At 41.6% G+C, this 67,500-nt stretch overlaps 3 protein-coding genes across 6 annotated transcripts in view; all 3 read right to left on the bottom strand.

Annotated features, from left to right (window-relative positions):
• Positions 1-9,353: 9,353 nt before the first annotated feature.
• On the bottom strand, positions 9,354-44,135 carry LOC141005752 (multidrug resistance-associated protein 1-like). The gene is made up of 30 exons (XM_073477755.1): positions 44,094-44,135; positions 43,779-43,958; positions 42,298-42,423; positions 41,662-41,799; positions 37,896-38,021; positions 37,619-37,680; positions 35,994-36,122; positions 33,904-34,128; positions 31,684-31,861; positions 30,733-30,894; positions 30,547-30,639; positions 30,214-30,417; positions 29,278-29,424; positions 27,389-27,476; positions 26,634-26,830; positions 25,661-25,837; positions 25,410-25,577; positions 24,770-24,959; positions 24,296-24,368; positions 20,172-20,280; positions 19,453-19,660; positions 19,055-19,365; positions 18,773-18,972; positions 18,361-18,487; positions 15,882-15,983; positions 15,518-15,664; positions 15,125-15,283; positions 12,756-12,922; positions 12,332-12,526; positions 9,354-9,462 (listed from the first exon to the last, which is right to left on the bottom strand). Exons 1-30 carry the CDS (start codon positions 44,133-44,135, stop codon positions 9,354-9,356), a joined length of 4,539 nt encoding a protein of 1,512 aa, XP_073333856.1.
• Positions 44,136-55,018: 10,883 nt separating this feature from the next.
• On the bottom strand, positions 55,019-63,746 carry epb41l4a (erythrocyte membrane protein band 4.1 like 4A). Its single transcript, XM_073477584.1, has 7 exons — positions 63,651-63,746; positions 63,480-63,584; positions 60,776-60,821; positions 60,408-60,486; positions 60,131-60,228; positions 59,889-59,941; positions 55,019-55,111 (listed from the first exon to the last, which is right to left on the bottom strand). Exons 1-7 carry the CDS (start codon positions 63,744-63,746, stop codon positions 55,019-55,021), a joined length of 570 nt encoding a protein of 189 aa, XP_073333685.1.
• Positions 63,747-66,076: 2,330 nt separating this feature from the next.
• Positions 66,077-67,500, bottom strand: part of fsd1l (fibronectin type III and SPRY domain containing 1-like) — a 9,626-nt gene continuing 8,202 nt past the window's right edge. For all 4 annotated transcript variants that reach the window (XM_073478527.1, XM_073478528.1, XM_073478529.1 and 1 more), the window contains 2 exons: positions 67,357-67,445; positions 66,077-66,293 (listed from right to left, as the gene is read on the bottom strand). In XM_073478527.1, the coding sequence (XP_073334628.1) occupies positions 66,192-66,293; positions 67,357-67,445 (191 nt within the window). In that variant the 3' untranslated portion in view covers positions 66,077-66,191. The remainder of the gene's footprint in view (positions 66,294-67,356; positions 67,446-67,500) is intronic.

The following is a 67,500-nucleotide window of genomic DNA, read 5'->3' as shown; positions in this document are numbered from 1 at the left end:
CCGCGCTCAAACCTAATTAGAAGAAGATGGGGAAGGGGGTGTGGCCTGTCTGTAGGGTGGAGAGTGCACCTTTGGGACCACATAAGTGGGGCCCATTTCAGTCCCCTTACCTAACCTTGCCAGGGCCTCCTGCAGTTCCTGGTCATTCCTCCTCCCCATACCTAAGCTAAGTTAAGCTAACCTACCCCTGACTCTTACCCTAACCCTAACCAACCCCAATTGTGGCCTAACCCTAACCCTAATTGTGGCAACCCTAACCCTAATTGTGGCATAACCCTAACCCTAATTGTGGTCTAACCCTAACCCTAATTGTGGCTAACCCTAACCCTAATTGTGGCATAACCCTAACCCTAATTGTGGCCTAACCCTAACCCTAATTGTGGCTAACCCTAATCCTAATTGTGGCCTAACCCTAACCCTAATTGACCCCAGCCCCATTTGTGGCTCTAACCCTAACCCTAACCCTAACCCTAATTTGATTCTCACCCCTAACCCTAATCCCAAACCCTGACCTTAACCCGCAAATTGACCCAAGGAGGTCGGACAACCCTAAAACGGTTACGATTAAGGATTCCGTATATAGCCCACAGAGAGGCAAAAAGAATATATACGAGGTACGTAAGGATAATTTCATCGCCGGTTATTGGTAAAGGATGGAGGATAGGCAGTGGAGTAGGGAAATGAAGAGGGAAAAGGAACATGGGAAATAAGGATTAAGGACTAAATTCATTATGAATATATAATAAATATATAAATATAAATATTTACATATAAGTTAAAAACAACTATATAAAAACAATTAAGTTAACACTAAGTTAAAAACAACTATATTAAAAACAAGAAAGTTCATTGGAAGGGATAACACTAAGTTAAATATAACAGTTTAAAAACAAGTCAGTTCATTAAGGGAGAGTATAAAAGGGAGAAAGACAAGCAGATCACTCAGTTTGGCATTAGACTTCGGAGGAGCAACATCTCCCCAACTAATTGGAACAAGGGATACTTACCTGTATGTCGTGGCTTATGCCTGAAGAAGTCCAAGTAGGACGAAACGTCGCGAGCGCCACCTAGAGGACATACAGAAGAAAAACAATAAGGTTAACCAACTCAAGTATGGGAGGGAATTATAAAAATCAATAAAAGCCAAACAACAAAAACCAAAAAAATGGAAAAATATAAAAAACTAAAAAAATAGAAAAATATAAAAACACAAAATATTGTTTTAGCGGTGTATACTTGATATAAATTTTATTTTATGATAAATATATCTACCCTAGAAAAACTATAAATATTATTACTTAAATACACCGCGCTCAAACCTAATTAGAAGAAGATGGGGAAGGGGGTGTGGCCTGTCTGTAGGGTGGAGAGTGCACCTTTGGGACCACATAAGTGGGGCCCATTTCAGTCCCCTTACCTGACTCTTACCCTAACCCTAACCAACCCCAATTGTGGCCTAACCCTAACCCTAATTGTGGCAACCCTAACCCTAATTGTGGCATAACCCTAACCCTAATTGTGGCCTAACCCTAACCCTAATTGTGGCTAACCCTAACCCTAATTGTGGCCTAACCCTAACCCTAATTGACCCCAGCCCCATTTGTGGCTCTAACCCTAACCCTAACCCTAACCCTAATTTGATTCTCACCCCTAACCCTAATCCCAAACCCTGACCTTAACCCGCAAATTGACCCAAGGAGGTCGGACAACCCTAAAACGGTTACGATTAAGGATTCCGTATATAGCCCACAGAGAGGCAAAAAGAATATATACGAGGTACGTAAGGATAATTTCATCGCCGGTTATTGGTAAAGGATGGAGGATAGGCAGTGGAGTAGGGAAATGAAGAGGGAAAAGGAACATGGGAAATAAGGATTAAGGACTAAATTCATTATGAATGTATAATAAATATATAAATATAAATATTTACATATAAGTTAAAAACAACTATATAAAAACAATTAAGTTAACACTAAGTTAAAAACAACTATATTAAAAACAAGAAAGTTCATTGGAAGGGATAACACTAAGTTAAATATAACAGTTTAAAAACAAGTCAGTTCATTAAGGGAGAGTATAAAAGGGAGAAAGACAAGCAGATCACTCAGTTTGGCATTAGACTTCGGAGGAGCAACATCTCCCCAACTAATTGGAACAAGGGATACTTACCTGTATGTCGTGGCTTATGCCTGAAGAAGTCCAAGTAGGACGAAACGTCGCGAGCGCCACCTAGAGGACATACAGAAGAAAAACAATAAGGTTAACCAACTCAAGTATGGGAGGGAATTATAAAAAACAATTAAAGCCAAACAACAAAAACCAAAAAAATGGAAAAATATAAAAAACTAAAAAAATAGAAAAATATAAAAACACAAAATATTGTTTTAGCGGTACTTATACTTTATATAAATTTTAATTTTATGATAATTATATCTAACCTAGAAAAACTAAATATTATTATATAAATACACCGCGATCAAACCTAATTTAAGAAGATGGGGATGGGGGAGTGGCCTGTCTGTAGGGCGGAGAGTGCATTTACTGGGTCTGGAACCACGTAAGTGGAGCCCAGGTCAGTCCCCTCACCTAACCCTAACCCTAACCCTAACCACTTCTCTTTCCCTAACCCTAACCCTAACCCCTTCCCTAACCCTAACCACTTCCCTTTCCCCAACCCTAACCCTTTCCCCATTCCCTAACCCTAACCACTTCCCCTTCCCTAACCCTAACCACTCCTCTTTCCCAATTCCTATAAGATGTAAGGGATTAATTAATACATTAATTCATAATATTAAAAACATAATTAATAAATACAATAAATATAATTTCTTTACTACAATTAATAATCCTACTTATTATACATAGTTTTAAAATTTTAAACACATAGGGGAATGGTTGACAAGGGAATTTATATTTGCCACAAAAATATACAATTAAAACAATACTTACCTTAAATAAATTATAACAATTAAAACCAATTTATAATATACTTACCTTCTTTAGACCTAAAAAACAATTCACAGTTAAGCTTAACTAAAAAATTATACAAGACAAACAGAGGGTATAAAAAGGGAAGAGCTTCAGCAGGAGCTCATTACTCACCTGAACTCCGAGCTGAGCACATGTTTTCCAGCTGTCCGAAAAAATAGAGAAAAAGTATTAGTTATTTGTGTGTCATTGGCCTGAAGAAGACCCGGAGAGGGTCGAAACGTTGCGCTGACACACCTTCTTTAGTTGATTATTTTTCCATATAAAATAATTTTATTTTTTTCAAAAAACCATTTTCTTTAAACAACAGTACCTACCTCATGGACCGTTATGAGGAGGATGACTGGACCCTGGTCCAACGGAGTGGTCGACGCCGGCCGGCGCGCCATCCGTACCAGGATGAGGAGAGAGGAGGGTGGATGGAGAGAGCAGCCCCCGTTTCCTTCCGGAGACGGGATGATTTCCCAGTCTCCAGAGGCTGGAGACGGGATCAGTTCCCCGCCCCCCCCCCCCCCCCCTAACCCTAACCCTAACCCTAACCAATTTGTTGGCCCTAACCCTACCCAATATCCTGGCCCTAACCCTAACCAATTTTTGGACCTAACCCTACCCAATATTCTGGCCCTAACCCTAACCAATATTTTGGCCCTAACTCTACCCAATATCCTGGCCCTAACCCTAACCAATATTTTGGCCCTAACCCTACCCAATATTCTGGCCCTAACCCTAATTAAAAAAATAAACTATACTTACCTTATTACCTGTAAAACAAAATTAATAATAATACTTACCTTAAAACCATTTATAAACGACAATTTGTCACTTACCTATACTTACCTTTAACCAATTCTTTAAAAACAATCTGGATTTTACCTGCAAGAAAAAGAAGAAGTTAACATTGCATTTCAAAGGGGGCGTGTCCAACCAGTATATAAAAGCAGGAGCTCAAGAGAGAGAGCTCATTCTTACTTGGGCAGTCAGAGGGGAAGCATCATTCCACAGCCAGTAGAGACAAAGCCAATTCCTTTTCTTTCGTGTGCTAGGCCTGAAGAAGAACCAGAGCGTTCGAAACGTTGCCCCTTGGCACACGTATATTTAATTTAAATTATACTTCATATAAACTTTAATTTCATTATATATATCTAAATAAATAGAAATAAAAAACAAGTGGTTATTAAATAAATACACCGCGACAAAAAACTATACTTACCCATAACATGTGACGTCTGGATGATGGGGGGTGGACGGTGGTCCGTCGTGGTGGGAGATACCAACGGCCACGCCAACCCTACCCAAACATGAGAAGGTGGGACCGGGGGGGCAAGCGCGACCGGGGGATGGAGAGTGCCACTCCTGTTCCCTTCGGGAGAAGGGCACAGTTCCCTTCCCCGAACCCCTTTGGGGGACAGGTTCAGTCCCCAACCCCTAACCCTAACCCTAGCCACATTTGGGGGGGTAGGTCAAGGTCCCATCGCTCTAAAATGTTCGCACGCGAATCGAACATTTTCACTTTTAAAATCGCCATAGCTCCGCCCACGAACATCCTAGGCGCCAATCGAGGACAGATTCGGAATCCTCGTAGCCACATTTGGGGGGGTAGGTCAAGGTCCCATCGCTCTAAAATGTTCACACGCGAATCGAACATTTGTTCAACTGGTTATCATACCCTTTACCCTAACCCTAACCCTAACCCTAACCCCGCCCTAACCCTAACCCTAACCCCCTAACCCTAACCCTAAACCCTAACCCTAACCCTAACCCTAACCCCCCCTAACCCTAACCCTGCCTCCCATCCCTCTGGCACCTTCCTGTCAAAAGATATTCATCAAAAATGTCTTGCACCGGGGTGCACTCCTGCTAAAACCTCTTATCCTGGAGCTCTCGGCTACAACCAGCAGCACAGGTGATGCGAGACCTGAGGAGACAAGCTGCAGCACCTATGCTGCCTCGTCTGCCTGTCTTTGCCCCCTCCTGTGGCGGCCCAGGAGCACTGCAAAGAGCGACGCACTTAGTTTTTGTGGGTGGAAAACCGCTACTGCGAGCAGCACAGGCGATGCCTCACCATTAGTGATGCTCCAAGTGGTCTCAATGGCTGTTTTTACCCTCAATCTGGCACCTTACCATAACCAATCCTCCTTTAATAATACCTGTCTGCCTGCAAGTCAGTCTGTCTGTCTGTCTGTCTGTATGTGTCTCTGCAAGTCAGTCTGTCTGTCTGTCTGTCTGTCTGTCTGTCTTACTGCCTGCCTGTCTGTCTGTCTGTCTGTCTGTCTGTTTGTCTGTGTCAGTGTGTGAATTTGTTTCTTTTTGGAGGAACAGCTAATCACAGTTTATTTGCTCATGGTTCTTAAGCCCCTCTGCCAGACTAAGTTTTCAATCAATTGCACCTGCATATTGTGATACCATTTAACAAAGAGAAAACATGCTGCTGGATGTTACCAACGAAAATATCACACAAAACATCCAGAATTACCTCAGCAAGCGTGTCTACGGCCGGTGGCTGAGTCCTGCAGCGACCTGAAACGCTTGTGGTGCCCGACTCCACACCTCCGAAAGGGGAGGTCTCACGGACCCGGGCCTGACGCCATTGGAAAGCCGCTCCTCACTTTTGGGGGGTTGCACCTGCCTCCCATGACTCTGGCACCTTCCTGTCAAAAGATATTCATCAAAGATGTCTTGCACCGGGGTGCACTCCTGCTAAAACCTCTTATCCTGGAGCTCTCGGCTACAACCAGCAGCACTGGTGATGCGAGACCTGAGGAGACAAGCTGCAGCACCTATGCTGCCTTGTCTGCCTGTCTTTGCCCCCTCCTGTGGCGGCCCAGGAGCACTGCAAAGAGCGACGCACTTAGTTTTTGTGGGTGGAAAACCGCTACTGCGAGCAGCACAGGCGATGCCTCACCATTAGTGATGCGCCAAGTGGTCTCAATGGCTGTTTTTACCCTCAATCTGGCACCTTACCATAACCAATCCTCCTTTAATAATACCTGTCTGCCTGCAAGTCAGTCTGTCTGTCTGTATGTGTCTCTGCAAGTCAGTCTGTCTGTATGTCTGTCTATCTGTCTGTCTGTTTGTCTGTGTCAGTGTGTGAATTTGTTTCTTTTTGGAGGAATAGCTAATCACAGTTTATTTGCTCATGGTTCTTAAGCCCCTCTGCCAGACTAAGTTTTCAATGCACCCGGGTGCACTCCTGCTAAAACCTCTTATCCTAACCCCTAACCCTAACTCCCCCCTAACCCCCAACCCTTCCCGGAATTGGTTCCGGTGTCTTTTCCCCACTCCTAACCCTAACCCCCTCACTTGAAAGGGAAAACTTCAAACGCTCATAACTCCGGAAACCAAGGTCAGACACACTTGCAACCTTGATCCGTCGGATGGTTTGTGAGGGCGCTGAATACGCCAGTCTTTGTACCAAGTCTCTACGACCTTCCGTTCCCAAGATATCCAAACCACGCACCGGAAGTGAGGTAACTCTGGAACGGAAGCTAGTACACACTCGGGGATGGCACCATTGGAAAGCCCATGCACAACTATGGGGGGGGTAGGAATTGGTTTCACGTCTCTACAACATTCCTAAAAACACTTATTCAAAAAACTATAATCCTCAAAAGTATAATCGTGGCTATTACCCCTTAACCTCAGCCTGAAAGGAAACTGGAGATAGATGAAGAAATACTGCTCCACGTCTTCACACATGAGGACATGTCACCTACAAGCCAGATGATGGCAGCCACCACAACAGCAGCAAATCAGTCTCCAAACAGGTACCGTGACCCTGTCCAGAGCCACCTACGATTTCACCAACTTAAGTCTACTACAAAACACACATGAATATGCAGACCCACTAGACATTTTAATGCTAACTATCCAAGCAAAGTAATCCAATATTCTCCACAGCCCAGAAGAAAGAAAATGTAGGGCCACCTGTTACATCAATTAGGCACCTTATAACCGGGTGACCTCAAAGACAGGATGGGGGGGTCGGGGTCCACGCGCAGTTGATGGAGTGTGCATTTAATGCTGCCACCTTCGGCGGAAGCATTCAATTTTTTCTCTCCTAACCCCCTAACCCACTTTCTGCAAAATTGATTATGTTAGGCTGACACTTACAATAATTTCACTCAATTCCACCCAATGGGTAAAGTCTTTTGCCAATAACTCCCGAACCGTACATAACACAGACTTGGCGCATCATCAACACAAGTAAGCAGACACCCAAACCAACTCTCTACTATGTTCCTATCAGGAATTAAACCAAAAAGACTCAATCCAAAATGAGTCGTTTTTGGTAACGCCCACTTCCCGACATCGGATCGGCTTGTGGGTGGTACCGTTGGAAAGGCCGTGGCCACAAACCACCTGACAGAGCTTGGTCTCGAGTCGATAGGCCACACCCCTTTCGACTTATTCCAAAAACACTCGATTTGAGTAGTTTTCATCCCTATACATAATCCGTCTCATGGGTGTCTGGGGCGCTGAAAATGGCAGACTTGTCCTCGAGTCTCTACGACTCTCCGTTCCAAAGTTTCTGATCATCAACACCTCAAATTCTAATTTCTTCAATTTCCAGTTCTCGGCTGGATTCGTGACCCTGTCAAATTGACTCAGAGCACTCCAAATACCCTACAACCAAAGTTTCAGGTAAATACCACCTTCAGAAATACCGGAAGTTGGTGACTGACAGACTTATTTTTCTGCCTCTAACCTAAATCAGGAGGAGAAAACTGGACATTATATGATCACACTACCTGGTGGAGTTTACAATAACACATTTACGTTACAAATTTGTATGCTTGTGTTTTGTACTTATTTTTATACATTGTTTTCACCATAACAAAAACTCATTATTTGGTCAATACCCACCTGACCTGCCATCAGCACTAGGACTTGAGATGCGAGGTAATACCCATTACACCACAAATGATCTTCTGACTCTGCTGTTTAAGGCGCCACAGGTCTAAAAACAACCAAAAACTATCTCTTCCTCTCTGTGTGTATATGTGTATGCACATACGCGTGTGTGTGCATACATATACACATACATACTAAACTGTGCTGAAACAACGTCTGTGGAGGGACCCCTCCTGTTGCCAGCATGTAAATATACGGAGTGTAGACTTTGAATTACCTCATTTATTATTTATTTATCCATTTCTCTATTTATTATTTATCCATACATAGACCTTCATTATTGACGCATTTTTGTCCATCCTTCTCTTATGATTCTCCCCAAAATATGCATGGGATATGGAGATATAGCTGTGTGTGTTCTCCATATATGAAAGGTGGATATTGTTTGTGAATATATGACTCTTACCTTTTGCATGTTTTAGCAATTATCTGGACAATTGACACTCCAAGGTCACCATCCACCCCAACTGTTTTGATCCAGTTTTGGGGGTCGCCGCTCATGAATTGTTTGAAATGGCTTGTGTGTCTGAGTTAAAATTCAGCCTAATACCTAATAGAAGTCCCCAACAGAAACATCTGTAAAACACATCAGTCAACACTGTCAATTCTTTCATAATCATTTTAAATGAATTGGCAACAAGACATGTTACACGTGTACTTGTAACATAAACATGTGTATGTTGTTTGGCTTGGAAGCCAGTGTGTGTCAGTAATCTAACTATTAACCATGAGATTACACAACTTGGAATGTCAACAATAACATGCACATATCTGCTTTTGTTGATACCTTATGAAACTGAACTTATAGGCAGAATTGCAAAGGAGTTAATAACTGTTACAGTCATCAAGAAACAACCACATGTCACAGAGCTACTTTAGGAGATAAGCTTAACCTATACATCTGCGAACACACAAGAGCTTCAGCTTAAAGATAATTTGTTTCCATGTGAATACATGATGCAAAATTCTCCATGATGATGAAAATATACTCAACTGAACTAAGGCAGGAAATTTATTTAATTCATTCCATTGTTAACGCTAATTGACTTTTTTTCCTAGTAAATAACAAAACTTGTTGTCCAACACAAGTCCCAGTCAGAAGTCCAGATACACAACCTGGCCTGAATACCAGCAGACCTTTCAAACAGGCTTGGACAGGTGTCCAGACATAAAGTAAGTCATTGATATACTTGGAATTTCCTATACATATTGTAAAAACACATCCAGACAACAAATTTGGTTTCTACATCTGCAGATGTCTACCAGAGATGGTGAGAGTCATCATCACCCCACCTACATCTGAAGAACTACTCTTTATACATCCCAAAGGGTTTTACACAAACATCCAGGTATAGATTGTTCTGATATCTACGAAAACTGAGAGTGATGAAAGTCTAAGAAGCACACTTGATCAGTACATCGATGATTAAAATGTTTATTTCTAATTACATATGTTAGGCCAAACCAGCCTCGACACACATTTGATAGAAATGACCTTGCAGGCGTATGAGTTGAGAAGGAGAGTCTGTCTCTGCAATGGAGCCTCGGTCCATCACTACGACCCTGAGGAGAGAGACATGACAAGTCAGACAAGTCAGAACAAAGAGTCAGAGACAGACTTTAACAGACTCCTCTCTTACGCAACACAAATATAGTCCATCACCCAAAAACATTACACATTACAATTCATGTTTTGTATGACGTTGGATTACACTCTTTGACATCCTTGAGACATTTTTTTAACACTGCCAGTATTCTAATTTTATACATATGTTGGGACCGTCCACATGGTTCTGACGTCAGATGAGCCTGCGTGTAGCTCAATGCTATGGCCTCCTTGCACTAACAAAGCCTGGTAAACAAAGGAAAGTGCAACGACCCTAATGTCCAGTAGGTAGCACCTGTTTCTCACAGTCCCCTCAGGTTGAAAAACTCCCATCTCCCATTGTCTGTGAGTGCACCTGAACGCATCAGTTTCCACCGTGACCGGAGGAGATACAGACAGCGGCAGACTCATTTCAACGCAGTCCCAGAGTTAGGTGTTGCTGGAAGCATCAGCTTTCGCCTACGCAACTATTACTCTAATGGAGCATACAGATGTCTGGATTTTTACCCGCCTAGGCCGCAGTCTTTCATCTCGCTGGATGAGCCAAAACTGCCCCATGTTCACCAAAGACGCTCCAGATTCAGAAAAGATGCTGTGCAACCAGCATCTTTCCCCCGCCTGCAGAAGGAGTATATTTCTACTTTTCCTCAGAAACATCAACTTTTGCCCGTTTTCTTATTGCCCACGTCGACTACGCTGTATTAACAGCCAACGCAGGACACTGCAACCGCCTTTAATCCACGAAGCGAGCTGGATTAAGGAAGACTCGACTACAAGTGAGGCTTAATTACTGTCTGGGCAGATACTAGAATTAGCGTGTATTGTATGCTTGTAGGCTACATTGTTTGTTTGTGAGTTTGTGGACCACCGTGTCCTGTTTTAATTGCTGTTAGTTTTACGTTGTAAGGCATGTTGTTTTGTTTCTCCTTTTCGCTCATCACGAGCTGATTTGAGCCTCTCCACTCTGTGGAGCGGAGGTGTTAGCTTAGCCACCGCTAAGGGCGTTAGCCCTTTTCCTTTGCATTCCTCTCTCACCCTCTCTCTTTAACTAACCCACATGTACATGTACACACATATTAGGAGTTACGCGCACACACGCGTGATCTTATGAGCGACCTGTTGGAGACTTATGGTTGATGACCTCGCTATAACATAAGATACGTGTGTCTCGTGATATCTCCCCCTTTGATGATTTCAGAGACAGACGCCTTGTGGTAGCACGACTACCTTTTTCTGGAAAAGTAGGTCACTGTTCCTCCAAATTCATGTCGTGTGCAATCAAAGTCCACACAAGGCCAACGGTGGTGTAAGCATTGCCGTTGTTCAAATCTCGGCCGTTCATTTGACTAGCTTTAGGTGACATATTCACGTCCACCATTTTTGGAATTCTAGACACATGATTTAGCAAAATCATTGTCATTTTTTAATTTGTATCCACGCATGACTTCTCCAAGTCACGTTTCGGCCATATTTGTAGTAGAACGAACATGAGTTCCCCAATTCCCATTCGGCCATTTTCTTAGTAATTTCAATGGAAAACTCTGTGACTTCACACTCCAAGAGAGCGTGACCACCATTTTGGCTCTCCACCATCTTGTTTCTTTGACTACAACCGCCATCTTGGCTCCTCTTTCTTTGTCTCTCCGACACACACACACACACACACACACACACACACACACACACATCCATGCTTGTTTGTTATTTGTGCTTGAGTTTGTCTTAGTTTAGTTTCATAGTTTAGCTGCTTTGGTTGAGTGATTGATTTTTGTTTATTGAAAGTATTATTGATTTAATCAATTTGCTAACAATAATAAAGTCTATTATATTGTACATGGTGAAGAGGGAGCTGAGCAGCAAGGCGAAGCTCTCGATTTACTGGTCCATCTATGTTCCAACCCTCACCTATGGTGACGAGCTGTGGATAGTGACCGAAAGAACGAGATCACGGATACAAGCGGCCGAAATGAGTTTCCTCCGTAGGGTGGCTGGGCTCAGCCTTAGGGATAGGGTGAGCTCAGACATCCGGAGGGAGCTCGGAGTAGAGCCGCTGCTCCTTTGTGTAGAGAGGAGCCAGTTGAGGTGGTTAGGGCATCTGATCAGGATGCCTCCTGGGCACCTCCCCTTGAAGGTTTTCCGGATACGTCCAACTGGGAGGAGACCCCGGGGAAGACCCAGAACCCGCTGGAGAGATTACATATCTCATCTGGCCTGGGAACGCCTCGGGATCCTCCCGGAGGAGCTGGAAAGTGTTGCTGGGGAGAAGGAGGTCTGGAGCTCCCTACTGAGCCTGCTGCCACTGCGACCAAACCCCGAATAAGCGGAAGATGATGAATGAATGAATGAATGAATATTGTACATAGCAGTTTTATGTGATTATTTTGTGCATATGTTTTGTGGCATTTACCGGTTGTGATGGTCAGTGCTCGGATTCATTTCCTTCACTGTTCCTTTAATTGTAAATATTTTACAAATATTTACATTTAAAGTGATCCCTTATTTGAGACTAATTTTGGTCTGGTTATTGGTCCCTGATTTCAGGGTGGTGCCCCGTTTTAACGATTTGAAAATTAATTTTATTATTTTTTATTTATATCATTTTAATAATTATTAGCAATAATTATTAATTTCTAATAACCACACCTGCCCTACCATCAATTCCCAACACATACACAAACTCAAATTGCAGTAAATCAAAAACTGAACTCTGTACTACAAAAGAATACCTATATATTTACAGCAACAGTGCTATTCTGGGTAGGTTATAAGCATTACAATTATGTCTTTGTTCCAGCTGACATGAAATCAAAGCAGTACAGATGGTACCTGGAATAGTCCATGATGGTGTTGAGGCGGTGAGCGATGGTTAGGACTGTACAACCGTCAAACTGAGTACGAATGGTGGACTGAATCAGCTGGTCTGTCTTCAGGTCTACAGCTGCTGTGGCTTCATCTAAAAGCAGGATCCTGGTCTTCCTCAGGAGAGCTCGAGCCAAACACAGCAGCTGCCTCTGACCAAGACTGCACACAAACATATTACACTTCATGACTTTGTGAGGACTGATGTCGTGAAAGGATGAATTACAAAAAAAACAGGAAAATTGTACTTTTGAAAACTGGAATGGTATGCTTCTTTGATTCTTACATTTAAGATTCCCTGAATTAATATTGATGTCAGTCAGTGTTAATATTACACATGTGCTCTGCCCTGATCTCAGGTAAACCTGGTCGTGCTGTGTTTTGGATGTACCTGAGGTTCTCGCCTCCTTCACAGCAGTGATGGTTCAGTTTTTGTGGCAGTGCAGACACGAAGCTGCTGAGGTGAGCCAGTTCCAGAGCTTTCCACAGATCCTCATCTGAACAGGTATCAAAGGGGTCCAGGTTCATCCTCAGAGAACCAGAAAATAACACCGGGTCCTGGGAATGACAGTGACCCAAAATAACAGTTTGTCATCACTCCCATGGACTCCTGGTGACTATGTTCATTCTTGTCAATCAGCCACAATAGCGGTGATCATTATCAGCTGAAAGTCACACTGATCAACATTAATGAATGTTTGAGACACACGGTGTGATGCTTGTGCTGTGACTTGTACTATATGAAAACAAACTTCAACATGCTGTTGATTCATTCACTAAGAATTGTTCACTCAGTAAAGAATGACTGTTCATGTTCATTTGTTTCAAATACATAAAACAACACACAAGAAGGAACAAGAAAACATAAATAAAGAGTACTGTCTAATATTGAAATGTGACTCAAGTTTATAAAGGGGCATCGACCACCTGTTTCAAACAGTCGATTAACCACTGATACTGTAAGAATACATGTTAAAGGCTAATCCAAACACCTGACTTCCTTTATTAGGAGGAGGAAATACCATCATGACCCGGAGATGAATTAATGAACAACGAGTAACCACTGGACACAATCTTAGTGTATGATGAGCTGAGTCTGGAGTGGTCTCAGAATAAAACTTTTCAAAAGAAAATGTTACTTTGGATTAATTTCTTGAATTTAAATTTCTATAAGCGACTACAGACTCATTGTTATTTATCTTTATATACAGCTGGGGAGAATTACAGAGATTCGGAAATGAACTGAAACATCTGTAAAGCAATTCTTCTTTGTTTCATAATTGAGAGTATTAAATAATATATTAAAAATGTATGTCGTACATTTGTCACTTATTCTCCAACACAAGCTTTTTTGAACGATTTATCTGTACGTTATTTTAATCACACTGTTAATAAACCTACCAGACTGAATTTCCTTTTTTCAAAAGGTTCATGTTGAGGTTGACGAGAATATGGCCAGTTTCTTTCCCTTAATAAAATCAGTGACACTGTGTGTCAGGTGGTCGATAAGTACTAACTATGACATCGTTTTTGGTATTATTGTAAGACAAAATTTAAATAAATCTACTTCATCAGAATTAAGAGAAAAGTCATGTTGATTATAAATTAATACTTTCAAAGGTTTGATGTACAAATATTATCTGATGAAGTGTGTAAACGCATGATAGCGGTTTATAAAGGCTTCACTCTTTACATTCTTCTGTTAACTATGTTTCAATAAGAGCAATTACAGAGAAAACATGAATCAAAGAAGATACATAATGTACAAACTGATCATAATTTCAGAGGAAACTGCAAAGACTTGAATGGGACTTCATTGTAGTGTTCACGGGAGTACGGCATGGTAGTATCAGAAAAAAGTAAAAATCTGAATAATCAAACATTTTCATCTCTGTTGAGTTAAAATGGATAAAAGAACAACATAACTGCACTTGATGATGATGAATTTCTTGTATTCTTGTCTGAACCATTAATCACAGTGAGGAAGAGCGATGCACCGTCATCGCAGATCCATGATGTCAGGTTGGGAGAAGGCGTACACCTCTTATGTAAAACCTGAAACCATGACACTTTTCTGACTCATGTAATGTTAGTAGGAAACTGTTTTATACAAAACAAGTGGAATAAAAGATTCCAGAAGTTCCTGTCTGAATATGAATCATTTCCTGTTTTCATTGTGAGTTTTAGAGGATGATGAGTCATCAGCTGATCATATCTCACATTAGCATGTCACCTCTTTTTGTGCCTGGCTTCATTGTTGGTATCAGTTCCTTGTGTTTCTGTCGTACAGATTCTGAGTAGTCTCCATTATCAAAGGTGTTCATACCTTTTACAGCAAGTCTATCCTTGTATCTGAGAAATTAGACAACTATTGGTTTTGATTTTTCTCCTTGGCCAGGTGGCTTCCCAGACCAGTTACCAGTCATCTCCATACGCTTCTGGTCAACTTTCAGGTTTTTTAAAGTGATTTTTCTGATATTTTCCTCAGTCACAGCACTTCTTATGGTGAGTTTCTGGAATTCTACAAGTTGTCAGTTTTTCCATTCAATTTGTTAAAGCTTGAGCTCACTGTTCTGACATCACTGATTATCTCTTGAGACTGATTTGATAAGTTGTTACAAAGTGATTTAAGGGTTTAGGGATTGTAAACTAGATTTGAAGTCACAACGCTCTTTTAAGACGTCGTTGTCTTTTGTTGAAGGAGTCCATGTGGACAAAGCCTTTATCACTCCTGCAATTGTTCTTTTGTGTCTTACTGACTTGAGGAATAATGGTGATTCTGGAGCGGAGATCATGCAGGCCAATATCAGCGATGTTGATCCCATCAATGATTATTCTTCCCTTTGCTGCCTCCAAAATCCTGAAGATTCCCAAAGCCAGAGAAGACTTCCCAGCTCCCGTCCGTCCAACGATCCCCACCTACAAATTTTTTTCATCAATAAATATTGAATGAGAAGGGATTTATCACCCCTTGATGAGCCATTACTCAAGTCATACAACTATCCAGTACAAGTTTCACATTTTTGTTTTATTCTTTAAACTTTTAATTCTTGTTAAGTGTGTATATTTTTACAGTGTATGTTAATTCCTGACATGTTTACATGGTATTATGATGCACAATACAATTTTCGTTTTAGTCAGATTATTTCGGACCTTTTCTCTGTCCTGGATGCTGATGGTGATGTCATTTAAAGCCCAGTCCAAACCTTTACGATACTGCAGTCCAAAGTCTTCAAACTGGATGTTTCCTGTGGTCGGCCACTCTGCTGGCAGCAAACTGCCCTCAAGGGTCCACGCTGCCTGGAGAGACACATCCCGTCAAGAGGGCTGGATGATCAGCACAGACAGCTCCATAATAATATTCAGCGACATCATGTCAGCAGGAAACATACAAACACAGTGAAGATATAAGAGAAATAACAGAAGACTAATAAAATGATTTGACTTTGCTACAGGAGGTATTGCTACAAAGCACACTGCTGTACTTTAAGCTCCAACATGTTATATAGCAGCCGACCTCTTTGGGTGTGGTGTCGTACTCTTTGACTCTCTCCACCGACACAATGTTGTTCTCCACATCAGTCCAGGATCGAACAATCCAGCTCAGGATTCCCGTCACCTGCACAACACGACCAACACCTTCATTAATCTGAACCTTGCTGCAGAGAGTCGAGCTGTTATCCTGACTCAGTATCAACACACACAATCAACCATCATTTACTGTCGCTTTAAATTGTACGCTGCAGCACAAGTGAGACAGGAGTGTGTTTGACAGAGGCTGCTTCACGACTCCAACAACTTTAAACTAACACAACTTGTTGCTGTCAGGCCAGTGATGGATTATGTCTCTGTTGGTGGAGGAGAAACTCCTCCTGGATGCTTCGGTGACAAAAACACATTTAGCATCATCGGTCACAGCTGCTCTGTTGATCTCTGTTGATCCTCAAGTTTTTCAAATTCCATCTGTAACATTTCTTATTCCAGTTTACATAAGATCAGCTTTGCTTACATACACTGCAAACATTTAATGTTATGAGGCTTATTTTTAGATATTTCTAAGACAAAGACTTCACACTGCAGCTGCAAAGCAGCACTATTCAATTAAAATTCAATGGGGTCCAGTTAGAGAAAATCTTTTCCCGCACGTCATGTCTGACTTGCATTAGGATTCAGTGCCGTATACAGTCGCCTGTAGTGACGTAGTCTAGTAGTTGTGTCAACGTCTGTAAGTGGTCTACAACTGACTGTCAAATTAAATGAAGTACAATTCTATTCTTTTTTCTAGACTTTTATATATTTCAGCAATATTGTCAGTTTTCACATTGAACTGGAGGGACTTTACATACATACTTCAATAATAAATAACTGTTCTTTTCTCATTGCAAGTTGAATACGGGTTGTATTTTAAAAATAAAATAGGCTACATAACAAAGAAGAGGGTTAGTGCCTCTAAAGTGCTTAATTTAGAAAAAATATAGTTTACCTTGAGTTACAGTCAGCCTAATCCTAACCCTAACCCTTCTTCATTAACTCCATTTCACATCTTAACATTCTCAACCAACTGTATCAAAACAATCTCAACACCTCTTAAGAACTGAACAGTCTTTCTTTCACTCTCATGCCTCACCCCCCACTGTTTCTTGTTCGGTGAGAGAAGTGAGCTTCACATTTTCCTGCCAGGATTTTAAATCTGGGCTGTAACGGTGTCAGGGTCAGCCTCATACACCTGTGGAGGTGCTCTTTGTGAGCCTGGAACCATATTTAGTTTAAATAATCTTCACAGTGGAGAAAGATGCCTTCATTTTTGGTGCCCTTAATTCAAATTTGAGTTGGTATGTTTGCTTAAAAGATTGGGCTTCTTCTCACAGTGGCGCTTCACATTGCTGCTTTTAATAATCGCCACAGTATCAGAAAATATGAGACGTACTGGTTTTAAACTGCCTGTGGGAAGAATCAACATGTTAGAGTCCATTCTCCATTAAAAGCTGTTTTCGTTGTCCGCTTTTCTCTTTTTAGAGCACCACATGTGAAATTCCTCTTCTCTGACTTGCATTTCCTCCGACAGATGTCCGTGTGAATGTTTTCACTCCCTCGAGTCGTATCTGAATCCGCTGATTTGATTGGCTACGTTGCGTCACATGAGATGATTTAAATCGTATGTAATTCAGTCAGGACCACTTTGTCAAAATAATCTTTATTTACTTGCACAAGTTTCATTTGGTGGTATGGTACTGTTCTGGGACCCCCTGCTCTTCCACGCGCTTGTGTGGAAAGCCTGAGGCAGGAAGAGCACACCTTCCTGCCCTTCATGAGCCATCATGAACGGCATAAGCAGAGAGCGCAGCAGCAAAGAAAAACTGAGACAGAGCAGAGCAACCAACAAGATACAATGGTAAGGTTGATAACAGATGACGGCAGGAGCTGGGGTGGAGGTGGGTTGCAAAAAAGCCAGCAGAGGAAGCAGCAAGGGAGGTCAAGCTAGAGCAGTTTAAATAGCGCGCTCTGAATGCAATTTCCCAATAGGAAGCGGGCACGGGGAGTCAGCTGAGCCATCAGCTGATCTGCTCAGTATTGACAGCTATGCTGTTGATGCTGATTTAGAGCTTGATGTCGTGGCCTGCCAGGACTAACGCTACGCTTGATTTGGTCTGTGGGTTTCTTTGAGCCGATTAACAAGTGCGGTATAGGCTGGAAAAGTGGCGGCAATTAATACAGAAATGCTCAATTAAAATGTGATAATTCTCTATAATTTATTGGTTATAGCTGCGGGTCCGGATAGGACGGCATCTGGGTCCTGACCCGAATTGGGTCCGCCAATTGGTTAGCCCTGCTGTACAGTAATGGATCACTGCTATGACCTGCAAATACTGACACGTCCATGGATTTTCTTTAATTTACTAGTACACATATCCTGGAATGACTGTTAATGGAAAAATAATCTACAATTGTTTCCTTTCCTGTTTCAAAACAGCTGACTGAACCAAAGAGTTTGTAACCTGGAGAGAATGTGTCACTGCCAATCCCACAATGCCCGGGCTCAGTTCATCCCGACCTCGCACCGACAGGATGGCTGCAGCCAGAACTAACACGTTCCCCAGAAACTCCAGATTCACTGCCAGCCATCTGAAAGAAACACATTTAATTACAAAAAGAAAATCTGCAGAATTTAAATACTAGAAAAATATTATTCTTGTTCTTCCTGAGTGGATTCTTATTCAGGAGAAAGCACCTGAGAGCCTGAGATACATTTCCTTTACAAAAGGTACAATACAATACAAATATATCAAATAACTACTGAATCATCAGCACAAATGTAAACACACTCTAGCAAAATATTAAAATTCTGTCAAAATCCTGTGTGTTGTTAAAATAGTGCAGTCTAATTTGTTTCAGGTAGTTTGAATGAACCTGGTGGCAACAAAACGAGGGAAATAAGCTTCCTGGTTGTTGTCGATGCGATGGTCGGCGTGCAGAATGAAGCGGCGCTGTTCGCCGAAAGCTCGGATGACGCTGGCGCCCTGCACCGTCTCGTTGAAATGACTGTAGATCGGGGAGCGGCTGACCGCCTCCAGACGTCGCAGCTGACACGACGACGACACGTAAAAACTCTGGAGACCAGAACCATGGACAGTGGTCATTTCCAACAAGTTCAGCTGAACCTCAGAGATAAGATTCAGGTGAAACCTTTACCTGTATTAAGATGTAAACACAGGTGAGGGGGAGGAGCACAAGCCCTGTGAAGGGTGTGGCCAACAACAAAATGATGCAGATTTCCAGCAGTTTGAAGAGGTAGCCCAGCATCATCTTCAGCCCGTCAGGAATCATGCAGTCGATGGCATCGATCTCTTTGGAGAATCGGTTCAGGAGGTTTCCGCTGGGCGTCACCTCGAAGAAGGACATGGGCGAACGAAGAACACTGATAAGAAGATCAGCATGAAGGTGACGTGACGCTACGATACCACCCAGAGCGATGGCGAGCGTCGTCCCGAACATGGCCATCCCTGAAGTACAGATGATGAGGTCACAGGTTGGTTTTAATGGGAAACTTTATCACAGAGCCGGCAGATATATGATGACCTTTGACCCACCCTGAGTGAAGCCGAGAGCTGCAAACACGCTCAGTTTCAGCCCGTGGTCGTGCTGTGTGCCGTTGACGGTTGGCTCATCAGCCCACAGGCTAAGCCAATAGTTGTATGCTAACGAGGCGGCCTGCTGGAATGCACAGAGGAAGACGATGGTCATGATGAAGGTCAGGCCGACGGTCCTGAAGTACTCTCGATACATCTGCAGCTTCACCTGACAAGAGGAGATCAACTCTGTTCATTACACACACTTCCTGTTTATGAAAATCTCAGGAAACAAACACACAAACAAACAAACAGACCCAGATGAGCTCAGTACTGAACAGTGTCAGAGGAAAGACGTTGGACCTCAGATGACTTTTGTTATAATGTTACAAATCAATTTATCCATGATTAGGTTACATTTTCAAATAAGTAATATTCGTTTACACAAACGGTAACACTGCAACATAAAAAGTTACTTTCAGAAGTTGAACTACGACACACTTTTAATGTAGTTCCTCCGTCCCAGTGGCTGTTCAGCAGTTTCTGGTAAATCCATTTATTCCTTTAACCCTAAATAAACGTGTTTTATTGTCATTTATTTTATTTGTAGTGTTGTGTTATTTCTGTAAACACGTGTAGATGCTGATGCGTTGGCTGTCTTAAAATTAGTTTTTACTACTTGATTAAAATGAATAGTAATGATACAAACATAACTCTTATTGATGAAAAGAAGGACCCACCCTCCCTGTGTGAGCTTTGTCAGCCTCTGTGAGTTTTCCAGCATCCTCTGCATCCAAGTCCTGATCAGCCGCCTCCATCACCTGAACACTGGCACTGCTCATATCACAGCTGGAAAACACACACACACACGCACACACAAACATTAAGACAAAGATCAATATTGAAAATATTGGAGTCACGAGGTTGGAGGTGTTGAGGATAAAATAAGCCAAATTTTGTGTCTTACTTCAGTGAATAAATCAACATGTCAAGTTTGAATTTCTTCTTCAATAAAAATAATTTTGGCATCTAGATATTAAACATTCAGGTCACCAGTTGTTTGATAACAGGAACCCAACTGTGAAGACCTGCATGCCATCTGAGATCAACGCTGGTATCAGCTATGTAAATGCGATATAAATATCACTCTATATGTCCTAGTTTGTATAACATTTGAAAAAATCATTTCACTCGTATGTTGTCATTGTTGTTTATGTTGCAATGCAGTCTGGGTAGTGATGTGAAGCAGTTGTACCGGCCTCGGTCCAATTCTTTTTACCCTGCAGTGATGAAACATGTTGTCTGTACAGACTTTTCACTATGAACCAGAGTGCAACGTTAGCGAGGAGGAAAACACTGAAAACTTTATTCAAAATTCACAACAAAATGAATTCGATCAGAGACGTGATGAAGCGAACTGTCGGGCAAAATCGCTGATGTCTGTGCGGCAACTGCTTCAACATGCCAACCGAGAGAGAGAGTGTTTGTTGTAAAGAGCTCCGCTTTGTGTCAGCAGCTGCTCAAGGTTAGCATATGGATCAAACCATCGTATGATAAAACATACTCCATCATAACTTCAGATATAAGCATCCGCCGCTGTTGTATGCTTTATACATTATGAGGATATACATAAAACACTGAGGCCTTTGGGTTTGATTATATTTACAGATATCGCTCGCAGCACAGCACACCAGAACTTTGATGCAGATTGCCTCAGTGGAGATGTTCTATGGGCTCTCGTCAGCCTCCATGAACAAGAGAGTGCCTTCCTACCAAATCAGAACCAGGTCACCAATAGGCAAGTCAGAACATCAGCCCGTGATCACCGTCAAGTTCTCTATATTTACTTTTTCATATTTTTGTATTGTATTTTACATAGAGTAAAATTAATTTCACAATAGTTACGTGTCTTGTATAAAGTGTATCATAAAATAAATTCAGTTTGATTCCCGGCTATTTGTATCCTTGTATATTATTTTTTCTGCCCAAGAATATTACAATGTATGAAATTACTAAACAGCGTCCTTGCTCTATATTTATATTGCACCAAACCTCTGAGTGTAACACCTTATATTTACAGGAGAACCACGTCGTGTTTATAGAGCAGTGGTATTTGTATTTGCCTAAATCAGTAACTTAAGTCCTCAGATGAAACACCAGAAGTTAGCCTGAAGTATTCATCTGAACTTTTAATTTTACTTTCCTACTTCAGGGAATGTTTTTTTGAAGGGTTGTGTTACAGTTTACCTGTGCACACAGTAAATCACAAGTGATGACATAAATTTTACCTGGACTGTGCCCTCTGTATGAAAGCTTCATTAGTTTTACAGTTTAAGGCAAACAACTTGTACCATTCTTCCATCCCGTAACTGTATTTCATACTTAACAGTTGTTACAAACATTGTGTAGATTTACAGATGTGCCTCGTACCGTCAGTTTACACGGGGGATGAACGGCAGCTGGGGAGAAGAATCGGCAGAGTCATCCCATCTTGTGCAGTTAACAATATAAGAAACATTTACTCTGAACCAAGTAGAATCTATAAGATGTATATATTGATCAAGCACAAGTAGATGAACCTTGGACAGATTTTAATTAGATTTTAAACATTTCAATGCATCCCATCAAGAGCATTTTAATCTCTTGCTATGTTTAAACAGCTTTTCTGTTTCAGTTATACAGGGCTCAACAAAATAGGGTAACCTACAAAAATCTTTATGTTTAAAAGAAAATGCTTTGACAAAATGAAAAATATAGAAAGTAGATCTGTTTCATGCCGTTTATGAAGCGTGTGATTTAACACTCACCTCCTGAATATAATTAAATTACAGTTGATGTGGATTCAGACAATGCTGGTTTATAAATTATGTTTAGTGATGATGCAACTACTTGAAACATGAAAACTGCTGAGTTTGCACAATGATCTGATCTGGATGATCTCTCTTGTGGAGCCATGATGTGTGTTTGGTTCACTCTCATGTTCTGGTGTGAATCTGACAGAGGAGACAACATCTGCCACCACAGCGTCATGTAGCCGCCGTCCTTCTCAACAGCCAGTCTTACTCTGAACCTCTTTTGGACTTTACTCCGTGAGACTTTGAACTTGGGTTCATCAACACTCTCCCCATCTTGAAAAAACAGCTTGTTCACAAACAGAAGCATTAAAATAGATTAAAGGTGTCAGAAACAGTTGGATGTACATCATCAAGTCACACATAGTGCTTACAAAGGAGTAATAATAATAGTTCCTCCACCTGCTCCCTGTTGATCCAGAGCAGCAAGCATGGAGGCATGGATCATCACATCGTATCCAACATGTGTTCTCTTCAGAAGGTTTGAGGTTCATGGAGTGCTACACCTGAAACAAAATGAAATGAACATAGATATGTGAGTCACATCCCGCCTCATAATATTAAGATGAAACCTTTTGTAAGACTTCTATATGTGCACATACCTCTGGTGCTGTTGTGTGGATGTACTTCGTCAGATGACCTGGGTTTTCAAAAGCCGCTCGTCTTTCACGGTCTTCACAAGTGCTTTGTGGGCTTCAGATCCTGGCCTTAACAGAAGCTTACTTCTCTGTCTCATCTCATCAAGAGGCTCATGAGCACATCGGTAATCGTCCCTGTTCCCTGGCATGTCGTGTCGGTTGGTAACATGCTGTATTACCAATACCCAATTCTCTTTCAAACATCCATCACCCTCACAGGTTTGCTCGCTCCACCAGAAATTATTTATGATGGATGGACTCTCCCGGGCCTTCACATTCCCTTGGCTTAGCTGCAGTGGCCTATTTTTTTTTTTTTTATTTGACCATTAGAACATGTGAGCTCTGATGTCAACTGTGATCCTTTATTTCACAGCTCCTTCATATCTTCTTTGACAATCAACGAGCCACACTTTAAACGATGCTGAAGCAATTATTTTAGCTGTTCTTAAAAAAAATAGAAACAGTCAATCTTTTTTATGGGTGTCAGTTGAAGCATGTGATTCCCGGGTGCTTTGAGAGGGCTCTGATGAATTTACACTGTATTCTGGATCACACTGTCTGTACCATGGCTGACTCTCCTCGCTACATTGATTGTCTCAGAGGAACAGATCTTGGAACTGTCCTCTTCTACTTGTGTATTCAACTCATCATTGCATTGGTGCACATCTGCTGCCCACTGTACCGCTGCATCTGACATGTCTTTGTCCATCTGAGTTGCTGCCTTGGAGAACACTGTAGACCTATGGATTGCTGAACTGAACTAGTTTTAGTTTATAACCAGCAGCACCTGTGAGCTATTTTATCAGCTGTGGTCAACAAAATGCATCAAATGCGTCAGTAGCAAAGTGGCGAGAACATAGCTGCAGGTCCTTTGGAAATTGTGTACGTCCACAACCACTTCTCGCTCTTCTCTCTCCTTTTCTTTTCAATCAGAAAGCTTTGAAGACTGGCATTGCTTCCCTTGTTGCCTTTCAACTGAGATTACAACTAAAAGCAGCACAATGTAGCATTATGATTATATTTCTCTACTGTCGGCTGGTAAATATAGCAAGAGCTAACGCTAGGGGCTCACCTCTCAGTGCAACCAATTCACATCATCGAACCCAGAGCACCTTGTGCACATAAAGTAATGCCAGCATCCGCAGGCCAAATTATGTATTAAACAGTGAGGATTTTTAAAGTAATGACAATATTTCATGTGTTTTTGACAACGCATTTTAGTATGACAGAACAATTATGGCATATTAATGCCTACAAGTCTTCATAGTTGGGGTTCCTTTGAAGTTTTCTTCCTCTGTTTTAACATGTTATTAATGACATACAAGGCCATGTCATAGCTGTTTATACAAATATGAGTTTACACTTTGTTTTTACCTGATCAGCTGCTCCTGAGAAAGATCAATGGAGTAATCAGTCATACTGAGACGAGACACCGACTTCCTGCTCACTGCAAACACATACACACACGTTTCTGTTCAAAAGCAACATAAAGCAAAATCACAGATGCAAATTGGTGAAGACTTTCTTACATTCTGCTCCATCTAATAAAACTATAAAAAGATCAAAATGTATAAAGTCTTCATTGAGTATCTGTTTTCATTAGTCCTTGACTTGATGACTTCTTCTTCCAGGTGAGAAAATGAGGCAGGTGAGACTAAATCTAGAAGGTGTTTAGGATGATAATGTGGGGATTCACCCTTTAAAATCTTCAGCTTTTAGATATTTCTATATTTTTTATATATTTACGTGGCATTCATAATGAAAACTGCTGATTACTTACATAGTTACAGCAGTTTTATTCTGCTCATAGTTTACTTTTGTTTCTGTTCAGTTCAACTGATTTCTCACTCTTATCTCTGGGGGTGGAGCTCTCTCTGCGCTGGTTTCCACTGAAGGTGTGGATGAGTTTAGCGAAGGCTCCCCTCCTCTCCATCAGCTCCATGTAGGAGCCCATCTCAGAGACATGACCCTCCTCCATCACCAGGATCAGGTCTGCTTTGGACAGGAAGCTGAGCCCGTGAGTTACCAGCACCCGGGTCTAAAATACACATCAGCAGCGTTTTTTTAAAAACAACAATAACAACAACACAACAAGGTAGAAAGAACTTCCCAATCCTTCCGGAGTCGGTCTAATGGTTCCTGAATGTCCCATCGTACAGCACCAGTTACACGAGGGTCTGCTTAGCCTTACAGAGAGCACATCAGTCTGTGGGTGTGCAGGGGTGCCTGGTTACTTCTTGAAAAGTAAACTTGGAGATGCACTGGTCAGTGACGATCTCTTCAGGAACCTCTACTGGAGGAAAGCTGGACAGTGTAGAGCAGCTGAGACAGTGATGGTGTGCAGACACACAGCCAGATTGCTGGTGGACTCAGCTTCTCTTCACCATAGGACCAACAACATCCATGTCAACCTGCTGGATATGGGTGGAGATGGTGGATGGCTGTAGGAGAGTTCGATCAGGTCTGCAGAGAACCTGCAGGATCTTACCTTGTCTTTGAGGAGTCCTCTGGGTCCAATGACTCGATCAAAGATGTGTTGTCCCACATGAGCGTCAACGGCTGACAGCGGGTCATCCAGAAGGTAAACATCTGACCTCCTGTAGACCGCCCGAGCCAGACTCACCCTCTGCTTCTGACCACCAGACAGGTTCAGACCCTGCAGTCCATATACACATAATCAAAAAATAACAACTGAAGAAAATACAGTTAACAGTGAACAGTCTGGGTGGGTCAGTGTACCTTCTCCCCGATCTCAGTGCTGTCTCCAGCAGGCAGGATGTCCAGGTCCGGCAGCAGAGCGCAGGCCTCCAGCACACGATGGTACCAGCTCTCCTTCCTCTCTCCACCAAACAAAATGTTGTCTTTCAGGGAGGCGTTCTGGATCCAGGCCTGCTGGGGGATGTAGGCCACTGAACCCTGCACCATCACCATCAAGATAATCATTAACACTGTGAATACTGCTATACAATATAATTCAGTGGATAAATCTTTATAGAAAGTCACTTCCATCACTTTAAAAGAGGAGGTTTCAACATCATGTTCATATCCAAAAGGCTTTATTAGCAGCTGTAGCACTCTGAGGCACTGGTCACTGCTGTGTATATATATTCATCAGAAATCACCAACAGACATGAAGGAGTTTTGTTTTGTTGAGTTCTGAATAACTGAAACCAAAGAAACCAGAGAACAAAACTCACTGTTCATAGAAACCATATGTTCATACAGCCCTGTTTTCTCTATTCTTCTCAGTCTTGATGCTAGTTCTGCTAGCACAGCTTAGCAGAGCTAAAATATCATTGTGGTCTGACTCTTGCATGATGTCACAGGAAATTAGCCACTGTTTGTTTATTGTAACGGCAGATCAAATGTTTCATTGTTAATATTTCAAGTAAAGCTCTTTTCTCTGAAATTAAACTTTGCTGGCATGAAGACAAAACTGTAAATTTATGAGAAGAACTGAGATTTCAAGATGGCATCCATTCATTGGAAGGAAAGCTATTCTTTCTGAACAAACATCAGTTTATTTTCTGTCTTGTTGTTTGGACCAAATGCTCATTACTGTTTCTGTCCTTGTCTCCGCCCCTTGAGACAACATCCAAATACATAAATACTATAAAATAAAACATATGTAGACTCTGACAAAGTTCAACTAACCCCTTGTGGTTCAAACATCAATACATCAAAAAGAGTAATACATGTTGTTTGTTGTCACCTTGATGGAGATGAAGCCACTCCTCCTTTCCATCTCTCCCAACATGGCTGACAGCAGAGACGACTTTCCTGAGCCAACATGGCCGACCACGGCCACCAGGAAGCCCGTCTTCACATTCATGTTGATCCTCTGCAGACACGGCAGCCCGTCATTGGTCCAGGAGAAGGACCCGCCCTCGATCACCACACTGTCTCCCTCTGAAGACAGAGTATGTGTCCACGTAGTTCTAACACGTGGTTCTAACACAGGGATCTACATGGTTCCATGTGGTTGTGACATGTAGTTCTATGTGGTTCTAACACATGGTTCTATGTGGTTCTAAGATGTGGCTCTAACACGTGGTTCTAACATGCAGTTTCTATGTGGTTCTAACAGGTGGTTCTAACATGCGGTTTGCCTGTGGATCTTTAAACTGTTTCCATATCTTTATGAATCAATAAATATATTCATGCAAGTGGCCGAACAATAAAACACATTAAAAGCAGGAATCAAACCTGATATAAAATAAAACTTTATTGATCCCAAGAGGAGAAAATCAATGAAGTGTCAGATCCACCCACCTCCAGTGTTTGTGTTAACCTAGGCTAACTGTTTCCCCCTGCCTCCGGTGTTTGTGTTAATCTAGGCTAACTGTTTCCCACTGCCTGCAGCGTTTGTGCTAAGCTAGGCTAAGAGCTACAGTTTTGGGCACACAGATGAAAGTTAGTCAGTGAACTGTGTCCTCATGAGTTGGACAGGTGTATGTAATGTCACACCTGTGCTGTGAGGCAGTCTCTCCACGTTGTCCGGCCTCAGTTCATCTTGGTACAGGAAGTTTCCCAGACGTCTGAGTGACACGACGGCCTGATCATAAAAAAATCCCACCCCCCCAAAAAAAAATTTAACACAGATCAGTAATCTGAAACACACATTACAATAATAAAGTACAACAGACACCAGGGAAGTGGGAGGAGTTTCCCCAACCCTAACCCCAGTCTTTCAAACACATTTCAGTTGGATAGAATCACAACTGTCAGCCAGGACAAAGTACAACTGGAGAATCACAAGGCTCCACTTCAGGACATCTGTTCTTAAGTTTGGGCAAGAATGATCTTTCTGTGTGATGATGGAGAAACATTTCAGCCAGCGACAGCACGGCTGCTCAGCTGTGTGATGGAGGAAATGGATGACAGTGATATCATTAACATCCTATAAGTATAACTTCTGTCTCTTTTTTCTGTTTTTAGTGTGTTTTTATTATTCTGCTTTTTAACCTGTAAAGTGTCTTTGAGTACCTTGAAAAGCGCTATATAAAATACATGTATTATTATTATTATTATTAAGTGTCCTCACAGTGTTTGGTTATGATATAAAAGCGCTGCGGGAGGCTTAGATGACGCGCTGGATTGGTGAGAGAAAAAAAGATGCTGCATTTTGGTTTGATTGACATTAAGGTTGCTAAATTGAAGCTACATAAAGAGGCTGATCACAGTCAAGTAAGTACTAAATAGACAGAGAAAAAATAAACCCTGGCTGCAGCCCTATTCTCTGAGTGACTTTGGTCCTTTTCTGTATGTAACTGCAGCCCTGTTCGCTGAGTGACTGCAGTCCTGTTCTGTATGTGACTGCAGTCCTGTTCTCTGTAGTCACATACAGAACAGGACTACAGTCTTGTTCTGTATGTGACTGCAGTCCTGTTCTCTGTAGTCACATACAGAACAGGACTGCAGTCTTGTTCTGTATGTGACTGCAGTCCTGTTCTCAACTGATGAGACCCAAACGTAAAACACACAAGCTGACAGATAAGGAACAAAAAGCGAGCTTTAATGATAGCTGAAATACAAAATACAAAATACAAAGACGGACCACACAAGCTAAACAAAGTTTAATCCAAGAAAAGCAAATTATCAAATCAAAAGGCAAGAGTACAAACCAGGAATGACACAGGGAATAAAAGCCAGAAAGACACAATGGGGAGATGAAACCAGGAAAAGAAGAGCACGGAAACTGAACCAACAAACTGACAAAGACAGCAGGGAGGACACACACTATATACACAAGGCCTGATTGACTGATAGGACACAGGTGAGCACAGAAAAAGGGCGGGGGAATCACAGAAAGGGAGGAAATGGAATGTTAAACGGGACACATAAGGATAGAACTTCAAAATAAAACAAGAATGTCCCCAGACTCCATTAACAATATGTCTGAATTTAGTGAGTTGTTGAGTTAGGAGAAACTTTATAACCTTTGTGAAACGGTGTCTCTGACATATTCATCATAATTTGTTCCTTCTTGTAAATTCAGCAAATGTCCTACATGAACTTCTTTCTTTCTTTGCATGAAAATATGGTGTCTGGTTGTCCCAGTGAGATCTGATCAGGGTAGGCACTCAGGACAGATGTTAATGTTAATGAGAGCTGAATACTGTAATCAGATTACCAAAGACACACATTAATGCCAGATATCAACAGGCTTAGTGAGTTGTGTGGACTACCTCTCTGGAAACAAATGTTGCTGTTTTACATTAATTGAAATTTTCAAAAGAAATTATTTGTTTACTCCTTGACTTAACTGAGGTAGGACAAGTTGTTGTTTTTTTCAGATTTGGGTGAAATAAACCTTTAGTCCATTGAACAATGGTTTCTGATTGGCTGTCACTTGCCTGCATGGTGGTGCTCATGGCGAAGGGAAGCTGACTCAGAGGAGTTTTCAGGATGTTGATGAGAGCAACAGAAACAAATATTTTCTGAGCATCCAGAACATTTCGCTCATCAATCGACACATAAACTCCAAAAACTGAGAGGGCGATCTGATCAGAGAAGATGAGAAGCAAAACATACCTGTAAACATTTTGTTTGTCAACAATAACAAACAACACACAGATAATACAAACAACAAACAGGAAGAAGATCTGAGCTTCTGTTTTCAAACATGTTGATGAAACATCTGAGTGCAGTTGTTTACACGAGTTAAAGATCAAAAACATCACACAAACGTCTGGTAACCAGCTGGGAGAAACCATGGCAACAATTAACTCTGTGAAACTATGAAATATATTTCTGACAGTAAGTGTCCCATCCTGGAAGTAAGATGACGTCTAATGTTAGAAGACTGATTGAAAGGATCAATAACTGAACCCAGAGATGGGTTAGGGTTAGATGTGATGTGAGAAGAAGTCATGAGCAGATGTTGGTCGTCAGTCTGAACTCTTTGATGATGTACTCTGACTGAGGGCCAGATTGTCCACCTGAAGCATTATTGGTCCATCAAGCTCACGAGGTGCCATAAACCCGCCTGCACCAGTGGAGCTGCTTAAAGAGGAGCAGGTCGTACTGGTCGTACTGGCTCAGGACTGTTTCAATGTGATGAGACCCTGACAGAGGACTTTTTCAGACAGTCTCTCTTTCATTCATCGTGACAAGAAGAGAGCTGAGAGAGATGTTCAACCCTCACCTGCTTTCACACACAGCTGACCAATCACTGAGCGGAGAGATTGTGATGTCAGGGTTTTGTTTCACAAGTTAAAAATCACATCATCCTGAACAGTTCACCAGACGTTACTCTGAGGTTTACCTGAGCAGGCAGGTGTGAGACTCACCAGGAAAGAGGAGGAGTTGAAGGAAGCCAGAGAGATGGAGTGGAGGATCTGAGATCTCTTCAGGGCATCGAGTTCTCCATCTCTCAGGACGCCAACACGACGCAGGAAAGCTTCCTCCCAGGCATAAAACTTCAGGATCTTTACGCCATTCAGGATCTCATTCATCAGTTTGATCCGACTGTCCATGAACTTCATCTGAACCTCCTGACAAAACAAAGTGTTGTTCAGCTTTGAACCTGTCCGTCTGCCACAGAACACCAGAACCGTTCCTCCAAATACTGAAAAAATTTAAAGTAAGAAAGTGAAAAAGAAACAAGGAAACTGTTGCCTCACCTGAAGTTTGCTTCTCACTTTAGCGATGAATCCGTTCAGAGGGAAGATCAGGATGACAGCGATGATACCAGCGAGAGCAGCCGGACCGAGGAGCTGTCAATCAATTTATCAATCAATAAGTCAATGAACATGTTTTTGCTTTGTGTTAACATTATTTTAGCATTGTGTTAACATCGTGTGTGTTACCTGCCACAGGAAGTAGAAACACAGTGTGATCTCGATGGGTGTGAACCACAGACAGTTCAAATAAACCACAAAGTCCATCAGCTTCTGAGTGTCGGCTGAAACCAGATTAATGATTTCTCCCAAAGTACACTGCCGCCGAGCTGCACTGCTGAGCAGCAGACACTGAGGAGTCAAACACACAAAATGTAACTTTTTCTCAGTACAGGCCCCAAACCAGCTAATGTCCAGCACTTAAAACTTAACCCCAGCAGCCTCTCGCCCGTAGGACTCGGCTTGAACTCCGTACATTGAAAGCTGTTTTATTTTGTGTTTATATCCTCATGTGTCATGGTTCACTTTCTTCTGCCTTTGTCTGTTTCTCTGCCTTTTTGCTGCTCAGCTGTGTCTCATTAGTTAATCACTTTCTGTGTATTGAAGCCTGAGTTTTCACTTCACTCCTGGTTGGTTCATGCTGTCACAATGACAAAATGGTGAGGACCTTAATGCAGATAAGTAGGCAGGCAGATTGACAACAAATGCAACCTTTAATGAAGCTACAACTACGAAAATAAAAAAATATGAACTCCAAAAACTAAATCTAATCAACAAAGGTTGAACACAGGTCCGGGGGGGGACAGGTGAGACACGCAGACGAACCAACCAGGAATGAGGGTAAAAAAAACACAGGCTTCAATACACAGGAAGTGATGAGACACAGGTGAGCAGCACAACGGGCCAGAAAACAGAGACAGGATGTAAAAAGTGAAACATGACACATAAGGATTTACCTACAAAATAAAACAGAAAAATCAAGTCTGATTCCTGTCTGTCTCCTCTGTGTCCTGTCTGTTTGCTGTCTGTCTGTTTCCTTTTTGTTTCCTCTCTGTTTCCTGTCTGTCTCCTGTCTGTCCATTTCCTGTCTGTCTGTCTCCTATCTGTTTCCTGTATGACAGCTACCTGTCTGTCTGTTACCTTCCTGTAGACGAGGCCCATGATGGCGGTCTTAAGTCTCATCCCCACAGTGAAGCAGTGAAACATGTAGTGATGATGGAGGAGCGACTGCAGACAGGACAGCAGGAAGAGCAACGTGGCAAACAGGAAACCTTTCCACATCTCAGCATTCTTGTCCCGCATGAATCCCAGCAGCAAGCTGAGAGCAACAACAACAATGGTCACAAGGTGGCTCTGTTGGTACCGGCTTTAATACGTCGAGCACATACTCATGGAGAACTCATGTACCAAGTTTCATCTTCATCAAGGCAACAGAAATGCAGAAATATTCAATATTTTACATTCATTCTTTAAAGAGTAAGTGCCATGAGATCACTTTTGTATTGAAATGATGATATAGAAAAAAAGAATTGAAAATTTGAAAAACAATAATTAAAAAAAAAAAGATTGGATGGATGGATGGATGGATGGTATTGTATCTGTAGCACCCCCTAGGGTTAGGGTTATGTACGAGATGTACAGCATTATAAAATTTGGTCCTAAACTAATTTTGCATTGAACAGTTACAGCCTGTCAACTGCATCAGGCCACGCCCTCAAAAGTTCAATAGCCAATTACAGACAGATAGAGATTTAGTTGGGGTCATTTCAATATTCCTTTTGCCAAATTTGGTGAAAATTGGAAGAAATATGTGTCAATACAGACAAAAAAATTCTGATCAATTGACTCAGATCCATCCATTGAATTCACTGTACAAACATCTTTCTTCGACTACAAACGGTTCATGAGTTATCAACAAAGACATAAAATGCTTAATAATGTGAGAAATTAAATAGTTTTCCATTCAGTAAGCAATGTACTGTAAAGACCATATCAGGATGTGAGAGGAGGAGGGGAGAATCCCCTTTTGGGGTGAGGATCAGGAAGTCAGACGAGAGGCAATTGTCTCTGTCTGAGGTGTTACAGGCAGATAGATGGTAAGATGACATTTACATTCTAATAAAGCATCAAAGGGTCACTGTCCTGGGAAAGAGACGATCAACCAAACATCAGGGGGTTATTGTTGTGGGAAGAAATGTTGTAATCCCCCACTCTGTATTTAAGTCAGAAACATTTGGAAGACGGGAGAGAACACTTCGGGTCTTCTCTCCATGCAGCATGTATTAAAGAGATCTGATTCATGATACTGATTCTGAAATTCTTCTGAGAATTAGCAACTCCCTACCTCAACAAGGAGAATTTCCCTTTAATAACTGACCCTAACCCTGAAAAAGAGAGTAAATGATCGTGTTCAACTGGGTGTTATGTTCACAGCCGAACTGAGTCTTTCTGGTGGGCAAATCCTTATCACATTGCACACAAACACCTACGAAAGTGGACTTTTGTGCCAGTGTGAAAGGGGTATAGGAAATATTCAAGCACCTGGCAAAGAAAAAGCCATTTTGTGACCTCAAAATCCCCCTGCCTGAGAGTAAAAACCTCATTAAAGTTCTTTATTTCTTTATTTACACTAACTTTGTAGTATAAAATTGTCAAAAACAAGTGCTAAGGTGGAAAAACAGCCTACTCAAAGAGCAAAACACATAAAACTACATAAACTTGCATCATTTCAAACCAAACTATATATCACTGGATTTGAAATCTCATTGGATACATGATGCATCAATCATCCTGAGATGCCGTGTAAGTAGTTCAGGAGAGAGGAGAAAGCACAGAATGGGTCACTGGTCTAAATGATCACTCATTGGCTGTTGTAGGCTTTAGGGCGGGCATAGGAGCTCATATCAATCCAATGAGCTGTCAATCAGTGGAGTGCTGCTGAAATGAGAGGGGTCTTTTTACAGATAAAAGTATTGATCCTTTTTTTTACATTTTGTCACCATTTAATCATGAAATACCGTGTTTTGGACTAAATCTGTTACTGAAATGGATTTCCTCGACATTTGGGAAGAAGAGAAGACAATTTTTGTTGGAGTTTCATGACCTACTGAAACATAAAGACACTCTATTGTTGAGTTGGTAAAACTTTGTACATGCTTGTTGGTCTGTTTGCTTGTTGATTGTACCTTGCTAACAGCTCCCTTAGCCCCGGGGCTAACAGCTCCCTTAGCCCGGGAGTTACCGGGAGTTAACCCTAAAGTGTCACGGACTGACTGATTATTACAACTGATGACAAACAACATCACACAGTGAGACATCACTAAGCATGCATTTGACCTCTGTGACCTCTCTGACACTCACCTGAGCACCTGCGGCACAGCGAACATGAAGGTGTCATGCAGGAGGAGACACAGAGTCCCACGCAGGAAGTAAAACCTGAAGCTCCGCCCCAGAGCGCACAGGAGGAAGAGCCTAAAGCCCCGCCCTTTTCTGTTCTTCCTCAGCAGCTGTGTTTTTTCTGTTGGCACGGTAGAACCACTGGACCAGGACCGGGACCAGGCCAGTCCAGAACCTGCGGGCTCGTCCCTATAGAAGAGCAGACAGATTTTGGTGAATTTTCGGGGCATGTCTTAACTGAGCAATAATGACTTTGCAACTTTGCCTAGTTAATACCCATCCACAAGCTAAACCCACCTCCCTGTGGATCACAGCGTCTCACTTTTACTGCTTTGTATGAGGTCAAGCATCAGGAAAAAACTCTCTGAATGTTTAATTTTAGCTTCCGGTGCTGCAGCGAGTGGCAGCCCGACACAGCAGCTCCCGATCCCCCTTTCCTATTTTTAACTTTTTTTCTATTCTTTCTAACTCCAGCACTAGGCTTCTTGTATATAAGTATTAACAAAGACAGGCAGTTAAATCTGGTGTTAATTTATAGGGCTCAAAAAAAAAAAAAAGTTGTGCAGCAACGAACAATGTGCAGGACCACGGCCACTGCGACCACCAAACAACAACAACAATGGGCCATGGTCTACTCATGAGAGGAGCTCCTCCAGCACTGGGTTCAACCAGTTGCATGCCGCCTGCAGAAGTTCTCTGACGACTCCTCCATTGTTGGATGTATCACAGACAATAAGGAAGAGGAATACGGGGAACTAATCGAGAACTTTGTAGGATGGCGTGGCAGGAACCACCTTTAGCTCAACATCGGGAAAACCAAGGAGCTGGTGGTAGACTTCCGTTGCAGGAAGAGCCCCCCAACACCTGTTTCCATAAACCGGGAGGGGGTGGAGATGGTGGACACCTACAGGTTCCTCGGGGTGCATCTGAACAATAAACTGGACTGGTCAGACAACACTGAGGCCCTCTACAGGAAGGGACAGAGCAGGCTGTTCTTTCTGAGGAGGCTCAGGTCTTTCAATGTGTGCACTAGGCTGCTACGAATGTTCTACCACTCTGTGGTAGCCAGTGTCATATTCTTTGCAGCAGTGTGCTGGGGAGGTGGCATCGGGAGCAGTGGTGCCATCAAGCTGAACAAACTGGTGAGGAAAGCCAGCTGTGTGGTGGGGAGGAAACTGGACAGTGTGGAGGCGGTGACAGAGAGGAGGAGGAGAGGAAAGCTGCAAGCTATGATGGACAATCCCTCTCACCCTCTCTACACCAAGCAGAGGCAACTCAGGAGCACGTTCAGCCACAGACTCATCAAACCATGTGCCTTAAAGCGCTTGGGGGGCTCTTTCATAGCATCAGCGATCAGACTACACAACACCACCACCACAGCTCCCAACACCTCCTTTCTCCACTGATTGAGGACTCAACTATACACTTTACTGTCACTTTAAGACGGATTGTTTTTTGTTCTGCTGTTATTTATTATCTCAGGAACCCTGTGCATTTTTGCACATTGTTGTTATTTAATATCTAAGATCACTGCACATTGCACATTGTTATTTAATATCTCAGAACTCTGCACATTGCACATTTATTACATATTGCACACATGTGCACAAAAGTTGCACACAGTTACTGTATATAGTATGCTTATTTTTATTCTAATAGTTTTTATTATATTTTTATTCAATTGTTATTTTACTCTTTGCTACGTATTTCCCTCTGTACTGCTGTGCTACCTGTGAATTTCTCCCAAGGGAGATCAATAAAGGAACATCTAATCTTATCTTATTTTATCTTATGATTTCCTGTTTCAAATTAAAAGCATTTCAGTGAGTCAGAGAGATTTTATTTTGAAACATTTACAGAAAGTGTTGCGTTGAATCAGCAGCAGTTTCAGAAATGCCCAATCAGAGTGAAGGGATCAGGCTCAGCAGTGTGACATCACTGTGACCACTTAGGTTTTTTTTTAAGTCTTTGTTCATATAATATCATTTATTGTTTGCTCTTTGTCACGTGACAACATTCAGGTAAAATACAAATCAATCATTAAGATGTCCTACTGCAGCTCTTTGCAGTTCTGAGTCCAGAACTTCTCCAAGTCCTTCATGATCCAGATCGATGAGTCCTGGTCCCGTAGAGGCCACAGATCTGCAGCCTGCAGGGGGCGCCGGTGACCTCGAACCACCAAACTAACAGAAAGGTGAAAATAAGGGTTAGCACCACCCTAACCCCAGCACCTTTTTTTTAATCATTAATTATGTCACTACGATCATTATTCTTTGTAGCAGTAGCAGCAGCAGTACTAGTAGCAGTAGTAGCAGTAGCAGCAGTAGCAGCAGCAGTAGCAGTAGTAGCAGTAGCAGCAGCAGCAGTAGCAGTAGTAGCAGTAGTAGCAGTAGTAGTAGCAGTAGTAGCAGCAGTAGTAACAGTGGTAGCAGTAGTAGTAGCAACAGTAGTAGCAACAGTAGTAGCAGCAGTAGCAGCAGTATGACATAGTATTTATAATATGAACAGTGTAAATATAAACAGTTTGGTATTTTTATTTATAATAAATAATAAATATGGGTATTAAAAATTGTCCAATTAGTGCAAACCAGAAAGTGTGTGGATATGTGTAGAGTTTTGTATTGCACAGTGCACATGTGAGGTCTACTGGGAGCAGTGCTGGTTGTACAGTCTAACAGCAGCAGGAAGGAAGGACCTGCGATACCTCTCCTTCACACACTTGGGATGTATCAACCTGTTGCTGAAGGAGCTGCCCAGTGTGGTGATAGTGACCTGCAGGGGGTGGGACTCCTTCACCAGCAGCGATGACAGCTTGTCCATCATCCTGCTCTCTCCCACCACCTGCACTGGGTCAAGAGGGCATCCCAGGATGCAGCTGGCCTTCTTGATAAGTTTATCAAGTCTCTTCCTATCTGCTGCCGAGATGCTGCTGCTCCAGCAGACTACTCCATAGAAAATGGCTGATGCCACCACAGAGTCATAGAAAGTTGTCAGGAGTGCCCCCTGCACTCCAAAGGTAGTAGCAGTAGCAGTAGCAGTAGTAGCAGCAGTAGCAGTAGCAGTAGTAGCAGTAGCAGTAGCAGTAGTAGCAGCAGTAGCAGCAGTAGTAGCAGTAGTAGCAGCAGTAGCAGTAGTAGCAGTAGTAGCAGCAGTAGCAGTAGTAGCAGTAGTAGCAGCAGTACCAGCAGTAGTAGTAGCAGTAGTAGCAGTAGGAGTAGTAGCAGTAGTAGCAGCAGTAGTAGCAGTAGTAGCAGCAGTAGCAGTAGTAGCAGCAGTAGCAGTAGTAGCAGTAGTAGCAGCAGTACCAGCAGTAGTAGTAGCAGTAGTAGCAGTAGGAGTAGTAGCAGTAGTAGCAGCAGTAGTAGCAGTAGTAGCAGTAGGAGTAGTAGCAGTAGTAGCAGCAGCAGTAGCAGCAGTAGTAGCAGTAGTAGCAGCAGTAGCAGCAGTAGTAGCAGTAGTAGCAGCAGTAGCAGCAGTAGCAATAGTAGCAGCAGCAGTAGTCACACAATCCATCACAGTCACATTGATCCACCTTCAGGTCAGATTTTTTCAACAGGTCAAAGGTCAAAGATCTTGCTGTGATCTAAACTGTTTCCATGACAATGATTGATCCAGCTGGGTTGTTGCTGTTCGGGGAGTTTTATTGATCTGAGTGTTTCTGCTGTGATGTTTTTTTTACCTGCTGAACCAGAAGAAAAAAAACTTGGAGAGAAATGAGGCATCGGTTTCTGGACACTGGTTCTGAGGAGAGAAACAAATTAACAAAAAACAAAACAGTGACGAGGGAAACAACAAAAAAAAAACAATAATGAGAGACAGAAATGTACATTTTTAATAGTTTGATCAAGAGAAAGCACCTAATGATGATTATGTGTGTGAGTGTGTGTGTGTGTGTGTGTCTGTGTGTGAGTGTGTGTGTGTGTGTGTGTGTGTGTGTGTGTGTGTGTGTGTGTTACCTGAATGTAGGAGTTTTTTTCAGAGAGTGGTCGGTGGTCAGAGAAGCAGCTGAGGATGAGCTGGATCAGTTGGAGGGAAAAACAGATGAAGAAGACAACGAAACGAACGCCATCTGATGAAAAACCCTGAAACAGCCAAAGGTCAAATTCAAAGGTGAGAGGTCAAAATTAAAATTAAGTAAATTAAAGAAGTCTGAGAAATCTCTTTGTTCAGGTTTTAGAAGAACGACCAAGATCGATCATCTGGTGAGTGTAACCAGTTGTTGCTCGCTGTCTTGCAGCTCATGTACAGGAAGGTATTCTGGCTGTTTGGGGCAAATAAACCTGCAGTCAAACTAAAACGAGTAACATTAGGTGAAATTCACTAATCTTTATGTCTGAACACGGATAGCTTGTTAGTGTCACTTCCAGCTCAGTAGGCTACTAGGCTCAATTAAGCTCCATCCACGCTCTGCCTCTTTGCCTATTTTTGATTAGCTGGGAGTTGAGCACTTTTTCATGGCACCAGCGATAGCGACTTTCAACTAAGGCTTTGGGGCTGCTGCTGAGAAGTTGATGAAGGGACCCTGTCACAGCACACAAAGGACAAAAAGTAGCTTCAATCTTGCTCCATGTTTGAAGGTTTTAAGGGGTTGGTAAGGTGTCAGATCAGGAATCTGATGCTGTGGATTTCAACATGTCAGAAATCTGACTAAGTGAGCTTCCATTGAAGTGTGTTTACAACCTTGTCCACGCACCTTGCTGACTCAGTCCCACCATCTTGCTGACTCGCACCTCCTCCACACCTGCACGCACTTCTTCCTGGAGGAGACGTTGTCAATGGTAGTTGCTACCGCCTAAACAGAGCCTTTGGCCTTATCATGCCTCTGACACCTGCAACTCTCTGGCAGCACTCCACTTTCTGTCTGCGCAGACCTCTATTCTAGCTGCTGCAACTTTGGGGTCTCAAGAGTCCCTGCACTGCATGGCTTCTCTTGTTTGTGTCACTACAAATTCATCCACAAGGCCGCTGAAGGAGAGCTGTAGGGTGCTGCTGGACAAATACAGCAGCACTGCTGAAGCTTTTTGGCAGGCCTAGGCACCTTACCAAATAGCTGCTGATCTTCTTTTCAGAGACTCCAAGGATTTACCTACGGAACAGCGTATAAAAGCAGAGAGCATAAAGCCCTGGGCAGGGTGGCATAGTGGTATATCCAGGCCTTGAAGCGATCAGGCAGCTCAGATATGTCAACCTCTGTGAGCCAGGCCTCAAGGTATCCACTGGTTTTGTGAATGGCAGTGTGTGTGCTGTGTCCTCAGACTACAGTCGAAGAGTTTCCCCAATCTCTTGATTGGCTGTTCAGTCAGTCTGATCGGTGGCTGTCACACACCGGTCATTGTCAGGGGTCCACCTCTGCTGACTTGATCACCATATTCATGGTGAGGTCAAAGGGGAAGACTGAGATGTTGCAGCCAGTTATGGTTCTCTCTCAAGCCTGTGCCACTGTGATGCTGTAGAACCAGAAGTAAGTCTCATCCAGAAGTTGTTATCTTAATCCAGAATAAGGTCACTGATCTTACTTGGAACACGGTGTCTTTAGAATTCCACTGTGTGGTATAGATCCATAGGCCTTGGCAAGATCCAACCACAGGGCCACCAGGTCGCCTTTGCATTCTTTGCATCTTCAGTTGTAGTCTCAGTTGTCCGTCTGGGGCTGTGGACAGTCGGCATGGTCTTGTATGTGGTACTGCATGTGTCTTCTCTTCAGCTTTGAGAAAAGAGATGGTCTTTTCTCTGGGGTGGCCTTTAATATTGCACAATAATAAAAATGTAGATTTGCTTCTCTGTCAAAATTCAATCCCTTCATGCTTTAGTTTACTAGAATATACTTTGAATATCACAGCTGTTGTTCTCGGAAGGTTTTATCAGGTTTTGTTAGTTTCTAAACTAAATTAAGTCACTGATGAAAAAGGGCAGCACTACTTTTCACAGCACAGGCATTTCAAGAACAACTTGTATGTAATTAGCAGCTACATATGAACGTCTTTCAAAGAAATGATTAACACACACACAATATTCACACATGCAGAGGAAAATACATTTAGACCTGAGTCTCTGCAGTGAAACTTGAAACTTTTCACAGAGCTGTGAAATACCGCAGCTGAAAGAGAGAAGACGGGCAGTCAAAGAAGACACAAGTCAGAAAAACTTGACCAAAACAGAGATTCAGTGCCTGAAGTCAAAGAATCAAATAACAGAGAATCAAAGTCAACAAGAGACAGAAACAAAGAAAAGACAGAGTCAAGAAAAGAAAAAAAAACAGGACACAGAGTGGAAGCTGAGAGCTGGAACAGAGACCAGGACCATGGCCGAGGACTGGAACAGAGACCAGGACAACAGCTGAGGATTGGAACAGAGACAAGGACAACAGCTGAGGACTGGAACAGAGACCAGGACCACAGCAGAGAGCTGGAACAGAGACCAGGACCATGGCTGAGGACTGGAGCAGAGACCAGGACTACGGCCGAAGACTGGAGACCAAAACCACGGCCAAGGACTGGAAACAGAGAGCTGGAACAGAGACCAGGACCACAGCTGAGAGCTGGAACAGAGACCAGGACAACGGCCGAGAACTGGAAAAGAGACCAAGGCCCTTGGCTGAGGACTGGAACAGAGACCAGGACCATGGCAGAGGGCTGGAACAGAGACCAGGACTACGGCCGAGGACTGGAGACCAAAACCACGGCCAAGGACTGGAAACAGAGAGCTGGAACAGAGACCAGGACAACAGCCGAGGACTGGAACAGAGACCAGGACCACGGCCGAGGACTGGAACAGAGACCAGGACCATGCCCGAGGCCTGGAACGGAGACCAGGACCACGGCAGAGAGCTGGAACAGAGACCAGGACCACAGCTGACAGCTGTAACAGAGACCAGGACAACAGCTGAGGACTGGAACAGAGACCAGGACCACGGCCGAGGACTGGAACAGAGACCAGGACCATGCCCGAGGCCTGGAACGGAGACCAGGACCACGGCAGAGAGCTGGAACAGAGACCAGGACCACAGCTGACAGCTGTAACAGAGACCAGGACAACAGCTGAGGACTGGAACAGAGACCAGGACCACGGCCGAGGACTGGAACAGAGACCAGGACCATGCCCGAGGCCTGGAACGGAGACCAGGACCACGGCAGAGAGCTGGAACAGAGACCAGGACCACAGCTGACAGCTGTAACAGAGACCAGGACAACAGCTGAGGACTGGAACAGAGACCAGGACCACGGCCAAGGACTGGAACAGAGACCAGGACCATGCCCGAGGCCTGGAACGGAGACCAGGACCACGGCAGAGAGCTGGAACAGAGACCAGGACCACAGCTGACAGCTGTAACAGAGACCAGGACAACAGCTGAGGACTGGAACAGAGACCAGGACAAAAGCAGAGGACTGGAAAAGAGACCAGGACCATAGCAGAGGACTAGAACAGAGACCAGGACCATGGCTGGGGACTGGAACCAGATGAATTGGGATGTTCAGGATCAGCTCCCTCTGAGACCACTACAGTCCAGCTACAGACCTCACCTCCTTCTGAGGGTCTCATCAGGACCTCCATTCCTTGATCCAGCACTCTGGTTCCAGTCAGTGATCTGTAGTCCAACAACATGTACTTGGCACCGCTGCACCTGACGCATCTGAAAGGTGGCGTACCCCGCCAAATCTGAAACCTGCCACAGACATTTGATCCACAACAGAGACTAAAATATAAATGATAGATTATTGATACCTGATCAATAATCTGCTCAATGTCGACCTTCAGAGGAACGAGGGAGCAAAGAACCAGAAGAATCCAGAAGAGGAAGAGTAGGATGGAGGAACGACTGCCCTTCATCCTCTCAACCTGGATTATAACAACAGCAAGAACCTGAGGACGAGGAGGAGACAGACAGAGACAGGAATGGTAGGGAAGGAGACAGAAGGGGAGGAGGAGACAGGAGGAGAGGAGGAGACAGAAGGGGAGGAGGAGACAGGGGGAGAGGAGGAGACAGGAAGAGACAGGAGGAGACAGGAGGAGACAGGAATGGTAGGGAAGGAGACCAGAGGAGACAGAAGGGGAGGAGGAGACAGGAGGAGAGGAGGAGACAGAAGGGGAGGAGACCGGAGGAGACAGGAGGGGAGGAGGAGACAGAAGGGGAGGAGGAGACAGGAGGAGAGGAGGAGACAGAAGGGGAGGAGACCGGAGGAGACAGGAGGGGAGGAGGAGACAGGAGGAGACAGGAATGGTAGAGAAGGAGACCAGAGGAGACAGGAGGAGAGGAGGAGACAGGTGGGGAGAGAGTTTACTAAAACAAACTGTTTGGATTGGTTCCAGGCGACCATCTCGAGTAACCATTGGTGGATCTGACTGGTTGTCATAACATACCAGAGTGAGGCTGCGAGTCAGTGGACCAATCAGGGTCAACAGGTGGTTCTGGATCTCCTGGTTCTTCTTCACTAGGAAGTAAAAAATCTCCAGAAGACCGAACGAAGCCAGACTGAGACCCAGGAGCTGCAACAGAGACCAGAAAGAGTAGAGTCAGACCAGAGACCAGAGAGACTAGAGTCAGATCAGAGACCAAAGAGACTAGAGTCAGACCAGAGACCAGAGAGACTCGAGTCAGACCAGAGACCAGAGAGACTAGAGTCAGACCAGAGACCAGAGAGACCAGAGTCAGATCAGAGACTAGAGAGACTAGAGTCAGATCAGAGACCAGAGAGACTAGAGTCAGATCAGAGACCAGAGAGACCAGAGTCAGACCAGAGACCAGAGAGACTAGAGTCAGACCATAGAGACCAGAGTCAGACCAGAGACCAGAGAGACCAAGGACAAGGTTAATAACAGAGAGACCAGAGTCAGACCAGAGACCAGAGAGACTATAGTCAGATCAGAGACCAGAGAGACTAGAGTCAGACCAGAGAGACCAGAGTCAGACCAGAGACCAGAGAGACCAAGGACAAGGTTAATAACAGAGAGACCAGAGTCAGACCAGAGACCAGAGAGACCAAGGACAAGGTTAATAACAGAGAGACCAGAGTCAGACCAGAGACCAGAGAGACTATAGTCAGATCAGAGACCAGAGAGACTAGAGTCAGACCAGAGAGACCAGAGTCAGACCAGAGACCAGAGAGACCAAGGACAAGGTTAATAACAGAGAGACCAGAGTCAGACCAGAGACCAGAGAGACTAGAGTCAGACCAGAGACCAGAGAGACCAGAGTCAGATCAGAGACTAGAGAGACTAGAGTCAGATCAGAGACCAGAGAGACCAGAGTCAGACCAGAGACCAGAGAGACTCGAGTCAGACCAGAGACCAGAGAGACTAGAGTCAGACCAGAGACCAGAGAGACCAGAGTCAGATCAGAGACTAGAGAGACTAGAGTCAGACCAGAGACCAGAGAGACCAGAGTCAGACCAGAGACCAGAGAGACCAAGGACAAGGTTAATAACAGAGAGACCAGAGTCAGACCAGAGACCAGAGAGACTATAGTCAGATCAGAGACCAGAGAGACTAGAGTCAGACCAGAGAGACCAGAGTCAGACCAGAGACCAGAGAGACCAAGGACAAGGTTAATAACAGAGAGACCAGAGTCAGACCAGAGACCAGAGAGACTATAGTCAGACCAGAGACCAGAGAGACTAGAGTCAGATCAGAGACCAAAGAGACTAGAGTCAGACCAGAGACCAGAGAGACTATAGTCAGATCAGAGACCAGAGAGACCAGAGTCAGACCAGAGACCAGAGAGACCAGAGTCAGACCAGAGACCAGAGAGACCAGGGACAAGGTTAATAACAGAGAGACCAGAGAGAGTCAGGGTTCTGAGTACTGAGCCAGGATCTCATTTGAACAAGGCACTGTGTTTTTACCGTCTTGCTGCAGCAGAGCTTTGATAGTGGGATGACACCTCTGTGTTGGCGGAACTGCAGGTACAACAGGTAAAGAGGAGAACAGGTCCACAGGTAAACGCAGGGGAACCACACCAGTACAGTGTGCTGGAAACACTGGGTCAGGTCGGGTCGGGAGGTGTACCAGGTTAGGTTCCAGTCCTGAAACCAGAAAACACTTCACTGGCCACACCTCACAATTTAACAGTGTACACAGTTATAAATCTCCTCTCCTGTCTCCTTAATACAAACATCAATGTGAATTTTTAATTCAAGTTGATTGAATCAGAGACTCACCCACAGAGGATCCAGACCACTCACACTGCACAGCTCCTCCATTTATACAACTCTTCGTCTGTTTCTTCTTCTGTTGTCGTCTGTTTCTTCTTCTGCCTTATCCCAGGAGCAGTTCTGGACATAGAATGAATGCAGGTGTAAGGCAGCTTCCTTTTGTTTAACAGTCACTGGTTTGAAAAGCAGAAAACGCCGGGAGTCACAGCGTCTGTCTAAATTCAACATGAGTGTGTGAATTGTGTGTCCTGAAAGTCGTCCAGGGACCTCAGAGAACGTTTGTTTCTCAAACACAAAAACAAGTTGGGATCTCTGTAAAAACACTAAAGCAACATGAGGTTCCTATTTCATTTCAACAGTTTCATCAATGAGAAAAAAAAAAACTTTTATTCATGAAGAATCACTACTGTGATCATCAGTGTACACTGACACAATAAATGAATGTGTGTCTGTGCGTGAGAGAAACTATAGATGTAAATTAACTTATAGCTGATCCTGGTGCAGCTGAGAAGCTGCTCACTGTCCTGTTAAAACAGAAAATCTGTAAGTAAATAAAGACATTTTGTCTTTCAATGTAAAGCATCATAACGTATACAATGTAAATTAAATTGCCAAGTTGAATACAACAGAAAAGAATTCCTTCACTGTCACTGCACAATTCAAACTAAATACACACACACACTCACTCACTCATTCACTCAGTCACACACACACACACACACACACACACACACTTATTAAACATTCATACTGTACGTTTGTACTTCGAGACTCTTAAAACAGACAAACAATAGATTTTTGTTGATTTATTTTAAATTGAATAAACAAACATGAAAATTTGATACATGTCATTCTTCCAATATTAATATAAACATTCATATGAACATTCATATTCATTCATATTTTATTTATGTTATTATTAATAATATTTCATCAGTAGAAGTCTGAAAACTTGTAAAATCACAAAAACAACAATATAAACTACTTTGTAATTTACTGCATGTACACACACACACACAGAAGGGAAATGTTTTTACAGCGAGCAATGAATTGTGGATAAAGACGTCACAGCTGCCTCACAGAGGTGTGGCTAATTAACAGGAAGTGTCTGTTGCCTTGGTAACAGGAAGAGGAGGAACCAGCTCAATCTTTGAACTAAAAAATAAATTTTAAAAAGAAAAGAAATTAAAAGACAAACAGCAGCACACCTGAGGACAGGTATCAATCAATTGTTTGAATCATTATTAATGACATAACTGATACATTTAATTGACACATACTGGAGGTCTGTAGCTGATGCCCACCGATGATGTCGCTGCCCCCTTGGAGAACGATGCATTCTGATTGGCTCTGAGACTCTGTAGATCACAAACAACTTTCCTTAATTCCTTCCTTTATTCTTTCCTTACTTCCTTTCCTCTTTTCTTACCTCACTTCCTTGTAAGGTATTTCCTCTGTCTGTCTTTCCATCACACCATCAGGATCCACCAGCTGCTTCCTGTACACACGTACACACACACACACACACACACACACACAGTATTAGTCTGAGTAACTGTAGTATTGTTTCAAGTGGCTCAAGGCTTTCAACGAATCAATTAGAGAAGTTTCAAACTGTAAAGTATTAAATGTGCGTTCAGCTGAGGAACTGAGATTAATATTTCACATACAGAGAACAAGATGACATTATCTATATGCAATAAATCAAAACATTACAAGCTACAACTGTCTAATGTCCCAAAGCCAATGAAAAACAGGTATCGGACAGATAGAAAACAACAGTTAATGCAGAACAAATATCTAGAGATTAAATAAAACCACTGGATATGTGAAGAGTGTGAGACATCAGCTATGAAGGAATAATAGAACATCTTTGACTTTGTGTGCACTGAATATCAACAAATAAAATATCAACACACAAAATATCAACAAATAAAATATCAACACAAATATCAGCACATAAAATATCAACACATAAAATGAATAAAATATCAACACAAAATATCAACACATAAAATATCAACACACAAAATATCAACAAATAAAATATCAACAAATAAAATATCAACACATAAAATATCAACAAATAAATATCAACACAAAATAAATAAAATATCAACAAATAAAATATCAACACAAAATAACATAAAATATTAACACATAAAATCTCAACAAATAAAATATCAACACATAAAATAACAAATAAAATATCAACACATAAAATAACAAATAAAATCTCAACAAATAAAATATCAACAAATAAAAACGTTTCAGGTCAATTAAAATGGATTATTGGTCAAATCTTCAGTCTCTGTCAGTGAGTCAGTGTGTTTTTCAGCTCTGAAGCTCTTTAACATCACGTGTCACTCAGCTTTCACTAGAAAATGAGCCAGAACTACATTAATACTACACAGAACTACATTAACACTACACAGAACTACATTAACACTACACAGAACTACATTAACACTACACAGAACTACATTAATACTACACAGAGCAACATTAGTACTGTACTGAACTGCATTAATACTACACAGAACTACATTAATACTACACAGAACTACATTAACACTACACAGAACTACATTAACACTACACAGAGCTACATTAACACTACACAGAACTACATTAATACTACACAGAGCAACATTAGTACTGTACTGAACTGCATTAATACTACACAGAACTACATTAATACTACACAGAACTACATTAACACTACACAGAGCTACATTAATACTACACAGAGCTACATTAATACTACACAGAACTACATTAATACTACACAGAGCTACATTAACACTACACAGAACTACATTAACACTACACAGAGCTACATTAATACTACACAGAACTACATTAACACTACACAGAACTACATTAACACTACACAGAACTACATTAACACTACACAGAACTACATTAATACTACACAGAGCAACATTAGTACTGTACTGAACTGCATTAATACTACACAGAACTACATTAATACTACACAGAACTACATTAACACTACACAGAACTACATTAACACTACACAGAGCTACATTAACACTACACAGAACTACATTAATACTACACAGAGCAACATTAGTACTGTACTGAACTGCATTAATACTACACAGAACTACATTAATACTACACAGAACTACATTAACACTACACAGAACTACATTAACACTACACAGAGCTACATTAATACTACACAGAGCTACATTAATACTACACAGAACTACATTAATACTACACAGAACTACATTAACACTACACAGAACTACATTAATACTACACAGAACTACATTAATACTACACAGAACTACATTAACACTACACAGAGCTACATTAATACTACACAGAGCTACATTAATACTACACAGAACTACATTAATACTACACAGAACTACATTAACACTACACAGAACTACATTAACACTACACAGAACTACATTAATACTACACAGAACTACATTAACACTACACAGAACTACATTAACACTACACAGAGCTACATTAACACTACACAGAACTACATTAATACTACACAGAGCAACATTAGTACTGTACTGAACTGCATTAATACTACACAGAACTACATTAATACTACACAGAACTACATTAACACTACACAGAACTACATTAATACTACACAGAGCAACATTAGTACTGTACTGAACTGCATTAATACTACACAGAACTACATTAACACTACACAGAACTACATTAACACTACACAGAACTACATTAATACTACACAGAACTACATTAATACTACACAGAACTACATTAACACTACACAGAGCTACATTAACACTACACAGAACTACATTAATACTACACAGAGCAACATTAGTACTGTACTGAACTGCATTAATACTACACAGAACTACGTTAGTACTACACAGAGCTACATTAATACTACACAGAGCTACATTAATACTACACAGAGCTACATTAACACTACACAGAACTACATTAATACTACACAGAACTACATTAACACTACACAGAACTACATTAATACTACACAGAACTACATTAACACTACACAGAACTACATTAATACTACACAGAACTATATTAATACTACACAGAACCGACATCTGGTTAACACAGTGAAGATAGTGAGATATTAATGTTTGAAAATAAAAACGTATTTATTTTTATCAATGTGATGACTGTAGACATTAAAGATGTTCGTAAATGAACACATGATGTTTCTCTGTGATGTTCAGGACACATTTCAACACAATCCAGTGAAAAGTCGACGTTGGTGAGGTTGAGAACACACATACTCAATCACTGACATGATGACATCAGAAAGTAATCAGAGTACAGAGCTTGAGGGTTTTACAAGGTCGTCAGTTTAATACAAGTTAGAAGATGATTTTTTAAAAAGAAAACCACAACATGAACTGAGAGAAGTTCTGGACTCTGGATGAGATGGTGTGAGAGACTCCTAACTGAGTGAATTAATACAAGTTGGTAATATACAAATTCAGATGTATTATTTTCTATAAATACATTTGAATTTCTGATTTTCTGTTTTTGTTTGTTCTCACAGAGCAGGTGACGGTCAAACACACACACACACACACACACACACACACACACACACAAACCTACTGGATGTGTTTCCATGTAAGGACGCCGGGACTCCGTCTAAAGAGAAGAGACAGTATTAGCATTAGCATTAGCTGCAAATGGATGATAACTGAAGTGTAATGGAGTTGTAACACAACACAAATGTAAGCAATGAGCTCTCATTGGCTAAAACTGGTGCATTAGCATTAGCTAAATTATAGCGTTTGACACTCTGCAGTTACACTGTTATAACTTTAGCATTGATTGTTTTAACAAAGTGTCGCAGATTTGTTGTTAACGTACGATCTGGCATGGCAGCGGCAGGTGGAATTGGACCTGTGACCACAGAGAGAGAGAGAGACTATTGAAATGACTGCAGACAGAGGCCATTGAAAGACATTGAATACAGTTCAGATGTTATTACAGCTTTTTTGTTCTTCTTCTGCATCGCGCACTATGACTCGCCATCTTCTCTGATTCGCTGCCGCTGCTTGTGTTGCCATGGGAACGAGACCTGGAAACAAAAGTTTACAGATGCCAAATCTTCTAAAACTGATCTTCAATTTTGCATTTTCACTTTAAAGCTGTCCAACAACTTATTTCTTTTAAAGTTTTTCAAATTACAACAAGAAAAGAATTATTTATGACACCTCCTCCCCCTCGGTCTCATTGGTCGATCTCCATCCAGACTTCTGCTTCGCCTAAAAGTCAAACACAAAGTTAGCTATAAGTCACTTTCCTTCTCTCCTTCCCTCTTCTCTCCTTCCCCCCTTCCCTCCTTTCCTCCCTCCCTCCCTCCTTCCCTCCCTCTTTCCCTCCTCCGTTACCTCTGTGGTCTTCCTCCCTCTCCTTCTTCTTCTTCTTTGGTGTTTGGAGGAAACTTCGGGTTGAAAAGGCCACTGGTTCAACATTATATGTAGCAATCAGATGTATTCAATAAATACTCAGATTACATTAATAAGGTAATCAGATTACACTCAATGTAACAATTTAATTATTATAACATAAGAGATATATTCTTTTATTTTCAGGCAGTAATCAGATTACATCCATAATATAATCAGACTACATTCTCTTATATACTGTTCTGATCTTGTTATTTTTCTTGTTGTGTTTAAAAACATCAGATGTTTGTGTTTATTATTTTTACTTCAGAGAGCCGCTGTTTTCCCATGGTGCACTGGGCTTCATGTGGTCCTGCGCTGCCCCACCCTCCGACCTACAAGTATGAGACTAACTTCATCACATGATCATGTCACGCGACATCAAAAATGTTTTGAATTCAATTGGATCTCACTTGTGAACAGCAGGTGGCGCTGTCTGCATCGTTATTGGTTCACTGGTAACTCTCGATGTCTGATTGGCTGAAGGAGGGAAGACGCAGCAGCGACAGTGTTATGTTCACAAAGTAATTTATGAAAACGAAACCTTTAGAAATTAATAATCCAGAAGAAATGTTTACTTGTCAAACTATAATAAATCGACGAATAAATTAAATATTTAGTGGAAGTTATTAGTGGAAGCCTAAATAAAGAAAATAGTTCAAAATAAAAATTTTAAGACGTAGATTATTCTGATTATTATCTTTTGAAACTTTGTGTGAATCATCTGAAGATGAAGTGAAACTGAAACAAAAAATGTGATTGAAGTCAAATTAATAAACAAAATGTCAACAGTTGAATAGTGATGATATCATTAATAACAACAACAACAACAAAATAATAATCATGATATCATTTATAACAACAACAAAATATAATAATAATAAATAACAATAATAATGTGAGCTCACTGCGATGTTTCGGTCTCATACAGACGTCTGTTGTTGTGGTTTTGATTCTCAGTCTGGTGATGATCAGTCGAGGAAAAGCCAGATTGGGCGAACGAGCAATACTACACATGAGAGAGAGAGAGACAGAGAGAGAGACGGAGAGAGAGAGAGACAGTCTCACTATACAGGTTCATTTTGATTGTTTTTTAGTGCGTTCATTTCATATAAGCTGTTGGAATACCCGTTGCGCACAATAACGGCTAGGTCTGTGGTTCGTGTTCTCTCTCAGGTCATTTCTATTTTTGGGATTCCAAAAATCATTCAAACTGACCAGGGCTCGAATTTTTCTTCCCATCTGTTCTCTCAGGTATTGAAGCAGCTTCAGGTTAAGCACAATCAAGCTATTTTATCATGCGCAAAGTCGGGGTGCATTAGAGCGTTTCCATCAGACGCTTAAGCCGCTGTTGCGGGCTTTCTGTACCCAGATGGAGGCAGATTGGGAGGAGGGGGTGCCCTGGTTAATGCTGGCTGCTAGGGAGGTGACGCAGGAGAGCACTGGATTCAGTCCTAACGATTTGGTGTTTGGACATACAGTGCGTGGTCCGTTAACTTTATTGTATGACCAGTGGAGAGAGGCGGAGCCTCCCAGGAATCTCATTGGTTATGTGAACTGTTTTCGGCACAGGTTATATGCAGCTGGGGAGCTGGCAAAGCAGAACCTGACGTCTGTGCAAGGCAAAATGAAAAACCTGTATGATCACCGTGCTGAGCGCCGTGTCTTTAGTGTGGGGGACCAGGTATTGGCACTGGTGCCTATAGTCACCTCCCCATTTCAAGCTAAATTTACGGGTCCGCACAGGGTATTAAAACAGGTGTCTGAGCATAATTATATTATCTCCACTCCTGAGCACAGGAGAGCAACTCAACTCTGTCATGTGAATTTGCTGAAGCCGTATTAAGGTCGTGGGTCAGGTCCATCTGCTGCTGAGGCTCAATCTCCTCTACAGCCTGCGCACCCAGCATGTTCAGTGGGGAGGGCGTCCTTAGTGTCCCCCACTTTGTCATGACCCGGCTCGTGAGCCATGACAAAAAAGTGGAGATACACAGTTACGCAAAGTTTAAGGAATTTATTTATTATAAACAAGGATAAATAATAACAACCAAAACGTACTACATAGATGAAGTGTGGTTATCAGTGTTTATCAGTGTGTCTGTTGAGGGATTACTGTTCTTGTAGTGAGTGTAAGGTGTTGGATGGAGTAACATAAATAAAAACCAGGCCAAAGCCAACCAAGCCAAAAACATGGTGCCGTCAGGATGGAGCAAGAGAGAGTAAGAGCTGACAGCCAGGTCTTAAATAGGCCACCATCCACTGGAAGACTGGCCAGGTGCTCCCGGTTAGCCTAACTGGGCTCTGCCTACCAGCCAGGTACCTGAAAGACAAACAACAAGCAGCAAAGGAAACACACAGAACAGGCCCTGCTAGGCAGGAGGCCATCACAGTCTCTACCAGAGATGGTGTAAACAAGGCCATCGATGATATCAATATGATATTTCATAAGGCAGCTATTAAAGCTGACCTCATCAAACAAAAACAGCCTGTTAAAAGGCAAAACGCTGACAAATGGTTTGAATGAATGCAAGACCATCAGAAAAGACCTGAGGAAAAATAGCAAATGAAAAACATCACCAACCAAACAACCCAGCCCTACGCATTAGATACACTGACACTTTAAAGAAATATAACTGTACAATTAGGAACAAAAAACAAAATGATCCCCGCTTGATTTCCCAATTACTTGGGAAGAATTGACCACACAGACAAAATGTCTCCGGCTGAGGAAAGCTTGTGGTCCAGACAGCATTAAAAACCAAATGCTCAGATGCAGCAGCCCAGAGCTGCAGGGTGCAGTGTTAAAGCTGTTCAATACTGTGTTACAGTCGGGATGTTTTCCTGACATCTGGTGCAAAGGGCTCATTTCCCCCATTCATAAGAGTGGGGACACATCAGACCCTGATAACTACCGTGGCCTCTGTGTCAGCAGCTCCAGGTACATTATTCTGGAGTATTCTGAATAAAAGAAAACTGGATTTCCTTGACGAACACTCCATCTTGAGTAAAAGTCAAATTGGCTTCCTCCCAAAACACCGCACCACCGCCATGTATATACCCTTCACACTTTAATTAACAAACATGTTCACCAAACAAAAAGTGGTAAGATATTCACTTGTTTCATTGACTTCAAGAAAGCTTTGGACTCTGTTTGGCATGAAGGGCTCTACTACAGGCTCCTGCACTGTGGTACAGGGGGCAACATGTACCATCTGGTTACATCAGTGTGTTTGGAAAATATGTGTGCTGTTAAAACTGGAGACAAACAGACTGAACTCTTCACCCAGAGAAGAGGAGTACGCCAGGGCTGCAATATAAGTCTGACTTTATTTAACGTGTATATAAATGAACTTGCTGGTGAGCTGGATCCATGTGCTGCTCCTGGCCTCTCCCTCCTAGATAGAGAGGTGAAGTCTGTTTTATGCTGATGACCTTGTTCTACTGTCTCCTACTGAACAAGGACTACAGCAGCAGCTGGACACAGTAGGAAAGTACTGTCAGAACTGGGCCCTGGCAGCAAACATGAAGAAAACTAATGTCATGATCTTTCAAAATGCCCTAGATGTCAGGAGAACAAACACCAATTTACCATAAATAATCACATCATTGAACGCAACATGAGTTATAGCTACCTTGGTAAAACCATTACAGCATCAGGAGTTTCAACATGGCAGTGAACGCACTAAAAGAAACAGCTGGAAGAGCCCGACATGCAATTAAGAGAACATTTTATCATTTCCAAATTCCAGTCAAAATCTGGCTTCAAATACTGTCAGAGATAGGAAGCAGAGACAGATGCTCACCAAGTACAGGCTCAGTGACCACAAACTGACCATCCAAACAGGAAGACACAAACAATCACGGCAACCAAAAGACAACACAACATGTGGTCACTGCTGGACAGGTGAGGCTGAGACAGAGATGCACTTTCTCCTACAATGTAAAGCATTCAACGAAAGCAGGAACATTTATTTTAACAAGTTCAACTCTGTAATCTCAGAGTTCAAAGAGCTGAACCACCTCTCAACATTAAAATACTCCTGGGAGAAGGAGACAGGGCATACCTGCTGCCCAATATGTGTCACCATGCACACCTGAGACACACACACACACACACAAACAAACACACACAAGATATACTGTATATATAATTAATATAAATCAATCTCTATGTTGTGTTAATGTTCATATTATTGTTTATTGTGTTCTGTCCGAGTGTTTGGACGAGTTGTGTTTTGATGATTTGGCAACATTGTTATTGAAACTTTCATGCCAATAAAGCCCCTTTGAATTGAATTGAATTGAATTGAATTGAATCGAATTGAGAGACAGACAGACACAGAGAGAGAGAGAGAGACATATTAAAGACAAAACAGATATTGAACATATTAATTGCAGGCGTTTTCTTACCTGTCGTGTTTCGTTGTGTGTGTTGATGGTCTGGACTTGGACATCCTGAATGGATTTATAAAGAAGTCAATGAATCAATGAGTCCGAATAAAGACTGAATGTGTCGAAAACAGTGTGTATAACAGTTTCAATAAGCTAGAGTGAGTGTGTGTGTGTGTGTGTGTGTGTGTGTGTGTGTGTGTGTGTGTGTGTGTGTGTGTGTGTCACCTGAAGAAGACGTGGTGTTGGACACAACACGTCCACAAACGTTTACAATCCGATCGATCTGACGTCTGAAAGAAGAACGATGTCTCTGAACCCTGAAACACAACAAGCATTAGTTTTGGTTAAATGTTGTATAAATGTTCACTCTTCTCTCATCTTTACATTACGTTAGCATTAGCATTAGCAGTGCATCAGGATAACTGTATATGAGTTAATGCTAACACTGCTATCTGCTGACAAAACACATTGTCAGTAATTCTTCATGTCATGTTTGTTTCATCACGTGTGATTATTTGTCTTAGTGCATGAAAGCTCTTCTTTCTGTTTACAATATTTAATATATTAGTTTTTATTTGTCTTTGATTCATGTTGTACAAACATTCAATAAAATATTAATTTCATTTCACTGATCTACACGCTGCAATCTGTGACAGGAGAGTTTACATGAGTTATTCTTATTACCATCATTATTAGCACTAGCAATGTACAGCTACAACTTAGCATCAGTCAGCATTAGTATCAGTAGGAACTCACTTTTTTTCCTCTGACCCGGAGCTCAAACGTCTCTTCTTTAAAGTGAAGTTTGATGATCCTCTGCCTGAAGGAACGTGACCACATTATTTATATCGATACGAACTTTGTTACTTTATGTTCTTTATATTTACATAAACATTCATTGAAGACTTTTATTTACATTTATGAGACTATTTACTCACAACCCAAAACATATACAATCTATTTATTTGTTTATTTATAATTACCACTACCAAAGACTGTTAATGAAGAGAGTGTCTCACTCTTAACAAAATGGACAGAACAGGCTCAGAGATAGTTAGTGAGGTCTCACTCCTACCAGAAATATTTCCCCACCAGCACTTTGTTCTTATAGATGACCACGCCCACTGGAGTCGGACCCAGGAAATACTCAGTTTGATTCTCACCCTGTCAGGAATCATGAGAGTGAAGACAAAATAAAAACCAGACATTATGTCAGTCTGCCATTACTGAAGTGATGATTCAAATCAATAGATAGATAGATAGATAGATAGATAGATAGATAGATAGATAGATAGATAGATAGATAGATAGATAGATAGATAGATAGATAGATAGATAGATAGATAGATTGATTGATTGATTGATTAAGGTGACTGCTATTGTGGGTGTATATAAACAAGATGATGTGTCAGTTTTTACACAATCTCAGGACATTTTTATTTAATTCAATCATTTTGAACATATATATATATATATATATACACACATCTTCTGGTTATGATGTCTGCTCAGCTCAGCTTCTCATTGGTTAATCAACATGTCACATGACAAAGAGGAACAACAGGAAGTTAAAGAACGATGGTGAAGGAGTATTGATCAGTGATCTTACGTAGGCGACAAACAGAGTAACTCCAAACATCTGCAGAGAGCTGCAGAGAGACAGGAAGAGACACTGAGCCTGGGGGCGAGAGAGACCACTGGACAATGAGAGAGAGAGAGAGAGAGAGAGAGAGAGAGAGAGAAATCTCATGATTTATGTGTTTTTATGAGATTTTACACATAACCTAATTTCAAACTGGGTAGTGATGCATGTCAGAGCTTCTGCTTGACACCAGTTCTGACTGAATTCAGGCTTAAAAGGTTTATTTAGGTTTTGTCTGTTTCTGTTTCTCGTCTTCCATCACAGAGCAGTTAAATATAAAAACATTAAAGACCTACCATTTTATTCAGTATTTTAATTTGGTTACCCTGCTGCGTCACTCTTCTTCTTTTATTTCATTATGAATTATGCATTTTGAAACCACGGTACGTCTCCCTGTTCTTCAGTGTGGAGCAACTGAATGTGACGGAGAATCTTTGAAACAAACTTTAACCTCTTTGTACAAAGACTGTGAATACAGAAGCCGAAGCGGCAAGTGAGAAATGGATCTAAATTATTTTCTCACCAGTGTTTATGACCTGTGATCTGTTGGGAAAAGAAAGTTTATCTTTATAAGTTCCTTCAAGAAGACTTTTTTTTCTTTGTTAGGTTCATTTTTCTAAGTGTTTGTTTTTGTAATTCTCATTTTGACCACAAGAGGCTGAAGTGCATCACTTCCCCATGTTCTCAATAGGATGAAAATCTTCCCTGTTCTTCCAGGTGAGTTTTAATTTCTCTCTGCACTGTAAACACAAGATGCATCTGTTATGTCAGCAGGTTGTGTAACATGACTGTCATGTCTTTGACTTTGTCGAGGTTGATGAATCTGTTATCATTGGTGCTAATCTGCCGTCAGCATCGTGGGTGGAATATTTTATTAATTAATTTATTATTTTATCATCAACAAATTCTGATATATGAGAATTTTCATGTTGCATCATACTTTTCACTTGTCATAGTGTCACTGTCAGTTAGAGTAACTCATGAACTTACTCATGAAATTTCTTATGGATAGGTAATTAATAACTATGAATGATAACTAGATTCATTTAAAGTGTTTATGCTGTTGTACAACTATCAATTCAAGTATAATTAAAACTGTAAGCAGTGACGAACGGGCCCTCGACCCACGTACGTCAGGCTGTGGCGCCGTTGGAGGGCGCGTGCCTAGATGTCTGCTCGCCCGTTCCCTGTGGAAAGGTTCCTACCTAAATGGGATACGTGTGACCCAAAACACAACAGTGACATCTTCAGTGACTTCCTGTGTCCAGGGGGTGGTGCTATAGATATGACACCGTATTGATGCATAGATGTATTCAGGGTGAACCCCTCTACATGTGTGTCCAATTTGGTGTAGATGGGAAATTGTATGTTGAAGTTACAAGGACTTCCTCCTTATGGCGAAGGATGGAAATGGACCGCACTGCCACACCCACCAGGTGTAACGGAGGCGAAAGATTGTGACAAGTTTTCATCTTCAAAGTCTGAGAATGATATTGACTGAATGTGAAGTCTGTGGTGCTAAATCTATAGGAGGAGTTGATTAAAGTACAAGGCATGGAAATGGGTGAAAATGGCAGGGAAATCAAGTTTGGAGGCGGGGCTTCAAGTTTGAAATATTCCAGGGGCGCTATGGAGCCATCTTTTCACTTAAAAGGCTCAGACACATATCAGATATCAATGTTCGTGACTGGTGATACATGTGTAAAATTTGGTGTTTGTAGGCGTTTGTCTGTACGTACCAAATGGGAAAACCCATTAGGGGGCACTACTGAGCTGTTGTGCCACACCTGAGGGCAGTTGTGGTATCAAATGAAAGTACTCATGAGTTTAAACCTGAACATAACAATACATACATAACAATCGTGTCCTGAGCAGATTTACACATTCACCTGAATCACATGTTACCATTAATAATGAGGATCACAGCTCCCCCTGCTGGAGCCTGCTGCTAACTGCTCCTGTTGTTCTTACAACGGCATGTTGAACATAAAACACGAGACAGCACAAACGTACTGTACTCTAACTGCCACAACTGACAGTGACCAGTGTGACCATAAACTATGATGTAACATGAAAATGCTCATATATCAGAATATGAATAATCCTACGTATGAGGCCATAAAATGTTAATCCTTGATTTGACTTGATGTTAATACTCAATATTCCATCGGTGACACTAACAGCAGATTAGCACCAGATTCATCATCTCGACAAAGACAAAGACATGACAGTCATGTTACACATGACTTTTCATCCTATTGAGAACATGGGGAAGTGATGCAAATTTGGTGAGTCTGCAAACATCCTAAAGTCCTGTAAACAGTGTCGGAAAAATGAAAATCGCCGCACGCCATTCAAGATGGCCGACTTCCTATTGCGGCAAAAATTCCAATAAAAGGAATTCCTGGCTAAATCGATGTGTCCTACGAGTCCTGTGAATTTCATGACGATCAAAGATGATTTTCGCGCGAATGAACCGACGTTAGGTGGCCCTATGGAGTCCCCTGGCCACGCCCACCCCCAATCATGTCGAATTATAATAATAACCCTTAGAATTACAATAGGGCCTCGTACTGGTCAGTGCTTGGGCCCTAAAAATAATCCTAATCCCTGCAGTTGTCCAAATGTTCCACTCGCAATACATAAACATACAAACACACTCCATGGTCCGTGTGTGTGACGTGTTGGGGACCCCAGCTGATCAGTTTAAGATTAAGGTGTTTGCTGATAAACGAACATGCTATGTTGTTCTGTTACTAGCATGTTGTTCTGTTACTAGCATGTTGTTCCGTTATTAGCATGTTGTTCTGTTACGAGCATGTTGTTCCGTTATTAGCATGTTGTTCTGTTACTAGCATGTTGTTCTGTTACTAGCATGTTGTTCCGTTATTAGCATGTTGTTCTGTTACGAGCATGTTGTTCCGTTATTAGCATGTTGTTCTGTTACTAGCATGTTGTTCCGTTATTAGCATGTTGTTCCGTTATTAGCATGTTGTTCTGTTACTAGCATGTTGTTCTGTTATTAGCATGTTGTTCTGTTACTAGCATGTTGTTCTGTTACTAGCATGTTGTTCCGTTATTAGCATGTTGTTCTGTTACTAGCATGTTGTTCCGTTATTAGCATGTTGTTCTGTTACGAGCATGTTGTTCCGTTATTAGCATGTTGTTCTGTTACTAGCATGTTGTTCCGTTATTAGCATGTTGTTCCGTTATTAGCATGTTGTTCCGTTACTAGCATGTTGTTCTGTTATTAGCATGTTGTTCTGTTACTAGCATGTTGTTCTGTTACTAGCATGTTGTTCTGTTACTAGCATGTTGTTCTGTTACTAGCATGTTGTTCTGTTATTAGCATGTTGTTCTGTTACTAGCATGTTGTTCTGTTATTAGCATGTTGTTCTGTTATTAGCATGTTGTTCTGTTACTAGCATGTTGTTCTGTTATTAGCATGTTGTTCTGTTACTAGCATGTTGTTCTGTTATTAGCATGTTGTTCTGTTACTAGCATGTTGTTCTGCTGGTGATTGTTTGTCCTCATCTACAGATTAACAATAACAGTAAAGGACCAGGATGAGCATCGTTACTGTGTTTTAAACTGGAGAGGAGACCGAACTGAACTGAAGGTGAAACTTAACGCTACACAGAGAAACGTCTGCTGTGTTCCCTCTGTAGTATTTATCCATGTTAAATAACACGTCCTGGTTCTGACCCGTTCTGCTCTGCTTATGCTCTCCGGTCATGTCTCTGCCACAGTAGGTTATTGATGTCAGCATCCACAGATGTGTTTTAAACTGAGTGAACACACACGACACATTACGTTACCCTCCACTGTGGCTTCAGTCATAGTGTCATCACAAGCTTATGTGACTGGCCACCGGACCTTGACGTCAGGCTGCGCTTCTCCAAAAGTGGAGCCAGATCCAACTGTTTTGCCGCCACTGGCTGCGTTTTCTTGCAGAACCCCCTGTGTGCCGCACTGCCACAGCCAAAATGGACTACCCTCATTAAAATGGATATGAAAACCTGTGTTTTCGCTGCCATGCCAGATCCAATGTGAATCCACCCTTAGAAAATGTATCATCAAAACAGTTCTCACTTGCCCCTCTGGGCTGCTGTATATAAATGTTTACAATAAAGTAAAATTAGATTCAAATTAAAAGTGTTCCAGCTACATTAAAACCAACAATTAATAAAATTGCTCTTCAACATTTCACAGTATACAGTAATTTTTCTTTACTTTTGGTTTATTGAGTTTTTAGGATATGTTTCATGTCTACCTGAGTGTTTTGTAGAGGTGTCGTACTTCCTGTTTTTCCTCGGAGTCAAACTTCACCTCGCTGTGGTCTTCTTGCTCCGCTGGAGAGAAAATAAAAAGTACAATCTTACAGCGTTTGCTCGATGATCTTTTTATTCAATTATTGTGTTTAAATATATTGTACTAACTTTTTAGAGAACAATGTGACAGAAACATCAGGAACATATTTGATGAAGAAGCTGTTTGATATGATTTTACAGTTTAATTCTGACATTTAAGTGTTTTCTGACCAAGTAGCATCAGAGCAGCAAGGCGAGGTCTGAGGTGGACGGGGCATGGCAGACGACCTCGATGGACGTCCTGACGGACCTGCAGGTAAAACTGATACCTGAAGGAAGACACATTCATTAAGGTAGTGTTCAAATATTCAATTATTAAACGCAGCCTGACAGAATCAAAACATTACAAAATTATTGAATTAACAAATAAAATCCTGATCTAAATGTAGAAAATACAAAAATACTGATAACTTTAATGAAACGCTGGATTAATAAATAACGAGTGTACCGAGTAGTTTCCTCTTTCAGTTTGGACGGATCCTCAGCATAAAATTTGACACCAAAGTAGAAAATATACGGTGGCCCAACTGTGACAAAACAGTTCAAAAGAAGCAGATATCATTGTTAATCAAAGTATGACATTGTTCCTTTAAAAGAAAAGCAAAGTTAACTCAATCACTGTTGTTGTTATTGTTAAATGATTTGTTCTGTTATTCATATTCAATTTGTTTTATCTATGTTGTCTGATGAAAAATGAAAAATATATAACAACAATACGTTAGTATTAAAAGTCAGCAGGTTTAATGACATTAACATTTTGTTTCTTGTTTTTAAATGTCTTTGCTTTCAGTTTGTTTGTTTGTTTGTGAAACTTACTGAGGTCTCGATGTTGTGACAGAGTTTTTGAAGGATCCAACCAGTTCTGATCAAAACAAAAACACAACTACATTCAATTAATTACAACAACAATCTTAGTTTAAGAATATTCTATATCAACATCAACGTCAACAACAACAACACCAACAACACAAAGAGTGTTTCAGAAATCCCCGTCCTCCCCCACAGAGCACAAAACCTCCCCAACAGCCCATATATGTGTGAAGTCCTGCAAAGTGTCCATCATCTATAATAAGTGTTGGGACCCACAGATGAAGCCGTTCTTTGTGGATTTCAAAATGGGCTCTGAACTGAACTCAGTTTCCCAGAATTCCCCAGTCTTCACACCTAGGTGCAAATTCAGCTTTGAGCTACTATTGGTCAGGGTGACAGACCCCCCTCTGACCAGACAGTCAAAACTCCAGCTCCTTCCTTTCTCTTCTCTTTTTCTCTTCGATCTTCTCCAAGTGCTTCTCCACTTCTCTCCCCACGGGGCTGCCTGCCCTCAAGGTTTCTTCTCCTGGATTCTTCTGGGCCTAACAGCTGCTGAGAGCTGCAAGCTGCATTTGCGGCAGGCCCAAAGAACTTCTCCCCACTGCAGCAACACAAGGTCCTGCTAGTATTCCAGATCAGTTAGCACCAGCAGCTGCGACGCAAAGCTTGCCAGCTAACTACACAATCTGAGGAACACCAAGCAAGTTAGCACCGAGCTGCTATCCCTGCAAAGGAAAGGAGCGACCAGTTTCCTCCACCTGCTGTCTTTCGTCAGCACTGTTCAACATTGGAATCGTAACCTTCTGCTGCGTGGCTCATCAGCCAAGGAACCACCAGCACCTTTTCTTCAAAGACTGGTAATGTTGAACTGGGCCTAGATAGCACACAGCATAACATAGCATGGCTAAGCACAGGACTTTTAACTCTGGTTGATGTAATGCACATGTGTTCAATCTATTCGTTAGTTCACTGTCATGGTGTTATTGTGATCTCAGGTCAGGTTATTGGTAGTTTGCTTTGCTACACGGCTAATTTGACGTTAGTTGAAATATGTTTCACAGAGACTCAGAGTCTTTACATGCAACTAACCATCTTCTCTAACGTGGCATCACGTCACACACACACACACACACACACTCCTTCAGCCTGGAGCATATCACACCCACATGTGATATCAGTGAGCACATGATGTGAGAACCACCGTTGTTTTCTTTGTTCTGCCAGACACACACACACACACACACACACACACACACACACACACACACACACACCCGTATATAGTACATGTTAGTTAGTGTGTTTTAATCGTTGTGTAAATAAAATACTTTTGAACCTTCATGTTGTCTATTTAATATTGTACAAGAGTGAATGTTGCCAACCTCGACTCTGTCAAGAACTCCTTCAACCATTACAGCTGTTATGGTAATTTTGGTTGTAGTTATTAAGTTAATTATTAATCAGAGTTACAAACAGTTAAGTACCTTTTCTGAGACTGATTTGGTGAATTGGCTCTTTTCCCTTCTTCAAGGGTGGTGCCCCGAGGTGATCTAATGTAAATTGGATCTTATTATTAATCATAATTAATAATTATCCCTGATAATCATTAATTATTATTGATAGCCAAATTTAACCCAAAACTCCCTATTACTGTTGCATGAAGCACTACATAATGGTGCCTCGTGTGATGTGAGCACAACATAAGCATGCTCCACCCGCAGGTGGGCCACACTGCCCACAGTTTGAGCTTGATTTCTGCGGGTCAGCCAGATGGACAAGTTTGCAGAACAAGATAGAAAGTTTAACAGTGTGTGGACACACTTCTACTGTACAAATCAAAAGAAAAAACCTCCCCAAGACCCTGAAACCAGGTTTTTAGCAACTCAAACAAAATGTCCAGACGGGGACACTGAACAAATAAATGTACCAAGGTCTCAGTCTGTGAACAGAAGATACAATCCTCCCCCAGCTCAGGATCAAGGTGCACTCTCTATCTGTTTGTAGCTATTGCACCGTGCACAATCCTCCACTGGAGGTGCGCTGTCCGTTCAACGGGCAGCTTGTACAGGGACCACCAGCTGCCTTTCAGGGAAACGTCTGGGCCAAAACACTGAGTCCACCTCGACTCCTCCATCCCTGCCAGAGACTGCACATGTAGGGTCTTGACGCTGATGTGGTAAAGTGATTTTTTCCCCACAGCCTGAAACTTATCCAGGTGAGTAGTTTCAAACAACAGCTGACCCTCTCCCTCCTGCCACTCCCCCACAGCCGGGGTGATGGACCAAGAGGGCAAGCTGGATTCACACTCTTCACTCCACTGATCACACAGTGATGTCACACATCAACACAGTGATGTCACACATCAACACAGTGATGTCACACATCAACACAGTGATGTCACACATCAACACAGTGATGTCACACATCAACACAGTGATGTCACACATCAACACAGTGATGTCACACATCAACACAGTGATGTCACACATCAACACAGTGATGTCACACATCAACACAGTGATGTCACACATCAACACAGTGATGTCACACATCAACACAGTGTCATCAGTTGTCTACCAGGAAGTGACGTGTTGTTGTTTTGGTGACATCACAGTGGTTTAGTCAATAAGGTCTCTTATCATATTAACAGTATATATAATGCACACGCACGCACGCACACAGTTTTGGTGCCTTTTCTTGGTTTTCTCACCGTCTGCTGTTTGTTGTCACAGAATCTCAAGCCGAAGAACTCGACCTCGACCAGGTGCAAGTGAGAGAACACCTGCTGCAAGATGGCCGCCACCTTTGAAGATTTCTGAGGAAAACATAGATTTTATTCATCGTCTCGTTCACGTGACAGGAACAGGAAGTTCTCACTCACCTTGATGCCTCGCTCGGCCGTAAGTGTGATCTTCCTCTCGTCCAATAGCAGCACCTCCCCATAAAATTCCTCTCGGTTGCCACGGAAACAGGCCATTGTTACTTAAGACAAAGAGATAATTTAATAAATGTACCCGCAGCTTCAGAATGAAATGATGAGCGAGTAAAAAATGTTCTGATTCTTTTCCCGCCGTGTTCTCCGCTGCTAATGCTGTTATTATTGTCGTTGTTTCAGAACCGACTGGATTGTTTTTCCTCTCAGTGAATAACTACAACACAGAACTGATCACGACTTCATTGATCGCCTGCTTGATAACAGAATTGATGACAGTTAATCTTCTTTTTCTCGTCAGACAGCGTCACCGTGGAGACACAACTGTGAGGTGATAACGAGGTTTATAGAGAACCAAAGTAAACTCTGATGATGTCATTATGCTATACTATCACACTGTGATGTCATCATGTTCCCTTGATAAACTGTGTAAGAGACTAGTGAGGTACTTTAGCCCTGAGCCTCGTCTGCAGGATCTCCAGTAGACCTGCCTGTATGTAGCCTGAGAGACAAAATCCAGGGCACACAATGCATCGTCACCTCTGTACTGCTTGTTATGATTCAGACGGACATATCAATCAATCAATCAATCAATCGATCGATCAGACCGACCGACCGATTAATTCCCCCATCCGTTGATCATTATTGAGATTCAATTCACTGACAGCTGCATCATGGGAAATATGTTGAGCCTTGTTTTCCTCCTCACCTGCTGCTGCAGATACCTTCTTCTTCTCCCTCTTCTTCCTCTTCTTCTTCTCCTTCTCCTCTTCTCTTCCTTTTTTCTTCTTCTCCCTCTTCTTCTTCTCCTCCTCTTCTTCTCCCTCTTCTTCTTCTACCTCCTTTTTCTTCTTCTCCCTCTTCTCCTTCTCTTCTCTTCCTTTTTTCTTCTTCTCCCTCTTCTTCTTCTTCCTCCTCTTCTCCTTCTCTTTTCCTTTTTTCTTCTTCTTCCTCCTCTTCTTCTCCCTCTTCTTCCTCCTCTTCCTTTTTTCTTCTTCTCCCTCTTCTTCTTCTCCTCTTCTCTTCCTTTTTTCTTCTTCTCCCTCTTCTTCTTCCTCCTCTTCTTCTTCTCCTTTCCTTTTTTCTTCTTCCTCCTCTTCTTCTTCTCCCTCTTCTTCCTCCTCTTCCTTTTTTCTTCTTCTCCCTCTTCTTCCTCCTCTTCCTTTTTTCTTCTTCTCCCTCTTCTTCTTCTCCCTCTTCTCCTTCTCTTCTCTTCCTTTTTTCTTCTTCTCCCTCCTCTTCTTCTTCTCCTTCTCTTTTCCTTTTTTCTTCTTCTCCCTCTTCTTCCTCCTCTTCCTTTTTTCTTCTTCTCCCTCTTCTTCTTCTTCCTCCTCTTCTTCTTCCTCCTCTTCTTCTTCTCCCTCTTCTCCTTCTCTTTTCCTTTTTTCTTCTTCTCCCTCTTCTTCCTCCTCTTCCTTTTTTCTTCTTCTCCCTCTTCTTCTTCTCCCTCTTCCTTTTCTCTTCGTCCTTTCGTCCTCTCTCGGTGCTCTGTTGTTCTGTTGCCATGGAGACAAGCTCCTTGGCCCCTCCCCCACCCTCTCTATTTAACCCATCTTAGGACATTTAAAGAGTTTGTTACAAGCGGGTCACGACGGGTTCTGATGGGTTAAATTTTCTATTTTTGGTTTTAATTCTGAATTTTTTTATTAAAAACCTGATTAATGTTTTCCAGCGTTTTTTCCTTCGAACTGCCTGAAGCATTGTTGTAATTTATTGTATTTTCATAGAAAATATTAAATATTTATATTTGATTTTAATAACAATCATGTTTCAGTTTTGTACCAATCAGCAAATTTCAATGAAGCAAATGCTTCAGAAAAAACCTGCTTTATTTTTTAATGACTCTTTCAGTACAGGAAACAAAACACTGACATTTTTTATTTTATTATTATTTTATTTTGACAGATCATCAAAATATTTATAAAACATTGAACTGGAGCTGATTTTAGGTCAGACATTTAAACACACAACGGATCAATAAATATAAACATTGATATTTTCTGTACTTTTAATAAAACCTGAAAATAAAATTCATCAACATTTATCTTCAAACTAAAAATCATATTTATCTCAACTTTAAATGTCATCTGGTGACATCCTTCAAAATAAATCAGAGAACATGTCATTTTCTTTCCTGATGTGATTTTTTTTAAAATAAAAAGCTGTCATTTAAAAACAAAAGTTTTCCTGTTACACACATTTGGTCAAAGAAGCTACTTCTTCAAAATAAAAGCACTCAAACTGAGCTATGGCTTTTCAAAGTAAGAGCAGACAATAACAATCAATATATTTCCTTAATTCATTACAGATTCTAATATAAGTATTTATTTTTTTTCAAATAATATTGATAACAATTCACAACTCATTTCTGTATATAATATTTTATTGTTTATTATTTTAATTTAAGACATAAGTTCAAATATACAAAAACAAATTAATGATAATTATGAAAAATACACAATAAATTAAAAACAGATGGAGGAGATCGATCTACTGAGACAGGTTACTGAGGCTCCGATTGGTCGACAGGAAATTACCCATAAAGCTTGGCACCTGCAGGCCCGTCATTATGGTGATACCACCACACCAAACCTGCAACACAATTTTACTACTGTTAATACTGCAATATCATTAGCACTGCACTGTATTAGATGTAGCACTAGATGTAGTACTAGATATAGTACACGATGTAGTATTAGATGTAGTACTAGATAGAGTACACAATGTAGTATTAGATGTAGTACTAGATGCAGCACTAGATGTAGTATATGAGGTAATACTAGATGTAGTATATGAGGTAGCACTAGATGTAGCATTAGATGTAGTACTAGATGCAGTACGAGATGTAGTATTAGGTGTAGTATTAGATGTAGTACTAGTTGTAGTACTACATGTAGCACTAGATGTAGTACTAGATGTAGTATTAGATGTAGTACAAGATGTGGTATGAGATGCAGTATTAGGTGTAGCACTAGATGTAGTATATGAGGTAGTACTAGATGTAGCATTAGACGTAGCATTAGATGTAGTGCTAGGTGTAGTATTAGATGTAGTACGAGATGCAGTATTAGGTGTAGTGCTAGATGTAGTACTAGATGTAGTACTAGTTGTATATTAGATGTAGTATACCATGTAGTATACGATGTAGTATTAGATGTATTAAATGTAGTATACGATGACGTACATGATGTAGTACACAATGTAGTATACGATGACGTACATGATGTAGTGCTAGATCTACTAGTTGTATATTAGATGCATTACTAGATGCAGTACCAGATGCAGTATTAGGTGTAGTATTAGGTGTAGTGCTAGATGTAGTACGAGATGCAGTATTAGGTGTAGTACAAGATGTAGTACTAGTTGTATATGAGTGTAGTATTAGATGTATTAAATGTAGTATACGATGAAGTATTAGATGTAGTACATGATGTAGTACACAATGTAGTATTAGATGTATTACTAGATGTAGTACTAGATGCAGTACAAGATGCAGTACGAGATGTATTACTAGACGTAGTATTAGATGAAGTATTAGACGAAGTATTAGATGAAGTACATGTAGTATATGATGTAGTATTAGATGTAGTATTGAATGTAGTACTAGATGTAGTACTAGATGTAGTATTAGATGCAACATTACTGCAGTACTGACAGTGAAGGCAGGGACGAGCGGCTGGCTGAACTTTGTTTTGAAGGAGTGAAGAAGACGAAGCCGATCAACATCGATGAAGGATAAATCACCTGAAACACAAAGAAACACTCCAGCTCAAGTTCAGGTTACAGTAAAACACATAAC

This window comes from Pagrus major, chromosome 12 (assembly GCF_040436345.1).
Source record: "Pagrus major chromosome 12, Pma_NU_1.0".
NCBI lineage: Eukaryota > Metazoa > Chordata > Actinopteri > Spariformes > Sparidae > Pagrus > Pagrus major.
The sequence above is the reverse complement of the archived record's forward strand: the minus strand, read 5'-3'. Positions and strand labels throughout refer to the sequence as shown.

Bases quoted from the DNA above. Each gene is read 5' to 3' on its own strand.
- LOC141005752 (XM_073477755.1), bottom strand. From the start codon at position 44,135: ATGGAGGAGCTGTGCAGTGTGAGTGGTCTGGATCCTCTGTGG. The intron at 42,424-43,778 runs GTAAAAACACAG...TCTCTGTTGCAG, and splicing joins AGCTCTGCTGCAGCAAGACG to CTCCTGGGTCTCAGTCTGGC. The intron at 18,488-18,772 runs GTTCATTCAAAC...TGTTTCTTTCAG, and splicing joins CCTCGTTTTGTTGCCACCAG to ATGGCTGGCAGTGAATCTGG.
- epb41l4a (XM_073477584.1), bottom strand. From the start codon at position 63,746: ATGGCCTGTTTCCGTGGCAACCGAGAGGAATTTTATGGGGAGGTGCTG. The intron at 63,585-63,650 runs GTGAGTGAGAAC...TGTTTTCCTCAG, and splicing joins CGGCCGAGCGAGGCATCAAG to AAATCTTCAAAGGTGGCGGC. The intron at 55,112-59,888 runs GTACGACACCTC...GATTCCTGACAG, and splicing joins ACTCCGAGGAAAAACAGGAA to GGTGAGAATCAAACTGAGTA.